The following is a 71668-nucleotide window of genomic DNA, read 5'->3' as shown; positions in this document are numbered from 1 at the left end:
TTAGGATTAAATTATTTTCAAACTAGAGTATTAAAAGGGACAGTGACAAATACGAAGTCTAAGGGGCTGTGGCTGAATTGATATGCTATAGAATTGCACTATGTGCCTAGTTTTAATTGGTGATGATGGCTTTCCTTATAATCAGTTTTATACCTGTTTTCCATGCATTTACTAATTATTAATACGGCAGTAGGACACTGGTAATGCTTTTATAGTATCGTGTTTAAACAACTAGGTGGGAATAAAGAAATGGAAAAAATATGTTGGTGAATAAGGGATATAAAAGATTTTTTTTTTCATTTTTTACTCCCATAAGCATGGGAGAATGGTGGGTCTACTTCCTTTACTTCTGAGGTTGTTGCAGGATAATTTAATCAGGTGCCTCTCATTGTTTTGTGAAAAGCAAATACCATCACCCACTTTTTTTTTTTTTTTTCTGGGACATCCAACATTTTTAGGTGCAGTTACTCTTGAATATTATTTAAAATTCTTGCTGGAAGAAAACCTTTTTGAATGCATCTCCAATGAGTAATTTTATAGGAGTTAGTTCTACCTGCCTTTCTATGTGCTTAAAGTCAAATTGTAACCACACAGTTTTTCTGCCTGGTTTATCCCACTAACACTGTTATTACTTCACTCAGTTTTCTGTTGGTGCTGTGCTTTTCTACCTTACACCTTTTTTGAAACTGATTTCTGTATTAACATTTCACGCTTGTGAGAAATAAGACAATTTTGTGATGGAAACAGTGTCATTTGCCTTAGGACACTACTTCACGACCATGAGAGCTCTGGCTCAATAAGGCTGAAGATTAAATTATTGTAGATCACAGCAGCAAATAAGCTAACTCCCAGCGCTTTATCTTTGGGGGAAGGGGGCGGGGGGGGACCACTGTGAAAACTAATGAAATTTAATTTTTGCACTTACAAAGACAAAGTATCTTTTCTACCTGCTACCTTGATGTAAATTATTCCTCTTGTTCCTTACTTGGGCATCACCATAAATGATATTGAGTAAACAGACATGCTCAGGCTGGTGTTTCTGGGGGGCAGCAACACATTTGTGGGGTATGTGGTGAGCTGTAGGTCAAACAATGTTTTTTCAAAAGCTTGTTTGGACTAATTGTCACGTCATACAGAGACTCTCATAAGACTGTAGTGCTGGGTTTAGAGGTGGACAGTGAACAAAGCTCTGCCTTTCTGAGCCTCCTTCACTAGCTCTGTACTGCATTACATGTTCCTCCACCTGCCCCAGCACCATCTCCAAAGCCGGTCGTGGCTTAAGTGAACCCACAGGCATTAGCACAGATCACACTAACCTCCTTTCCTCTACTTGTTGCAACGTGTGTTTATCAGGGAGCCCCAGGATGAGCCTGGGGGTGTGGGATGTCCTCGAGACTGCAAGGGATGGGAGCAGGTGAAAATAAGTGTTCAGCAGCACTTGCCTTGTCACCAGCACTTGAAAACCCTTTTCTACGCTTGCTTACAAAAATGCTTCCTTGCACTTGCTTTATGCTATTCTTTACAATGTAAGGATGTCAGAAATGAGCTTTATAAATCAGTGGTTTTGTACTTTGATTAACTGCTTTGCTGCTGCCTAGGTGTAGAAGTTCAGAAGGTCTTAAGGGTCTTAAACTTGTCAAAGTGGGAAAAGGGGATTGGCTTGTCCAATGTCACAGTAGTTGTTTGTGTTACTGGAGGGTGGGCACCAAAAGAAACAAACAAACAGAAAGTTAAACAGACCTCCCAACAGTACTGCAAAAATAAGTTACTTCAATGATAGCCAGCACTATAGTCAGGGTTAATTCATTATTCCTTCATAAGAAGTGGTCAAACTTTCATTAAGATACTTTTGTTAAAAGAAATTCAGGAAATGTTCTTTGTAGAGATTCACATACGAACAGTCTGCTCACTGCTTTTATACCATTTTGAAAAGACCGACGTATAGAAATCCATTCACATCTCTGATTTCTCTTTGCAATTATTGGGGGCAGGGGTGTTCATTGTGAACCAACGAGATGCTGGTTTTCTTTGAGTATTAGTTAAGACCAGTTGGGGTCAAGAGGGGAATGGTTATCTGTTTTAGTTTTTTGCAAACTGTTGTTTTGCTATAATTGAAATGCATGCATCATCTGATTTAGACTGGTAAACGATGAAACGTTAGAATTTCTTGGATAATGGTAAGAAGCTTTTTTAGAAGACAGAGCACAACATGTAGGATACCTGAAACTGCTTAGGAAATTCTGGCAGATCTACCCTACAGCCGAGAGAAGTTGTAGAAGCTTGTTAGAGAGGGAGAGTGAACTGGTAGTCCAGTGGAAGAAAAAATTAGATGGAGTTCTGTGTGTCCTGGACTCCTAATGAGGGTCTACTTATCTCTAGCTAAAGATAATCCCATCTCTTCCTGATTTAGCGTGAGAGACTGAGTGATGGGAACTCATAATCTGCTACTTCTCAGCCCTCCTGTCCTAGAGTTCAAGTACCCTCAGTGCTTCTAAGTTCTCTGACACTTTTCCAGCACATCGCTCCCATTCTTCAAGCTCCTTCCCCATTCCTAAACTGTTCCCGCCCAGAGTTTTCTGTTCCCTCCCTCAGAACTATGATCTTTCATCACCACCTACCCCAAAGTCCCCTCAATTCTCCCAACTCCCTTTCCTCACCTTACCCTTTTCGTATTGTGGCAACCTTTGAATAAATTGTCAGTAGCACAGTGTTTGGTGAGCTCTCTTAGTCTCTCCCTTTCTCTCCCACGGTGACTACATCTGATGACTAGGCTTTCAAGTATTTGCTCACAGCTGTCTGCAATGGGAGCTGTTATATGTTGAAATATTCCATAAACCTAGTCCAAGCAGGACCCTATTCTACTGAACAACGGAAAATGGCATGATTTTCCTCCTAATAGACAAGAGATTGTGAATTTGGGTGTGTGTACTCATGAACATCTGGTAAAATGCAATTTGGTGATGAAAGCTTCCTTCACATGGTCAAGTTCCGACAATATCACCCACTGTTTAGTCTAAACTTTTATTTCACCAAGTGCTACACTTTTGCTTTCAGTGACCTTGTACATCAGTCAGAGGGCATGCCACACACGCTGCTGTTTCCACTCTGAATAGGGAGGCTGAAGGCGAAAATTGCAGGTTGGAGATTCTACCACCCTGATGCTCTGTCCCTATTGTTGTGGCTAAGCTTGTTATTGTGGAATAATTATTATGTCGACAAACCAAGCACTGGGCCAATGACCTCTGCAATATCAAGAGCGCTGTTTTCATGAGACTCATTCCAATAGACATTTGCAAGTGACCTCGAACTGCAGCAAAGACATCCCGCTGTTCTTTTGTGTTTTAGATGGTCTACATAGCACGTGCATGATGCTGAAATAAAATCCTTCCACAACGATCTCCAGAAAACCTTGGCTGTTGTGTGTGTTCTGATGTAGCCCTAATGATGGGACCTAAACTGTTCTTCTCAAAGCTGTGTCATAATTGTAATTTATTTCCCCTCACCCCATTTTGTTTCATGTATGTGAAAGTGGGAGAAGAGAGGAAAAAAACCCCAAACCGTGCCATCTATACTCTGGCAGGTTTTTTATAACTGTTACTTTGAACACTGGTACACAGAGATTTGTTATTACAGATATAGGATCTCTAGGACAAGAGGATACCAGCATCCAGTGCTCTTTTTGCATGTGTGTTTCTGATCACTTGATGCAACAGGAGCTTTTACAACCCTACAATTGTGGATGCACTCAGGTTGGCTGTACTACTTAGTATGTGCTGTTGGAACATCATCCAAACACATGGGAATAGGATACAAGTAAATGTTTCTTCATAGGTGGGTGGGATATTACCATTGACTCTTAAAACTGCTTCAGAAAACTAAGAAAAGCCATTATTTTTAATTTAAAAGGAAAAGTTGAAGGGCTAAGACTTAACATCTGATTCAAGGCTTCATAAGGGCTCCATATGACAGGGTTTGGAATAAGGTCTTAGATCTAAACGCAGACTTGACATAGGACAGTGCCTTCTAGCGTTCCATAAGTCCCCTTTTTTGTTAGCAAGCACTTTTTGAGGACATGTAGGGACAGATGTCATGGCTGAACTGGGGAGCCCACTGCTTTCTTTTCGAAAGACTGTGTGCTCAGAAGGAATGTACATCAGGCATTGATGGTACATCACTTTGTGACCTCTCTCTTACATGTCTTTTTTTTTCTAAAGAGTTTTCTGAAATATATTGCTAATGTACCTATTGATAAAGCTCTGCAGGAAGGTCTCTTGCAAGCCTGTGCTGATGGGAATGTGGAAGAAGGTGTTGATAAGATAATATTCCCCTATTTAGATGAAATCTAGACCATGGAAAGCTGAAACTCCATCATTTAAATGACAATGGGGCCTACTGCAGATGCAGTCAGTGACAAACAAAGCTGTTTTATTGCTAATGTGCCAAAATGGAAACCTTGTGTTGTCTAAGTGTGAAAGCAAGGATGTTTTGTTACTTCCAGTGTCATGAATGAAAGGTGCCTGAAGTGATCTTTTGCTTGTGCTATTCCTTTTCACAGAATAGTCAGGGCTGGAAGGGGCCTCTGGAGACCATCTAGTCCAACCCCTGCTAAGGCAGGTTCTCCCAGAGCAGGTTGCAGAGTCACGTCCAGGCGGGTTTTGGATGTCTCCAGAGAAGGAGACCCCACGGCCTCTCTGGGCAGCCTGTGCCAGGGCTCGGTCACCCTCAAGGCACAGAGGGTTTCCCTCACGTTCAGACGGAACTGCCTGTGCTGCAGTTTGTGCCCGTTGCCCCTTGCCCTGTGGCTGGCACCACCGAACAGAGCCCGGCCCCGGCCCCCTGGCACCCGCCCTTAGGACATTTGCAGACACCGATAAGATCCGCTCCCAGCCTTCCCTTCCCCGGGCTGAACAGCCCCAGCTCCCTCAGCCCTTCCTCACAGGGGAGATGCTCCAGCCCCTCATCTCTTCGTAGCCTCCGCTGGGCCCTCCCCAGCAGTTCCCCGTCTCTCTCAAAGCGGGGAGCCCAGCACTGGGCCCAGCACCCCAGACGTGCCTCACCAGGGCCGAGCAGAGGGGCAGGATCCCCTCCCTCGCCCTGCTGGCCACGCTCCTCCTGAGGCACCCCAGGGTCCCACCCGCCTTCCTGGCCACAGGGCACACTGCTGGCCCACGGGCAACTTGCCGCCCCCCGGCCCCCCCGGGCCCTTCCCCGCAGAGCTGCCCCCCAGCGGGTCAGCCCCAGCCCGTGCTGGTGCGGGGCTTGTTCCTCCCTGGCGCAGGACCCGGCACGGGCCTCTGTTGGGCTCCATGAGGTCCCTCTGCCCAGCTCTCCGGCCTGCCCAGGCCTCGCTGAGCGGCAGCGCAGCCCCTGGGGCAGCAGCCGCTGCTCCCGGTCTGTACCGCCGGCAAACCTGCTGAGGTGCCTCTGTCCCTGCATCCAGGTCACCGGTGGATGAGCTGACCAGGACCGAGCCGGCACCGAGCCCTGGGGAGCACCGCGAGCCGCAGGCCTCCAGCTGGGCTCTGCGCCGCGGGTCACAGCCCTCTGAGCTCTGCCATCAGCCATTTTGTTACAGACCAGACAATCGTCAGCAGCAGAGCTACAAATGGTAACAGGAGAAAGATTACATTGCCCATTGCACGGCATCCCCTACTATATATGCTTGTAGCAAATTTGAAAGAGTCTGCCATTAGTTTGAACCCAAAGATGATGTTTTTCTCTTGAGGTGACACAAGAAAGCAGGACTGGAGTAGTCACCATCTTACCCACACTGGTAGGCTATTAAAACAGCAACGCAAAATTCTTTTAAACTGCTCTAAAGAAGTATTAAGAAAGGTTTGGTTGGTTTTTTATATAGATATATATATATGATATATATACCTATGTCACAGATTTTAAATTGGGTTGGACTTCTGACAGTGTTTTTCCTTGACTGGACTCTCCTGTCTCTGGCTTCTCCCACCCATTTGTGGAGTGCGCTTTCACTCTTCCTTACCTGGACAGTCTCACTGAAAAGGGAAGCATATCCCGGGCAGAAATTTTTTTAAATGTTAACTTGAAAGAAAATTTGAAAATCATAAGTGCTGTGTAAAGCCCTAAAACCTTTGTAATATAGTTGTAACTTTTATCAGAAAGCTGACATTTAGCATACTGTACTGATTAGTCAATGTTCTTAGCATATCTCAAAGACATTTCAAAGGCTGGAGTTTCATAGATGTTCAATAATTGATTAATTCTTTTCCAGTCAGTTGAACTTCTGCAGAATTAATTTTTTTGGAGATTGAAACATTCTATCTGTATTCCTCTCACTTGCTTATACTTCCACGCACCAAGGTGGACAGAAATATTATCTGTTCTATGTACAGAAATAAGCTTTCCAGTTGTCCAAATTCTACTGAGCAGCAAATTAAGAACTGGAATATATAGGTGTGTGCATATTACCTATGTAGATCATATTTAATTGGAGGATGTTGGACACAAGGAGCTGAGCAGATGATAATCACTACTTTTTCCAATAGAAATTCAACAAAGATCATTGCTTGGGGTTTCTTTTCTTCTTGCTGTTAACATCACAGAATCAGGTCTTGTTTGTTCGTTACCTCCAAGATGTGTTTGATAGTTGAAGTCCTCCTGAGAGCAACATGTCAGAAATCAGATCAGAGGAGTCCTCACTTGGCTGAAAACTCTCCTGTTTCCCTTTAGATGTCTATGCACAGTGTGGAGGAAAGTCTGTTTAGTTGCACAACCCCAACTTCTTCAGGTCAGGTTCTGAGGATGCTCTTAAGACACAGTGATTTCTAAGCTGTTTCCCCTTGAAGTCAGAAAACTATGGCTTAGCGCTCCTGAACTCTTTTACCATAATTAAAAACATCGCAAAGAAAAGGGGGAGAAGCCCAATCAACAAAATCAAAATCTTTCTTCCCTCTTCTGCAGGGTTTTTGTGTCTTGATTGTAAATTAGAATTTTAGGACTTTAGAGGGGAATGAAGCGTTAGACTGCCTCATTCCATACTAAATAAAAAATAGTGTAAGAGAGCATTTATTTTGCAAGGAATGGAACAGGGACTACTGCCCAGAAAACTGCCAGATTTCTCCCACCTTTGCAGCCAAGCTTTTGGGCCCCTTTCATCTCAGACTCTGCTGTAATTGTAACACCTGCTCTGGAGCTACGCTGAGAGCTGAGCCGATAAAGGTAGCAGTTTGCAGACCTGAGCTTGCTGGAGTGCCTCAGCTTTTTGGAAGGCCCTGCTTTCTCTGGCCAAAATCCAATACACCACTTAGACATCTGCTTAACTTTAAGCATGTGAGTATCTCCTTTGAAGTCCTATGTATATTGTTTTGCTGGACTGAGGTCAATGAGCTCAGTACCTTGCAGGATTGAGCTCCTGAATGTCAGATTTGATTAAAAGCTCCCCCTTTCTTTCCTTCCCCTCCCCCCGCCCCAGCTCCTTCTATGAAAGCCTGACCAGAGCTAAACCAGCCTCAGCAAGAAAAAAAAAAAAAAAAAAAAAAAAAAAGAGAGAGAGAGAAAAGAAAAAGAAAGGGGGGGAGAAAAAAAAAAGACAGCTGGTGGGAAGTAAGCCTGGCTCAGCTGTGGACACGTTTTGGTCTTAAATTGTTGCAGATCTAACCAGAAGAAAAGCAGAGCAAAAAACACGATCAGAGATCTGGTTAAAAATTAAACTATTTACACTTTCCTAAGGGAGCTGCAGAATCTCAGCTAGAAGTGCCTGCTGATCCATCATGCTGTCTTTTCCTCCTCAAACTCTTCGTGCAGTTGCTTCGGGGGTACGACTGCCCGTTTCATCTAACTGCCCTGTTAATTGTGCTCCTGCTTCTTTTTCCCTGCGACTCCAAAATGTGCTCTCCGCAAGCAGAATGAGCCGTGCTCTCTCTCCCAGTCTGTTCCTTGTCAATTCGCATCAGTTTAAGGTCAGGAAAGCTAAGGGGGAACAAGGCACTGCAGCATTTGAACTCAACCTTGCTTTCCCAAGGAACAAACTGACAATTAGTACAGGGATCAGCATCAAAAAAGAGCAACCCAGCGTGAAGCCTGTCTAATTAGTCATATGAACGGAGGGCTTCCCCTCCACTTCCTCGGGAACACATGCCTGTCAGATCTGATACAAAGAGATTTCTGTCTCTAACATAATACTGAAATTAGGTTGAGAACAGGTAGCCCTGGCTGAATTGCTTGTTTGAGCAATGAGAGGCTTAGCTGCAGCATCTAGTTGCACATCGGTAGCCACAGTTGCGGTGTGCTTATGACCATGTGCTTTGCAAATGATTGCAGGAAGTTTCTTTCCTTGAAAACACAGAAAAAGAAAAAATGGCGTTGATCTAGTTGCTAATCTTCTCGATTTAATAACACTTCTTGTTTAGATGGAAAAATGAGCAAAGGGAAAAATTAGAGATGAAAGTTGAATGACAGTATCCTAATCTCAGAGAATTGTGCTGGTTGAGAGACTACATGTGTCTGACTTCTCTTTTTTTTTTCTTCTTTTTTTTCCTTTTTTTTTGCTTTATGAACCAAAACATTCATTTGTCTCCTACAATCTGCAAGACAAAGTAAATAGCAGTGATTACTGTGATTACTGTGAATTTTGCCATAGTATCTGGATAAGGATTAACAGCTTGAGCTGAAATTAAGATCCTGTTGCCTTCACTCTGTGAATGAAGAAGGTGACCAACGCTCGTGCAGTCTAGCAGCTTGTCTGTACAGGGACACACAGAAAAAACAAGCCAAATGAACTAAAAGTGTATACTTTATGATTAGCTAAACTCTGTTTAAATTCCTGAGTCAAACTCCTAATTCAGAGTTTAAAAGCCTTAATCTGGTTTTGTTGAATTTATTTGGAAGTGAAGCAAGTGAGATGAAATAAAAGCTACTTTAAACGTGTAGTGGAACTTTTCTGATGTGGGCTGCACAATATATATGGCATGCTAGCAATTCTGAATTTTCATTTTGTTCTTGAACATAAGGTATGTTTTATACTGGCATGGCTTATTTCTGGAAGGAAAAAGGAATAAACTATTCAGACATAATGGGCTTTTGCATGGAGGTAAAGAAACATCTGCATAGGGGCTGAGTGCATAATAATAAGTAAAGGGGAAAAAAAAATCACCCCCATCGCTGCTGCAGTTTTATCAATGCATCTGCTGGATCTTCATGATGGTGACATGTTGCAACAAGCCCCTCAGCACAGGTTTCTGTACAGATCATAGCCTAGATTGGGCTTTTTCTCTTTTTCTTTTCCTTTTTTTCCTCCTTTCTGTAGCCAGTGCTTTATGCCTTGGTTTCACCAACACAACTGTCCTGTCAGACAGACGCTCTCTATGTCTCTTCCATAAGGGCTGCCAAACAGCCTTGAGAACAGCTTTGCTCCTACAAGGTACCTCAGGTTGTTTATTACTGATGGGAGACTGACAGCTGCATCTCCAGATGTGGCTTCCTGGCATGGCAGGAGAATGCCAGTACCAGTCCAAGCATCTGTATTCAGGTGGCTCCTTTGTTTATATACCAAAAAGGAGCATAGATGTTTTCTATTTGATATAGCACTGGGCTGAGCCTCAGGAGACACACAGGAGCTTCCTACCATAGCATTTACCTTTTGGTACTGCAGAAGATAAAGCTGAAACAGTTTGTGTTCTTCCTTTCCTACGTATCACAATAGCATGCTTCTTTGCAAAGTACTTGAGCTGTACCACTGAAAAGTGCAATAAAAGACCTTTTCATCATTACTTATTGTTATTACTGTTAATGAAGAAGCACTGGCAACTGTGGCGTGAGCTTAGCGTGGGCTCACAAGAACACCGCTGTGCCTAAGTAGAAGTGCCAGGGAACTGAGACTCTGCAACTGAGCTTTTTGTTTCCTCCTGTACCAGAGAGAGGGGAAGAAAGAAGAATTATTCCTCTGGTATGCTGAGTGACACAGAAACGATACCACATGCTTGACAGTGAAGCTGCATCTCTCTAGTATTCAGATGAGTGCTCTCTGCCTTCTTCATGCAGGTTTTCCATGTATTCATCAAATGAAATCAGATGCTTGGTGCTTTTAGCAGCTTGTGTTTGAGTAGACACTTGGTGGCACACTTTCTCCGAAGAGTGCTGCGGGATATTGTAACCGTTTTGCTAGAGTCCCTTTTTGTTATGGTCCCTTGTCCTTGGCATGGTGTGTTCTTACAGGCTACCAGCCTTGTCCTCTGGCTTTTGCAGCTTACCTGGAGAGCACGGGCAGCTGTTTTTAAGAAAGAAATAAACAAAACACTTCCTCACAGATCTCTCTACAGCTCCCAAGAAAGAGAAGAGAATTGACAGCTACAGTATTCTGCAGGTTTCAATGACTCTCTGTGTGGTCCAAGCTCAGCTGAATGTCAATGTATTCTGGGGGTGCTGGAAACTCAAAAGTCCTTCTCCCATCGACAACTTAGGCATTCCTCCCTACTCTTCCATGGCTGCTTTCTAGAAGGTTCAATACTATTCAGTATCTGCATATATTCAACAAAACACCATCAGCTTTTGCGTTAGCTGGTCCTGGTGATACATACTTCTGCTACACTTACACATAAGGAGGAATCTCACTGTATTTAAAAACAAGAGTATTTGTGCAAGTAGTAAGAAGGTAATGTACTTTATGATTTTTCCTCAGATGAATATTCATGGTTCATGAGTGGTTTTTACCCTGCTGCCCCTGTTATACAAATATTTGCCTAGTACTATTGCTCAACCATAAAGCTTACATTCGCTTCCCGCACAGTTCAATAGCATGTGCTGGCTGATACCAGCATCATATCTCTCTGAATCTGCATTAATGAGTCATTAAAAGAAGAATTGTGCATACCTTGCCCTGAAATTTTATGATGTTACGTGGCACTCTGTTGCCTTCCTGCGCTGGTTGAAGACATTGGTTGAAATGTGGGGAAAGTATGGGCAGTACCCAATGTCAGTTCAGCTTGCAGCTCTGATCATCTTTTCTTCACGCTGCTTCTGCTAGCTGCTGCTGCAACAATGCCATGGACTATACAGGACTGGGCACAGAGCCCACTAATGAACTAGCACTAATGAGCACTGGCAAAATCTGCTGCCCCTAGGGCACAAATGTAGAAAAATGGCCATGGTGTCAAATCTTTCATATATTTAGCCATGAACTGAGGGGGAAGGGGAAAGAGAACAGTGGGACAGTAGTATGTTATATGTCAGAGATGCACGTCATATGATGATGAATTGCTAACTGGTACCCTGGTGCTTTCTCTGCAGCTCCCCCAGCCCTACAAGCAGTACCTTAATTAACAGGTTAGTTGTCCCAAACCACCTTTATTTTTCTGCTCACTCTCCTTCCTCAGTGTATTGCAGCCTTTGCTGCTCCAGAAAGCTCTGAGGACTTCTGTGAGGAGGAAAAGAAACAGTAGATTCAGTTCCCAAATGCTCCAAAGCTCCATTTGAAACCAGAGAGCAAGTGAAGCCTTCCCATCATTCGCATGGGGACATTTCAGATGATATAATAGTGTCTTTTTCATCCTTTACAGCTCTGATTCAGGTCTGTTAGCCATTTCAGCAGTGTTCCTCTGAGGGAACACTAGCGATGCTGCTGCTGCTGACTCACAAAAGGCTCCACTTCCTTGACACATCACAGTGACTGTGAAGAAAGCCTTTCTCCATGAGAGCCATGCTGCAGCTCAGCCTGGTTCTCATTATGTTCCTCTTCGTACCACTATACTTCTGCATAGATGCAGTACCCACCCAACTGGGGTCACGTCTGCTGCTAACAATCTGTTGACATATTAGATAACTTATATGGGTTTCTTCGCTGCTGCCAAGGCCAAAATATTCCCACATCTACAGTATTTCATTATCTTTTTTTTTTTTTTAAACCACATGCTGGTCAAGCTGCAAAAAGCAGGGAAAGTTCCTGAAGTATTGGGCTCCTACCTCATTAATGCTGCCTCCTCAGAAGTGTAGGATATGAAACAACAGGGAAGTAGCAGTCAGGATTTTCCCACTTGGTCTGTTTGAAGGGTCTTTTGCTTTTTGCTTCTTCCTGCACTCACCTAATGTGGATGCTGTGCAATTTGCTTCCAGTATCTCTTTTAATAGAGGGACCCTTTAATCTAATGACTCACCTGCAGGATCTTCAACACTGCGCACATGGGCAGTTTGCAAGACATCTTAATGTCTCTCCCAGAGCTTTTGACCCTGGAGCACTGTCTTTGTGTATATAACGCAAAACAGATATGCTTCATCGTTGTGATGTTACCATGAGGGAATTGTGCTTGTTGCCTGATTCTTAAAACTGTCTTCCTTCAGGAAACAAGGCTAAGACAATAGTCTGTCTATCCATCCCACCCCTTGTCTGACAAAACTTCTGAACTACTTGGCTAATTTCAATTTAATTTGAAAATAAGGACAGGATGTCAATGATATTAAATGTATATAATGTAATATACTTATTTTTTTAATATAGACAGACTAACAGGAGGCAGAGATTCTCTTTATACCTCCATTGATGGAAGAATTACAGTATGACTTGGTTCTCTTTCTTACTAGAAAATTATTGACATAGCAAACTGTTGCAAGATATAAATTCATGGGTGACTGGCCTTCATAGATTCTGCTACTTTCTGCAAAGTATTCCTGTATGTCCCCTTCAATACCTGCTCCTGAGAAATTGTACCTAAATTTGCACATACTGCCTGGTCCTCAATAAACCCACTAAGGAGCAGATGTATTAGTAGACCTGTTCCTCAAGCCTAGGAAGTGGGTCTGGTTTCCCAACACAAAGAGTTTTGTGGGATCTGATGTGTTCTTCCTTGCTTTGATTCCACAGGTAATCAATCAATCAGATTGCTTCATTTGTTCTAGGCTTCTGTAAAAAAAAATATATATATATATATATTATATATATATATATATATTCGTAATTTCAAATTATACCAGAGGGGGTAAAATTAACTTTAGCTGTGTTGTGTGTGCTACTATCTCATACATAATAGTTTAAACCTCTTCCAGCCCCTGGCACTTGGATGACTAAACAAGCTTGTTAGGAGCTTCACCATAAGCCTTCAAACAGGACCACACCTAGACACTTCTAAAGCTATTTGGTATCAGCATGGCATGTTAATATAAAGTCTGCTGAACAGATAGTAAATCTGGTTTCTGTCTGTCTTCTTAAGACGGGAACCCAGCTTTTGTAAAATCTGGGTTCCATATGCAGAGCCAGCTATGAAGTCTTTCCTTTCACAGGAAAAGCCTGCCCCAGTGTCCTCAAGTTTCATCAGCTCTGTTATGTCTCTCAAGTCCCTTCCTTCCCCCCCAGGGGATTCAAAGTACCAGTGCTTTGGCCAGGTCTGCCTCTTCTTTACTACAGACAGATGAGAAGTAGGTGTCATGTCCCCGCTACCTGTTAATGAACAGAGACTCAGGGATAAAAGTGATGGGCACGTTGCAAGGACCTAGGTAAAGAGCCTAGTGAGGAGCTGCAGCTTCTGGTGGCAGTTGGATGAGTCAACAAATCTTGCAAAGTTCACCAGTAACTCTGGGTGTTAGCAAAGCTCCAGCTAAACAGCAGCTTAAGAATATAAAATGGTGATACACTGCAGGAAGAACACTGCAGAGCGATCACTGTTTATTAACTCCTCTGGATCTGGGGCTGAATGTGATGATGTTTCAGCTTTACGTCAAAGCTTATGTGCTCTAAAGAAGAGCTGGCATTTCACAAAAGAAATTGCTTTTCTTTAAAAAAAACAACCAACCAACAACAAAAAAAAAGGAAAATGAGAACCAAAGTGAGTTACAGATGTCAAGGACCATAGGCTGCCAGTGATGGCCATGAGATGATCTAGGCAGTGTTTGAATAAACTGAAAATCATTTTGTTTAAAAATCAGGAAAGAGGAAAAATGGCTTTCAAAAGGGCTAACCTTTGGTTTCTTTCTCTGCATGTACAACCTGCCTTCTCTACCCCTGTAGCCCATGCAGTTCTCACTTACACGCTTCAGATGCACTCAAGAGGTGGTTCTTTTTGGTCCTCGATTTTCTGTGAAAGCCCTCTCATTCCCATGATGGTTGGTTCTCCAGCCTTCAGGTGAGGCAGCTTTAAGAATGCCCACTTGTGTCAACAGAAGAAAAACAAGGTAAACAACAGAGATATATTAGAAACCCCACCCTAAGCAGCATCCTTCCAGCCCCCATTGCTACCATCCACACTGCTGTAGGTGGGGTAAGTGCATGCTGCTCCTGTAATTCCACCATCACCACCACTGAAAGCACAACAGACACAAATTTTCAGGCAAAAGAGCATGGTCTAGAGACAGAGAAGAAATACCAAGGTTAACATGTTATTCAAAACTGTATATACTCAGTTTTTAGTGGAGAAAATCAGCAAAATAATGGTGACGATTGCATCGTGCTTGTGACTGTAGTCTGTACCCATTTGGTCTTCCAGTGCTTAGGTCACACATTAGAGAGGGATCAGTCACTGTAGATTAGCACATGTCATCCATTTTAGTGACAGCAGAACTAAGTAATACTCCCTTTCCTGCAGCAGTCAGTGGCTTCTCTAAAGACATTTCCAAATTCAATTGCTGTTGGGTTAATTCCTCTTCTCTTATATCATACTGCAAACTGGACAGCTGCCTCAGCTGGTGTCTGAATCTTCAATAGAGAAGAGGTCAGCGAAACTATTTTTCAACATTTAGCAGAAATCTACTGAAACTGTCAATTTTAGAAAGCTGATGGCAAGTTGTCTGACAGATGCCAAGTGGTAAGAGCCCAAATATACTATTGGGAATGTTTATTTGTGGGCATAATCTCCCCTGTCAAACTGAAGAAAAGGATACTGTGCAGGTTGCAGATATTAAGTGACAGATTTCACATGGCTTTTCTTTTGCTGAAAACACAAGCGCATGTTAAACATAGAAGTGTCTTCCCAATCCCTAGGAACACACCAGTGAAAAAGGTTCCCAGCCCTTTGAAACTGAACTTAGGAAAGGAAGGGTTCAAATACTGGTTGCTTTGATGACAAAAATATTTTAAAAGCTGTCTGAAATCTGACCTAATTGAATACAATAGTGTTCACCAGCTGTTAATGAGTAGCAATGCCAGCTTTAAGAATAGGCTCTATCTTCTCCTTTGTCAAGGCTCAGACAGAGTCTACAAATCAAGCTGTCTTCGAAATGCCCTGTTTCATAAGCGGCACTCATGCCAGCTCTCTATATGGCGCTTTTAGCCAGCAGGCTCCGAAGCCTCTTACACAGCAGGCGGGTATCATTGTGCTCATCTGGGGACAAAGCAAAGCAGGAATGGAGACCAGTTGCCATTCTGGGGTAGAGTCTATGACGAGTGAATTCTGGTCTTGTGTTCTAGTTACTATCTTACCCTGATGGAGAGAAAACATGGTTTTGCCGAGGAAGGGTGGAGGCATCACCTGAGGTACAAAGCTGTCATTAAGGCTGTAAAAGTTTAGCAGCACTTAAGCCACTCTTTTTTCCCAGCAAGTAATTCTACCCTTGGGACTTAGCACCAAATCTCTTTCTCAACCCTTTGGTCTTCATTTTCTTTCCATCACGAAGTCTTAGATAAGTCTGTTTATTTTGCCAGAATTAACCTTGGTTTTCCTATTTTGATATAAAATACCTGTTTCAAAGTATCCACTAAATCATGTCCAGGCTTCCCCTACCCCCACCCCTAGCCTCTGCTACAGTGTACTGTATGCTATTATCTTTCTTTTACAGTGCCAGTTTTACTATCCGCTTAGTAAATCCATATAATTTCTGGTAGGCTAAAGGGAATTTTCTTTTTGATTCTCATTTCTTCTAGGCCTTTTTAGGACAGCCACATTAATCACAATGAACAATTTTAGTATTTTGTGCACTATATAAAGGGAAATATCACTTTCCACAGGATGACTTACATCCAAGCATTTCAGACCTGGGAGACAAGGTTTGTCTTAGCACCAGAACTCAGAGCATTCCTGGCACTAGAAAGAAAAATTTATTAAAACATTATTTCTTGTACTGTACTTTGGCAGCTGTCTTTGAAATCAAAAGATACACAGCAAGGTTCTGTACTCCATACTTGCTCAAGAGTTTCTGTAATAGAAAGAGGAATATAGACTTTGGTATATAAAAAGAGGCTATGCCATGGACTTTTAAAAAGAATCCACTCATTTCAATTTATGTGAGACCTAAGTTCTTGGTCAAATCCTTAATTTGCTAAAAAGCAACAATGCAAAATATGTTTTTAACTTGAAATATACTATGTTAACATATTTAATTTCCATTAATGGAAAAATGTTTCAAGCAATGAAAGGGATGTAATATTTGACCAGTGTTTTTTTTACTTTGACTCCACATGCAGACAGAATTACAGCCTATGGCTTCAGGCTGATTTTCATCAATCCTTTCATTAAAGGAAGATCTCTTAGAGACAAAAAAGAGAAAGTGTTTAACCCTAAATTTTAGAGGCCACCGTGGAGGCAAAGTCAGTCACTGGTTTAACCAGACTAGGCTTAACCCAGACCTCAGCAGGGGCTAGGGGTGAAGACAAGGCAGCTAATCATCATCTACCAATGTCACTCAGGGCTGCCCTTGCTACTGATCATCAACTGTGTCGCAGTGGAATTCAGCTGTTTTGGGTAATTATAGACATACAGAAAGGCCAATTCCTGCTTCAACAACCTCACAGCCTCATCGGAGGCAGGGGCAGGCCGGTGGTGGATGGAGGGCTGGGTATGCTGCCTTTTTCCCCTGATGGTCTCCTTGCCCAAGAGGAACACCTTCTGCCCAGCAGTCTTTAAAAAGCTCCCCATTTACCTTCCTAATGCTGGCCCAAAAGAGCACACTGGACTGGAAATGTAGTTCAATCCTTGCAAAACAAAGAATCATCAAAATAAAAGCCTAGGAACACTGATTTTTCCTCTATGGGAAAAATAAGATGCATGATAGGTAGTAAGTGTTGTCTCTTTTTTGGTGGAAAGGAGCTGTTTTCACACTTTTTTACTTCCCATTGTTTTTACCCCTAAGATACCCAATTTACATGACTTATGCATATTTATAAACTGTATCTACTGCTATATTTATTGGTTATTTACTCAGCATGTACAGTGAGGTATTATTCTATTAGTCGAGTTATATTTACTTCATGTTTCACAGTAACAGCAGTCACAATTTTGTCAGATTTTGTAAACCTTTCCTGCATCTCAAAAACCCCAGCCCAGCTTTGTATCCTGCAAGAACACTTGAGGCTAACACCTTATTTACCCTCATTTAGCCATATTTGAATCTAAGAAATTCAAGCCCCACAAGGTTATAAATGTTCTTCATTAGCAAAAACTACACATGCATTTATGTTGAATATAAACTGTTATAATCTCATGTCTGCCGTAGGGAAATGTTAATTTTTATGTCACCCCAAAGCCTAGTCGATTTGTCTTTTCATTACTACAATAACAATAGTTATTGCTGAAGGCTTTAGGACCGACCATGAGTACTGCACTACAGTCCATCCCTTAAGCTCTAAAACCAGCCTAAAAAGCCCTGAGAGGCTTGGTAAGGTTGAACCGAAGTATTGGTTCAGGTTCTCTGATCCATGCTAAATGAACTGTTAACTTTAAAGGGGCCAGATTTTCACCTCTGATCGCCTGAGAGCTGATGGCAACCTACTTGGCTCTTGGCCACGGTTTATGGTGCAAATTCCAGGTTGATTGGTTTCCTCGCTTTGATATAAGTAATGGAAGCAAGCTGGCTGCTTCTGCAAACCCGCACAGGCAGGGCAGGAAGCGCTTAGCTCCTACAGTTGTCTTCACGCCGCTGAAATAAAAACCCTTTCAGTGCCAGCCTTCCAGCAAAGCGTATGCTGGGAATTACACGAACTTGTGAATTGCTTCCCACCCCCCCACCCCACCCCCCCACCCCCAGTTATTTATGACCACGTTATTTCAAATAAGCTTAGTTTCCCTTTGCAAGCGTAGCCGTTGCCAGATAAATCAACGGGATGTTATGGGTACTGAAATATGTTTTCCAAACCCTAATCCTGAATACTTTCAAAACTGCAGGCTTAAAAAAAAATAAAAAAAAAATTAAATCCTTTTCATGCCAGAACACCCCCAGTCCTGGTCCCCATACTGTTAAAATAAGCAAAAGCAATGCCTTTCACCACGCCACAGTGTGGGAACGCTTCTCCCTCAGTCCTTACAGTGTGGAAATAAGCCAGAAATATCTGCCAGCCCCGTCTGTGGTGCCTGATGGGTCCGGCAGCATGGCCCTATCTGCACACGCTAGGTTTCTGCCACCATGGCTGTAAGGCTTCAGACAGCAGCAGGCTGCTCGAGCAGTTTCTTGGTGACAGCGATGCTGCTCCCAGGCCGTATAACACGCTTTAATACAAGCTGCTCTGTATGATCTGGGTGAGCTGTAAATCACGACGCTTCTTCTCACTTGTCGAGCTCGCCTAAACCAGAAATGAAGTCTTTGTTCTACATTCACCTTATATCTCCTTGTTCTAACTTTTTTCTTTTCCTTTTTTTTTTTTTTTAAACGACCATTTTGCTTTACATCTACCAGGAGAGACTTGTGACACAAAATGTAGATGCATCGCTGAGCAAAAACAGAAAAGCATCTGCTACTGAAGTTTTTGGAAAATGGCTGATAGTCTTTTTTTAATTCTTTCTACCACCGGCCCTCAGAGCAATACTCGTTGTCTTTGGGCGTATTCCTGCTGCTGTATGTTCAGAGAGGGAAAATATGCAGAGGTCAGCAGTTTCAAAGGCAGTCTCTAATTTTAGGTTCTTAGCTTTGAGTATTTTGGGACAAAACGTTGGACACAACAAAAGAAGTGTCAAGAAACTATAAATCTAAATGAAGTAAGTAACACCCAAGACATCTTGAACCGGAGACCCAAAACCAGAGACTCTTCTATTTAAAAAAAAAAAAAAAAAAAAAAAACAACAAAAGTTTTAGCATTTGCTGGAAAATGTTTTTTCTTAGTTCTTGAGGTTTCTATCCTTCCCCACACTTCCCGCTATTCCTATTTTCATATCGCCGTTACAGGCAACTCTGAAATTCTCCTACCAATCCAAGGCCTGCAAAAGACGAGGGAAAAAAATGTCTTTTCTCATAATGTGCATGTGATCATCTTCAGATTGAGTGCTGTGTAAAGTCTTATTTCTTTTTTTAAACCAAAAAATGCTACTTGAGACTTTATATCTAGCTGAATTTGTTATAAATACTTTTAATTTGCAATGTATCATTTATTAATATCTTTTAAATATGCATTTTTCAACAAGTTTAAACAGCACACAAAAGACCTATTTAAATTCCAATTGCTTAATAAAGCTCAAAAGTTCTGATTTATTAAATAATTTTTAAAAATAATTAAATATGAAATACGGAAAAAGTCCAGAAGGCCTGAAAGAAAATTAAATTAAAACAGATTAACTTAACATATCTGTCACAGATTTAAAAAAAAAAAAAAAAAAAAAAAAAGAAAGAAAGAAATTAAGGTTGTTTCAGGAGCTTGAGTACATTTTCCAAGTAGTTCCACTGCACAATCGCATCACTCAGCAGCCAGAGATTTGCTGCAACCAACACACAATTGCAGGGACAGCTCTCCTGGAAACAGTAAGGCCAAAATTTCAGGAGAGTGATCAAAGGAGAGGGAGCCCCCACAATCCTGCAGTCCACCAGGAACTGCATCTTGACTTCCATCTTCAGGGGGAATGTCAAGAACAAGCTCAGTCCTACCTCTAGGACATACATACATACCTGTCAGGACATGACAGCTTCAGTAAGACTTCAAAAGTCATGAACTAGAAGAGATTTTTTCAGATGCTCCGGCAAGCAACTTCCACATCACTGACATACATTTTTACACCTTTAAAATGAGCACTGAAATACAGAAGTCTTGTTTTGCACTAAAATTTTGGTCCAAAGCAGTGGTTTCAGCTTACAGTAAATCCTGCGCTGTAGCAGAGCACGGGTTGCTTGTATTAATTCATGGAAGACAACTAAGAAAAGCACCACTGGGCAAGTATAAATACATGGTACTGCAGATACATATGTATAGCTAAGTAAAACTACACATATATGTTTTTAATGTTGAATAATATTCCCATCCTCTAAGCAAGTCACGTTTTATGAATTATAAAATCTTGAGGAGTGTTCTGAAATGCTTTGTGCGTAAAGAAATTAAAAACGCTTTTTGTGTAAAAGAAACCAGAAAAACAGATCCTTTTGCAAGCCATTGAAATGCAGTCCCCACTGGCGAAGTAGCTGGGCTGTAAATAGAGAATTTTGTATTTTCTGACACTTTTTTAAAGACCTGTGAAGGAGCTTTTCTGAACCTCTCCATCCCTCCAACATGCCAGCCTTTCTGGTTAGTTCTCCCGGTTAATTCAATGCATATTGCCTCTAACTCTGCAAAACAGGTGGAAAGGCTCTTAAGGACCTTGGTTTGAAATTGAGCATGAAATGGATGTATAAAAATAGAGCGTTAAATATCATGTGGCTTTTCATAACACCTCTGACTATTGTTTTAAACCCCCAAATCCAAAGCGAGTGCTTGGTGATGGCAGGCAAACAGTACGTTGCATAGGTCTTGGGCTCTTCTGGGTGATGGGTGGGGGTGACTTGTTTCGCTTTGGTTTTCGACTAAATGATGTTGGGAAAGCTGAGCGAGACAAACTTGTGTATTAATTAATTACAAAAAAAAAAAAAAAAAAAAAAGCAGCTTTTAAAGCTCATGGCTTCTGATACATAGGATGTGGAAGGAGGTAGAGGGTCCCTCGCTGCATGGAGGCAGGAGGGCCCCGCTGCCTCTCCCCACCCCATCTCATCACAGAGCCCCCAACCTTGCCCTGGATCCCCTTCCAGTCCAGTCCAGACTCCCTCACCCATTGGGGCGGGATGAGATGCTGACTGTGGAGCATCCCCTTCCCGGGGGTGCAAGTGCCTGCCCACGCCAGGGGGAGGGATGTTCCCCCCCTGGGGCAGGGGGAACCCTGGGCAGGCACAGCACGGGCAGCAGCAAACCCCTCATCCCCTGCCTGTTCGCTGCCTGCTCGGGCAGGCGCCGGGGAAACCAGCCCCTTGCTGCCTGCCAGAGGGAGAAGTGATTGCCTTGGCTAACGACCTCCTTTGGAGAGTCGGGGTGCTCATAAACTCAGGCCAGAAACAGAATGTTTTGTGCGTTCGCTGCAGCTCTCTGGGTGGCTAACCTTAAAACCTAAAGAGGTTTTGTAATATTGGAACGAAATGATCACATCCGGAGTCTTGCACGGCTTGGTGGTGCTTCGAATTACAGCTGCAGAGCGTCGGGAGTGCGAACCCTTAATGAAAATTTCGTCAGCTTTCAGTGACGGTTTTAAACCGAAAAAGAAAAAAAAAAAATATCTGTGGAGTACCCAAACTCAGTTTGTTGGGGTTTTTTTTGTTTAAATAAAAATGTCATCGCTTCCATTAAGCGGAAAGTGTAGGTTTATATGGGCAATACCGTGTATTTTCTGCACGTGAAAGGGGCGTTAAAGATATTAAAAAGGTAACCGCATCCAGCTGCCGTGCCGGCGTGTGTATATAGGGTATGGCACGCCCGAGGAGGTGTTTATACGCCTATGGACGCCCCTCGCCAGCACCCTGTCGCGTGTGTCAGCAGAAGGGTCTGGGGATGCTTCTGCGTGGGGTCTGCCCGGGGGTCCCTCTGCGTGGGCGCTGGGCTCTGCCCGGCCGGTCGCGCTCTCCGTGGGCAAAAAGCATCTCCCGATCGGCAGCGCAGCAGCCTGCAAAGTGTGAATAATTTTCAGTGAGGAGTTACACTAAGTGGGAAAGCTTTTAGCACATTATCCGCTGGCAATTGGACTATAATCTCATTGTCAGCCCTCGGGTCTTAATAGAGCCTTTCTCTTTCCACCATTGGATTTGCATCTGAGAGATGCCTAATGGGTTTAAAATGCCTCGCATTTTGCTCCAATAAGCCACCTTCTCGGTGTAGGTGACATTGAGATGTTTTTGTTGTGAAATTGGATCTCGGGTACCTGGGCTTGTGCCTTGCTGGCGCGGCTCTTTTCCTGAAGGGAAAAACGTGAAGCGGCAGCCAAGGGCCGGGGGGGGGGGGGGAGGGGGGGGCGCGTGTGTCTGCGTGTGCTCCCGCCGCAGAAATAGCGCTGCGAGCGCGGCTTGCTCCGCAACCGGGCAGCGCAAAGAGAGGGTGAATCTAGGTGAGAGAGCAATACCATTATGTGCAGCGGAGGAGAAAAAAACAGAAGTCCGAAAGCAGACCTGATAGTCGCGTAAGGTTGCGGAGCAGCGGAGCGGGGGAGCCCTGTCGCCACCGCTTTGTAAAGTAGCGATGCGCTGGCAAGGCATGACCGGGCGCTCTTGAGACCCTGACCGAGCGAATAAACACAAATCTTTACACAGCGCAAGCCGTTTTCATCTACAAGGGTAAAAAGCAAAACTGATAATAACAAGAAAGAGATTTTACCCCCTTCACTTCCGAGGTGGGAATGCGTTCAAGCCAAAGGCAGCCCCAGCGCCGCGTACCTTGCAGCGGGCTGCAGGGGTCGGGCACCGGCTCCGGGCAGCCGGGCCAGCAGCTGCGAGGGTGGGAACAAGGCAGCCGGGGAAGTAAGGGAGGAGGAGGAGGGATGGGATGCAAATGACAGGTTATCCCACGGGGCGGACGGGAGAGGAGCGGGTGTCGGCTCGGCGCGGTGCTCCGAGGGGAAAGAGCAGCCGGGGCCGGTTTCGGGGCACAGCCCTCGGGTCTCTGCGCCGGGGTGGGGGGAAGCTTTTACGAGAGAAAAAAAAAAAAAAAAAAAAAAAAAGAAAAAGAAAGAGCGGTGGCCTCTCCATCACCACGAGAAGCAGTGGCTGCAAACCCGAGCACGGTCCGCGGCCCGGTCTGCGCCCCTTTGCGCACACCCTGCCCGCCGGCGGGGCTGCACGGCCGCGCAAAAGCGCGCAGGGTGGGAGCTCCTGTCCCCCGGGCACAGGCGCACCTGAATTTATCCCTCTTGCTCGGCAGGGTGGTAGGCTTCCCGGCGGGATTCTGCAGGTTTCTGCCCCTCCTGTCTCGTCCCCGTCGCGATTTGGACGAGGTGAGGTAAGGGCCGGGAAAAGGCGGCGTTCACCGTTTCCACGGGATCAGGTTTTCGCCTTTGCTTTTCAGGAATCGGAGCGACGTTTTGGACGGAGGCTGCAAGCTCCCTGTTCGAAACCTGACGGTGAAACTGAGCTCTAACCCTGGCTAAAGCTGGTAACTGGTGCGCAGCGGTTACCCTCAGCGATTACCCGCAAGCTGCTTTTTGCCAGAGCACAAGACCGTAACCAGCTTTTGACGGCAAAGGAGGGAGGAAAAAAAGGTGCTTTGAAAGCATCGTGATGCCTCCTGAAATGGCTCTGCCATACCAGACTGACACTAGCGACAAGCACAGGGATTTGCTAGATAGAAACCAAACTCTGCGGTGTAGAAGGCGTGTTCTCTATCTGCGGATAAATAAATAACGAAGGGTTGAATTTAAACGGGTTCAGCAGGGTGTGTAACTCTGCTCTGGGGAGCGGGGGTGGCCGCTCGGTGCCCGGTCGCGGCTGCTCAGGCTCGCATCCCCCGGGAAGGGCGCGCAGGGGTTTATCCATCACATCGCCTAGGCTGGGAAAGCAGAGGGGGGACCAAGAGCGCTGGGGTAGGTCTGTGTGTCTCCGACGGCCCCCTCGTCTCTGAAATCACCCCCGTACCCGGACAGGGCCGTGGGCAGGGGCGGCAGAGCAGCCCAGGGGAGCGGGGCTCTGTCCCCTTCCCCAACCGCGTCCCCGGATCCCCGTGTCCCCCCGGCTGGCCCCGGCGGGGAGCCACAGCGAGGATCAGGCGGCCGGAGCCGAGCCCCGTTGGCTGCCCACGGGGGAGGAGGGGGTGCTCTGGACGTCTAGACAAGGCTCATTTCCTTATCGGAGGCGGAGCGAGGGGAAAAACTAAGAAAATAAAGGTTCTCGTGGGACAGAGCGGACAATTGCATGGCTTAACGGAGCAAAGAAGAGCCATCCCGTGTGGACGGACCCCGTTTAAAACAAAACCAAACGAAGCTCCTGGTTTCTTTCCACCTCGGGTTTTTGCCCTCCAAGGTGCGAGCAGGGACCCGCAAGCCCTCAAGGCCCGTGCCTCTCCCAGGGGAGCCACCCCCTGCCCGGAGGCGATCGCCAGCTCCGTCCCCGCTCCACGGCCGCGGCGTGGCCTCTGTCTCCCCCTCGCCCCCCGCCCCGTTCCGCGACTCCTCTCACCGCGCTGCGCGTCCCCCCGCCGGGGCTGGGTCCTGCGCCCCCGCTAAAGGCAGCGACCCGCGGGGCTGGGAGTCATCCCGCGGCGAGGCAAAGCCGAGAGGGGTCGCGGGGCTGCGCCGAGGCCCCCGTGTCGGTGTTTTCCAGCCAGGCGCGGTCAGCATGGAAATATTAACCGCCCCCCGCCGCCCGCTCTCCGAGCCCCGCCGGGTCGGGCACGCCGGGGGCAGCCCCTGCTAGGGACGGGTATGTTACGACCTGGCTGTTCGGGGACGAAGATAAGCAGGGGAAAAGGGAGAGTTTGGGGGTTTTTTTCCCCCCCTTTTTTTTTTTCCAGGATCTGCGCTGTTACTTGGACGGGAGCTTGGGTTTTTAATTATCCTTATTTGCGCGGCGCATAGGTAGGAAACCGAAGGGGACTTGGGCATCCCCACTGCCACCACCGGAACAGTGTAAAGAACTCCCCGGGCGATTTGTATCCCCCCTCGTCCGTCTTTCCAGGCAGGTCGGACCCTGCTTCCCAGGTCCGGCCGAGGGAGCGCAGGGCCGGGAATCCTGTCCCGCCGCCGCCGCCCCTCGCACGCCGGGAGCTGCCCCAGGAGCGGGGCTGAACCGCGGGGAACCCGGGCTGTTAAAAGGAGGGATGTCCCTCGGAGTAAAGCGCTGTGGGGACTTTCTGTTGTTCGTTTTCTTCGGATTGACGTCGGGAGGATCGAGCGTTCTCGTTTGCGCTGTGGCAAGGCGTGATGCTTGCCGAGGTGACCTTGGGGCGGCAGGGGCTCCTGGCTGCCCGGCCGGGGGGGGGGCTGGCTGCGCCCTTCCCCGCGCCCCCCCCCCCCCCCCCCCTCCTTAGGCAAGACCTGGTCCCCAGACCACTGTGGGCCACACTGAAGTCCTGAGCCCTCTGCCCATCGCGCGTCCTGTTGGCGATAATATATACATATAGATGTATTCCATTCTGTCTATACATTCCCTCTATTAGCAAATTCAGGTAATGAAAGGGCAAACCGCGGCTGGTTCTCGCTCATTTCACAGCGATAAGGTACTATTTCGTGTTGCCCACTTCACCGGCCGCAAAGGGTAACCCGCGCAATTGTTTCTCCGCGCTAATTAATTAAGTTCAGCCAGGATAGGAGCAGCACAGATGTTGGCATGTCTCTTGGCACAACTCTGCGTATTAAAAGCCCCTCGGATTGTGTTCTAGGTTTAGAAATCGAAACTTTAGTGATAAATTTGCGTGTCTTCTCGAGTCGTTTTTAGCGGGCGAGTATTTTCTCTTTTTATTTAAAGGACTTTAATTAAATTTCCCGCTTTTTTATTTACGGGAGGATGCCTACAAGACGTGTTTCAGAGTAGTGGTGAGCAACTTACTTAAATCACTGCCTTGGAATGATGTGCTTGTTGGCACCCTCAGCCCGTCCTGGCTTTCTCTCTGTCTCAATGTGCCTGACCAAGAGCCTCTATTTTGGTGGAGCCGATGAAGCGGAGTTGACGAAGACTGCGCGGCTGGTGGCTCACGCCAAGGGACGGGAGCCCAGCGGGGGTCTCACCTGCCCTCGGTAGGGGCGAGTGCATTTGCGTGGGATGACAATTTCTGGGATGCGGTGCAGGAAAATCAAGCGCATGGTCAGCCTTTAACCTTCTGTCCCACCAGAAGGCACACAACGACGAAAACGGCTGCTGTAAAAATTGTGGTATTTTAAAATTTGAATTTAAAATATAAAATGGACATAGACACGCACGCACGAGAAAAAACAACGGTTCATTTCCCTCTTCTCAACCACCTCTCCATCGATTCTTGCCTCGACAGAGCGAAGAGCCTAGGGACCTCCTCGGGAGCATCCCCGGCCGCGTGCCCGCCCCCCTCCGCAGGGCTCAGAGCAGCGGGGGGCGCACCCCGAAGCGCCGCCGGGGCCTCGGCGGGGAGCGCGGCTGGGTTGCCCGAAGGGGGAGCGGCGGCGGTGGCGGGGAGCCAGCCTGAAGGCTGGCCGCCCCCTGCCCCACCCCGCGGGCGGGCAGAGCCGAGCCCAGCCCTCCCTCCCTCCCTCCCTTCCTTCCCTCCTTCCCTCCTTCCCTCCTCCTCCTCCTCCTCCTCCTCCTGTTGCTGCTGCTGCTGCTGCTGCTGCTGCTGCTGCTGTTGCCGCCTCCGCCCCCTCCTCCGCGGCCGGGCCGGGCCGGGGCCCTTGACGTGTCCCGCCGCCGATTGGCCGCCGGCCGATAGGATCTCCGCGGCCCCGCGTTAAGGCGGGGGAGCGCGCGGCGCCGGGCGCAGAGCGCCTCTCGCCCGCAGCTCCGCTCCGCTGCCCCCGCCGCCCGCCCCGTCCGGGCAGCGCCGCTTCCCCGCCGGCTGGCCATGGAGTACACGCCGCCCCCCAAGCCGCAGCTCTCCTCCCGGGCCAACGCCTTCTCCATCGCTGCCCTCATGTCGAGCGGCAGCTCCAAGGACAAGGAGTCCCCAGAGAGCACCATCAAGCCGCTGGGTGAGTGGGGACGGGGGCGGCCGCCGGGGTCCGTGGGGCGCGGGGCTCCCGTCCCCGCTGCCCGCCCGGGCTCACGCTCCTCGGGGGGCTGGTGTCCCCGTGCCCGCGGGTGTCCCCTGCGGAAGGCGAAGCCGCACCGCGGCGGCCCGTTAAGTCTCTTCATTGCGTCTCTTCTTCTGCGCTCGGGCGAGGCCGTTTATAGCATAAACAGTTTTCCTAAATTCCTCCAGCTTCGATTCCGCCGTTTATTTACCCAGCTTCGCCATTCGTAGAGTAATCCCACAGACCGAGGTAATTAACGTTTCTCTTCGCTGGTATGAAATAAACCTCTTAAATATTTATTGCAAATCATCTATGTTTTTGAAGTCTTGAGAGAATCTCCGGTATCGTGCCTAGGCTTGTAAGGGGTAGTACAATTTGTACGTAGACCCGAAAATCCCCTTGCTCCACAACTACTCGGTGTAGGCTCGTACAGACTGTTTTACTCTACACTGAGCGGGAGCATTTTTATAGTAATTCCTCGCGATTTTCGGGCAAGCGAATTCGCTTCTATTCAGATTCGCCTCGATTCAGATTCCCGAAGGCTCTTTAAACACATCAGCGTTTTCCCTTCCTCCCCCCATCCCAGTTTCTGCGGCTTGTGGTCCTTGCTTGTACCCAAGAAAACTAAAAAAAAAAAAAAAAAAAAAGCAAATAAAAAAATTGTATTAAGCTTTCAGGGCGCCAATGAACAAGATTACATTCAGTCTTACAAGCACGCAGAAAAGGCAGCGCTCTCAGCGTCTGCTCCAGCTCATCAACTGACCCAACAGATTTCACATAGTCCAGGGATTCATTGTAAACTTTTTTCGTCTGGGTGATAACGTAGGCCGGGAATGTTGCACTGTTCGCGTTTGACGTGTTTACAGGGTCTTGTGTTAAACGTAGGTAGTTTCCTTCATTTAATTATTCTTTTTTCCCGGAAAACGCTCGTTCAATTAATTTTCCCCCCCAAAATAATATATTTTTAAATTGGGTCCCCCACGCCATTCTATTAGGACTCGAAGGGGAGCACCGCCAGGAACTCGGCTTGTGTCACCAGCGGTCGGGGCGAAACGTTTCTCCGTAGGGGCCGGGCGCCTTTGGGTCCTTCTCGGCGCTGGATCCGTCGCAGTGCGCCCGGCAGCCCCGCTCCCTCCGATCCTGTTCGTGGGCTGACACCCCTCCCCCCCCCCCCGCCTCGGAGCCCCCCAGGCTCCCGGGGCTTGCGGCGGGGAGCGTCGGCGGCAGCTACCGCACCCGCGCATGTTGCAGCCAGTTTCTCCGACGGGGCGCGCTCAGCCCCGCGCAGGGCAGCCCCGGCGAACCTGAGCGAGTGCCAGGAGCTCGCTGCCCCGCGGAGGGAGCGCGGAGACTGCGCTTCCGCGCTAGGGCTCCTCTGCCAGCCGTGCAACTGAGGAGCGGCCGCCGTGCTCTCCCAGCGTCACCCCGGCCCTCCGCAGCCCCTCGGAGCCGGGCGCTCCCGTTTTAATGAGAATGAATGACCCTTCCATGGAACCCTGGGCTGGGAGAGAGGCAGCGCGCAGGACCGCGCAGCGCCCCGCCGCCCCCCGCGCATCACCCCCCGGACGCTCTCAGGGAGAGGCCCCGCGCCGGGCTTCTCCCGGAGCTCATCTGCGAAAGTCACCACCGCTGTCCCCCAGTGATGACCTGACGCCTAAGGACCAGCGCGGGGGGGCGGGGGGCCGCAGCTAAACAGCCTTTTGTTTTGATTTTATTTCGGGTGGGGGTTTGGTTTTTTGTTGGTTTTATTTTTTGTTTTGTTTTTTAATGGTTTTTCTCGGCGGTGGCCCCGTCCTGGCTGAACCCTCTCTCTCTTTCTCTAAATTTTTCTCCCCCGGCTCCAAACCCTGCAGAACAATTCGTTGAGAAATCCTCTTGCGCCCAGCCTTTGAGTGACTTATCCAGCCTGGACCCTCACGGGGATTTTAGCACCAGCCCTTCAACCCTGTGCACCGAGCCCCTCATCCCCACCACCCCCATCATCCCCAGCGAGGAGATGGCCAAAATCTCCTGCAGCCTGGAGACCAAAGAGCTCTGGGACAAGTTTCACGAACTGGGTACCGAGATGATCATCACCAAGTCGGGGAGGTAAGTCTGGGCACCCCGCGTTCCCTGCGGGCTCCTCCCGCAGGCAGCTTGGGACGGGGCGGGGGGAAGAAGGCAAAACGAACAGAAGCCCACGGGGTTGATTTGGGGAGAGCAGCTCGGATGGGCTGAGAGAGGAGGAGGAGGGTGAAGCCCCTTCGCGCCGCCGCGCTGCTCAGCAGCCGCTCGGCGGGCTGAGCCCGGCGCTGCGCGGTGCGCGGAGCCCCGCGGGGGGAGAGGCGCGGCGGGGTGCGGTGCCGGCTGAAAGCGAAGCGGGGGGTGTGGGGTCCCAGGGGAGAAATTTTGTCCCCCTCATAATTTGTTTGTGGCTAAAAGCTGCTCCGCGCGGTGCGGAGATTGTGCGGGGCCGGGGGCGCGGGGGTGTAATCCAGCCGGCGCTCGGGGCGGTGTGTTTCCCTTCTCTCTCGGTTGCAAAAAAGATGCAAAAGAACCCCAGGTTTTCCCGTCACCCCAAACCCCGCCGTTTCTGCGAAAAGCTTGTGGGGTTTGGCCAGTCAAACGCAGTCCCCAGGAGCCAAATGTCTTGTCGGGTTTTGTAACCCCCAAAGTTACTTGTTATGAATGTAGTTCCCCGACGATTTTTTTTCTCTTAACTAGCGATGTCTACCAGCATGTGTTTTAAAAAGTAAAGAAAAACAAAAAACAACCCCCGTATAAAATCTGCAATTTGAAGTTCAACATTTTAAACTGTTTAAAGTTAATTATTTCTGATCTGTGGCATAACCTTACATTTTGAAATCGCTTTTTGTCAAAATTTAAGTAAAGACAGGAAAGTTTAGTTTTGAAAATTCTTCTCGGAAATTTCGCGAGCAGGCTTAAATAACATGCATCTCAAACATGTGAGAATATTAACGGAAATAATTTCTGCAATATTTCCCTAACACTAGTACGGATCCCATTAAAACCCCCACGTTTCTAAGGACTTAGTTGTCCTTAGGTACAGCTATTTTCTGAAGTCGTGGTGTATTTTTAACTAACGGGCAAAAAGTACATTTCTTTTTTGCTTTTTCCATTTTTTCTTTTTGCTTCCAAAAAATAGTTCTGATCTCAAGTTGCTCTTTCTCTGTGTATTGGAAAGATGCACAGGAATTAAATTCTATCACGCTGAAGCAGAATCATTAGATGCTTTGATTATTTTTTTTTCAGGTGGTTTCAAATAGAATTCTTACTTTTAAGCTTTTCGGAAGCTCTCTTATTTCTGCCTTCCATCCACTTATTTATTTTTTTGATTTGCCTTTATTTCAGGAGAATGTTTCCTACCATCAGGGTTTCCTTCTCGGGAGTGGATCCCGAAGCCAAGTACATTGTGTTAATGGATATAGTTCCCGTGGACAATAAAAGATATAGATATGCCTACCACAGGTCTTCCTGGTTAGTGGCTGGAAAAGCTGACCCTCCGCTCCCTGCAAGGTTTGTAGATTTTTACTGCTGGTCCTTTTATTTCCCCCCCCTTTTTTTTTTTTTTTTAATTTCAAGAAATACCTGCTATTAATCTTTCCACACTGTTTGCAAACAGCAGTATGAGATTTTTTGAGTCTGTGCTCAACAAAGTTGATGGTCGAACTATCATGAATTTTTGTGATGCAGAATCGGGCCTCAAATCTCTGCTTGAGGTTTGATTTAAACTGAATGTTCAAAGGTATGCAGGATTTGGCTGAAAGCTCTTGTACATATATACTTTTTTTAAAAAAAAAAAATGTTTGCTGTAATTCAGATAGAAAGCTTTTTTTAAAAAAGATATTGTTTTGTCTCTTGGGTTTCCCCCCCCCCCCCCCCCCCCCCCGTATTTGACTTCATAATTTAAAACAATCCAAGCACCACCAGCCAAGTCCAAGTAGAAGTACTGCATTACAGTACAGTGCTGTTTATGCTTGAAATGATATTATTTCTTGATTACATATCCAGCGTTTGCTAACCAATAATTTTATTCTTGCTTTTAGTTGGCTATTAGATAGTAGGCAAAGTATGGATCAGCTCTACAGCACAGAGATTTTTGTTGTTAAGAAACCAGAATTTTCTGAGAAGTTGGGAAAAAATTAAGCAAATTACCCTCCTTCTCTACACAGAAACAAAATGCTGTAGAAAATTAATTTCTAAAATCCTTTTGTTAATGTAATGAATGACCAATTCCTTTCAGCGTTGGGAAACTGAGGCTGCAGGGCTCGGCTGTAGGTAGGAGGGCACTCAGTGGAGACCCACGCTTCATCGTCTTCAGCCCAGCACTTCAGTACGTACTTAAGTCGCCAGGTCCAGTAAGACTGAAGCACATGTCGAACGGCTTTGCTGAGTCAGAGCCGGAGATATGGAAATAATGTGGATGCCTCTCTGGCTTCAAAGAAACTTTTCGTGGAGGGCTCTGCGCAGGCACACAGACCCGCTCCAGGTGGCTTAGCCTGGGGTTAAGAACTTGCTTATTACTGAGGGAGAAATTAAAAGTGAAACGCAAGAAATGGAAGCACTTTTTTTTTTTTTTTTTTTTCTGTGTGTGAGTATAGGGATCAAATCCTGCACACTTTCCTCATATAAATAGTTCAACTGAAATCTTGCTGACTGCTGATTTCTGTAAGGCGGCTCAGGGAAGTAAACAAACAAAAAGCGCATGCAGAGAAGCTGTGATTAAAGTCAGCAACCTAGGAGTTATGTCGGCTTTGTTTTCATGGCCAAAAAATCCTTCTTGCAATGTGGTTAACGTCTGAGGGCTTCATTTGACGTATTGTAATGGGCACTGATCAAAACCCAAAGGAAAAACATGGATCCTGCTCCAAAGGAGTCAGCATCAAAAGAAGAAATAAGGGAAGGACAGAAATAGCTTTAAGGCAGGGTTTTCCCCTTCTTATTTTTCTGTTCAAGCGCTTTTTGGGATACCTATAAATAGATTGCTAATTCACGCTCTATCTGGCATAGACTAGTTGAATGAGGAAATATAAGAACATCAGACAAGAGACTGATCTTTGGAATAATTAGCAGCTGCCCTATTGAGTGTTTTAGAGCTGGGGTCAAACTTTCTTGGAGTTTAATATTTATTGTCATTGTACTGGTCCTGGATCTTTCAGGTCCCCATTGGATCAGTGCCCCTATGTGCAAGTGTATAGCTGTGCTGTTTCATTTTCAGGATGTTTTCAGAATATTTTGGTCCTATGTGTAAATGTATACCTTTCCCATTTCATTTTCAAGATGCTTAGCCAAAACACTACTGATCCCAGCACAGGCACAGATTGCTTTTTCTTTGTGTGAACGGTACTTACGTATACATTTATGCATTTTATCCTTCTTATGCTCCTGTTTGAGAAAAAGGATGTCAAGAGGTTCAGCATGCTGATGTTTGCATTACTAGTGCTTCTTCTGGAGTGTTAATGCATCTTTTGAGGTGGGAGTCCTCAGTCTTGCTTGAACAGATTAAAAGTAGCACTTCTTCCATCTTGAAACAGGTTTGGTCCTGCTCCAGTGACAGGAGCCCTTAATGAAGTCAGGATTTCTTGTCCTCCAAACACATGGTTTTAGCTCTCCTCACTCAAGGGGTATTGGGGAGGGGTGTACGTGTGCTTAGTGCCTGGGTGCTGGTACAGAGGTGCTGACTCCCCATGCACATCACTGCCTGCATCTGCACAGGCGTGATGGCATCAGGGAACTATTAAGGTGTCACATTGTGCATGGGTGTAAGATTTTGCAGGATCAAACCCGCTAGATGTTTTGCTTTTTCCATTACAAAAATAACTTTCAACACTAAGACAGCTTTTTTTAAAAAATTAATAAGTATTCTGTGATTCTTTTTGAAAGATTAGCCCTTCAGGGAACTTGCTATAAAAACTAGTTTTAGCCCTGTCTTCCTGCTGTCAGTGTTTAAGATAAGTTTATGTTGCAACGAACACTTAAATAAAAATACTTTTCAGAGAGTCTTTTGTAAATCTTCTAAAGTGCTATCTGGGTATAGAATTCCTATGTGATATTTTATGTTTGTTCTTCCAAATTGCTAAGACTGCGTGAAACATCAGTTTAATAAGTTTCAGCATGTACCTTTACTTGCTCTTCTTCCTTTTTTAACTTCTTTCTTTCACTCAAAAGTTGGTTGGGGTTTTTTTTTTTGGTTTGTTTGGGTTTTTTTTAACACTATTTGGCTACAATCATTTGTTTAATGAAGTTACGGTGTTCAGACACTTACAGAGAACTCTAGGAAGGAAACTTTAAAAGGTATTATATTTTGCAAATTGAGACATTAAGGTAATTAAAAGCAGCGTGCACGGGGCTTGTAGGACCAGTCCAACTGTTAAACTAAATAGGAGAGCAGTGTCACGTTCCAAAATATGCATGAAGGAAGCAGTACCCAAACTGTGCATATATCGTGAAGCATTATATACTGTGGAGTGAATTCACATCCAAATATGGCTTCTAAAGCCCTTGTGAATTGAAGGGAGCAGCCCCTGGCATCTGACTGGCCTTAGGCAGCAGAGGCCGCGTGAACTTCTGGGGAGCCTCGCGTGCTGTGCTGGAGCGTGCACATTTATTTCTCCAAGCCGTTCGCTCATGCGGGCTCACAGTCTCATTGACGGCTTCTACTTCAGAGGGTGATCTATCTAGTTTTCAAGCCCCTTCTCCCAGGCATACAAAGTTAGACCGTAGCAGTAGCAGAAGCATGTGGATAGGTGAAGTTCACCAGGTGGAACCACATGTTGCAGTGGGATTGACAGCATGTAGGAAATCAGAAGAAAAGCAAGGTCTTCTATTAATACATTTAGGTAACCGTGTACATTCAGGTGCCCATCCTTCAGGGACTTTCCCGTTGGCACTCTGCTAGCATCCAGGCACTTTGTAGTCTGAAAGCAGTGCCAGGTATTAACCGCCTATGGTGTGAAACAAATGGTGCTCAGCTTTTAGACACATGAAGATCTTTACTCATTTCCCAGCACATATTTGAAATAGTTTGGCTTTTTGGTCCCAATTAGCCAAAACTTGCTGAGCCTGACACTCTCTGATCACAGTAAACATTATTAGCTATCCAGACATTCAAAATTAGGACTCAGGCTCCAGGGGAGGGGAAAAAAAAAATCACAAAACTGGCTGAAAAGTTGCAGGATATGTTTGGAACTGTTTTTGTTTTGCCTTCGCTAATTCAGGGCTCTAAAAATTGAGATTTTTGTAGATTTTTTCACAGGAAGGCAAAGTTAGTTTTCATGAGAGGTAAAAGTCCTTTGATGTGACAGAATTCCATGTCTTGGGTTTTCAGATACATCATAATTTTTCATAAGCTTTGCAGGGCAATCAGCAGAGTCGATAGCAGTGAGGACGCCTGTATGCTAGGAATATTTTATTGCAACAGGAACCCTGGCTCAGCATCCCTCCTGTGGACACAGCTACACCAGCCAAGCTGTGCTTTGGATCAATGTAAGGAAAACATCCTGCACATCGGAAGCGAGCTGTGCCGGTAAAATTTTAGTTTCACTGTGTCTTGGGGATTCTGCTGGCAAAAATGGAGAGTGCAGTATCAGATCCCCTTCCTCTTTGAGCAACAGAGCTGTGCTCCCTGGAGTCTTTAGTATGGGCATTCCTTGATTAGGGATCAGTGCAGTCCATCAGAGAGTTACGCCCCACCGTTTAGTGGTTTTTCCATTCCCCTCTTGCCTAACCAAAATCGTAGCTCAACAGCAACAAAAAATGTTTATCTTTCTAACCCGGCATCTCAGTGCTGCCCCACCCACCTAATGGAAGAAATCCATCCGTGTGGCCAAGGACATCACCCAAAATGAGAGTCAGGCCCTCAGCGAGGGGTAACCAGCACCGACAGAAGCAGAACAGGTCTGGTTTGCACTAGCTGAAGGTCTAGTTCAGCCTTTAATTCGCTATCACAAAAAAAGTTTGAGTCAAGTAATTTTCAGCAGTACATTATTCCTGTAAATTCATTGTTTTTAAATAGCCTGGCACTTGTAATTAGTCTAGTCATAACGTATATATCATTGTATCTACATGTCTTCTGTGCTTCCTTTTCTTCTGTTTAATTTCCCAAGTGGTGGATTGTTAATTACGGAGCTGCAATTAATTTTGAATGTCAGACCACTGTGCTGGACTGCAGCCTTCAGCCTCTTGTAAACAGACGTCACCACAGCTAACGTGTGATCGAGTGCAGGTTAAAATCATTATCACGGCTTAATGTTACATATAAAGAAAAATGCATTTTTATCTGCATTCCCCCATTATCTCTCTAATGACACCGTGTTTTTTCTCTTGGAGCTGTAGTCATTGTTATTTTAAGTGCTTGTTAGTACAGCTGTGGAGAAAGACATGATCGATTTTTCATTTGGGAAAAGACACAACAGCGAATGTTAGTTAATGTCTCCATTTTAGATAACTAGATAAAAATACTAGGTATGGTTAGAGAGCAATCTAGCAGTTGGACATGGGATTCTTCATTACATTCCAGTGAAATAAACAACTTGTCTGCTTCATTGTCTTTCATCAATGGTCATATTTCAGGCATTCATTAATTTGGGGGAGACTGTGTCTTGTTCAAGTAGCCGGTCTGTATTACCCTAAGCCATCAGGAAACCCACGTCTGTGAAACCACTGCATATCCCAAAAGCAAGATCCTACGGGCTTTTCAATTTCCTACAGAAGTGATGCACACGCACAAGCCACGAGGTGAGATTTTTTTCTGAGCAGGCCTTTTCCCTATGTGTTTTAGGCTGTACGTGCACCCCGACTCGCCGTTCACAGGAGAGCAGCTACTGAAGCAGATGGTGTCCTTCGAAAAAGTCAAACTCACCAACAACGAGCTGGATCAGCACGGCCATGTGAGTAGCCCTCCTGGTGGGTGAGGGTGAAGCAACTGGTGCAGGGGAACAGCTCGCTTGTGCTGCAGGGCTAAGCTTTTGAGAGGGGGACTGTGATGGGGAAAAGCTGCCGTGGCCCCCGTGTTCCCTCTCTCCTGGCCAGCCCTTCACACTGCGGTGGAGGAAGATGCTGCGCGAAGCTTAAACACGTTGGGTTTTAATCTGTTGTTGAGGAACAGGTGGCTTCAGAACTCAGTTTTTTGACCTTTCATAAGGTAGAGCCCAGGTCAACGCAAGCATTCAAATTATGCTCCTACTGCCACCAGAGGCAGAACATCCATCGGGGGCAGGTTCAGGGTGGAGTTGACCATCAAAGCGAGGGAGAGAAGGGAGGCAGGTGGTCTTTTTGTCGTGCTTCTGACTGTGTTTTCTGGTGACTTGGCAGTATGTTCTGCCACTTGCTTTGGCTGTCAAGCTCACACATTTTTCCGTGTGTGCTTGGAAGCTCCCTCTCATTACAGGCAACTTGTTAGGGCTGGTCCATCAGTAAGAGCTCTTTTACTTCCAGATTTGTCACAGCATGGGCACAGAGTCAGCAGAAAATACTGATGTGACACCAAAGCAAGGACTACTGAATCAGAAAAAAAAGTGTGCCTCAGTTGCTCTTGAAATAACTGTAGGCTACCTGCAAGTCAAGGTGTCACAGGGTGGACTTGGGCCTCTAAATGAGATGGGTCCCAGCTCTGATTGGCACCAGTTTGTTCTCACAAAGCCCTGAGGCTGGAAGATGGTAAATAGAATGCAGAGCTGCTGGCCATAAGCTCCTGCTATGCTCCATCATCCGGACAACCCCTTTAGCTACCTGACTCACTGTCTGATAGTAGGTGGTAAGAAAAATGGTCCTGTCCCCTCCCCGAAAGTGCCTGTAAAGTGCAGAAATGGATTGGTAGCACCTCCAAATTGTAAAGGAGGAGCTAAAAGTGTTGCCTCTGGGCTTGGCAGTTCCCCAGGGGAAGGCTGAAAGAGCAGGGGGTGGTTTTGGAAGGGTTGTTGGCTGAGAAGGGGACAGTTAAGAAGACCAAAGATAAAGGCAGTGTTAGTAAACAAGGTGTCGGGAAAGAGAGGAATGATTTTGAACTGTGAAGCCTGCGCAGGAGTAACTAAACCTGTAAAACTGAGTAATTGTGGCATACAGGGTATCGGAAATCCCTCCCATAGTGCAGTACTTACTGCCTTTTTGGACCGTGTGAGGTGGTGACCATTTGTCTGAGCTGTGTTCTGTGCAAATGCTTCTCATCTGAAAGAGAATTTTTATCATTTCAAGGCCTAAGAATTGAACCACAGCCATGGTCATTTAAAACACATCCTGGAGACAACAACAACAACAAAAGGAGTTAAAAAAAGAAAAACAAAAGAAAGCCCAGATAGATGCCTCTGTGTTGTTCTTTTGTAAAGATCTGTCTGTGGGTATATTTTTCTTGAATCTGGTTCCCACTGTTGCTCCCTTCCTGACTAGCAGAGAATGTCTTTTTTTTTTCTTCTTCTTCTCTTTTATTTCATAATCTGTAGAAGGGCAAAGCTGAAGATTTGTGGGCTCTATCACCGAGTGATGATAGAGCAGTATACGTGCACATTTAAAAAGAAGCATTTTTCATCATAACAGGGGCCATGTGTGCCTCTAATAAAGGGCTCGCAGCAGTATATTGCAAACCTGTTAGGAGTGGTGCAGTTCCCAGAAGCCCAGATGAGTATAAAAAAGAAGTAGGTCTGAGAAGCTGTCGGGAACAGAGACATGTGACAGAGCAAGAAGATGTAATAGTCTCAGATACAGGCAGTGGGAGAAAAGGATCTGCAGCATTTGAGATGCGTCCTCCCGATTGACTTTCAAAGCAGCAGCAGAGGTGGATCCCATGCTTTATGCAAAGGCTTTGGACAGCCAAAGTCGATGGAAAGTTCTGCATATTCTGTTCAGAACAAGCCCTGAAGGCTTGATCCTGTGTTGAGGTTTGTGTGACAGGTGCTGCCCCTTCGCAGAGCATTCCCTTTTTAATATTTTGTGGGGTTTTATGTTCCAAATTAGGTTGTCAGCTTTTATGTGCTGCTTTATTGAAGCTATGTAGATACTGTCATTGGATGCTCACTAGAATTAAGAAAGAAATTAATTCTCTGGAGCTCTTAAGGAGGGCTCATGGTGATATGATCAATGGCATTTCTGAGCTCCCATGTACTAAGAGAAGGGGAGAATCTAAATCCCTCCTGAAATCTCTCCCTTCAGTCTAAAAGAGCCCTTCTTCACTAACAAGATCTTTTAAACTGACCTGCTAAAATCTTAATTACGTTCGATAATGCGTGTTGGTTCCTGAGGAAATTTGAGTGACCTAAAACATGCCTTTAAATACTAGTTATAGGTAGAGAAGCTGGATCCAACCTGATTCCAGTTCTACTTGCTTGCTTTCTCCATCCTCCAGAAGACAGTTTTGGTTGTGAAGGTAATTGTGGTGTTTTATTTGTAGGGCGGTTCATTTCCTGAAAAGGAACCTGAAGAGAAGAGAGGCATTTGTTTGTTCTAGCATTTGTTTGTTTTCTCTTATTTCGAGACTTTTGGAGTTGGCAAACATTTCTGCTTGTGTATCTCCAGCAGCATGCATAACCTCAGAGCCATGTACATGTTCTCCCCGAGCATCAGGCAGCAGCCTTATCTCTGTGTGCATGACATACAGCTTGCTCCATGGAAACACACTGAGATATCCTTACCAGAGGAAGGAAATGGCTCCTGTCTCTGGATTTTTATAGCTGAACGAGTAATTCCCATTTCCCTGGTTGTGGGACATTTATGAACATGATTTTTTTCCCAGATTTCTGGTGGTTTTACACACAGGCTGATTCTTTCAGGACTTTTGGTTGCACTTAGTTGGGGTGGCGTCGTTTCTGGTTTCTGGTGAGGTGAACCGTGAGTGTATACATTATTGCAGTTGTTTTTCTGGCATTTATGATAGCAAAGCTCAAACACATGAATGCTTGCAAAAGCAAATGTAAAGGTGTGAACATGGCCAACAAGTAACTGTGAAAGTAGGGGTTTCGGAACAGACACGAGGAGCTATGCCCAGAGTTGGTTTTTTTTAGAGTCAACCTGGCAGAAGTTAGGAACCTCCATGCTTTTTGAAAGGAAACTTCGCCGGGTAACGCTCTTCTTTGGTGAATATGGAAGCTGCATTCACAGAATAGCTCCTGAATTCAAAGCCACCTCAGGGATTTTGCAGCTGGCATCCAGATTGCCTCTGGTGACTGGTCTGTAGCCAGTGGGAACCAGATGCCTACAAACCTGCCTGACCTTACAGCAAACAGGATCCTGTAAAGATGGATCCTGGTCATCTCCCCTGCTGCAGGCTGTCAGCACGAAGGCAGGCGGGATGGCTGGGGGCCTGTGACCATGCTGTGCTGCCTGCAAGCGTGTGCCAGGGGGCTGCTGTAAGGGTATGCCTACCTGATGTTTCTCTCGGGGCAGGCGAGCACGGGTATCGCACAGCTGGCATCGGGGATTTCCCAATAGCTATGATAGCTACACCATGCAGGTGGGGGACGGCTTGGACTCTGAGACCACCCTTGGGGGTACTCTGGAGAGATGCACGCTGTGTATCTAATTCCTTTGGGCTGTTCTGATGATACTAACAGAAGAAGCCACATGGAATTAATGGGCATTGTGTCTTTGTGCAGTATCCTGCTGACTTCACTATCACTGAGTAGTGCAACATCAGCAGCCTGTGCGGGGATGCAGGTGGAGTGCTACGTGCATGGACCCTCACGAAAAGGAAATAGTGACCTTAACCTTGGCCATGGGTCTTTTGTGACCTCCTGGCTACCTTCAGTACTTGTTTTGTACCTGAATGACCTGATCTGCCTCCGGTGGGAAGGTGGAGGGAAGAGCATGGTGGCAGGGGATGTTGTCCATGTAGCTTTTGGTTCTGGAAAACTTTCATAAAGGATTACGTGGTCTTGTTTGAGAGATGGGGTTTTCTTTATCACCGCTTGCATTCAGAGAGGAGTGAAAGGGAAGGGCATGCGTGGGAGCTGCTCTGTCACAGCTTTTTCCTCTTTCCGCTCGGCTGCTGCTCAGATGTAATGTCTTGGTGTGAATATCACGGCCATGAAAGGCAATGGGAAGCTCTGTGGGCCAACCCCTCGGTAAGCTCATCACCATCCATGCACTGCCCTTTAAAGTGTATTTTCCAGCTGCTTAGAGCAGCCCAAGTGACTAGGATGGCAAGATAAAATTTTACAGAGAGAGGGAAAAGTGCTAAAGATATTAAAGGCAAGGTCAACGGGCAGGGTGTGTGTGTGTATGTAAAATGGTAAAGTCATTTGGGAAAGCACTTGTGCTGGTAAAAGCAGACACGCAACACTTTCAGGACAATGGTTCCCCATCACTGTAATGACTTTCTTGTCACTGTGTGTCCCACCCTTCTAAGTCACAGTGCCGGTCTTCACAACATTTGGCCCCGAAGGAGCAGCAAAGAAAACACTGATGGAAATTTTAGCCTCAACAGAGCTGTCCCTAAGCTCCCCACTCCAATGCAACGTGCAACCTTTCTCGTTGACTGAGTTAGCATGAAATACTGCACCACTTCTGCTGTGTTTCAGCTGAAGTTAACGCTTCCTGAGGAATGCGCATTAGCTATTCCAGATGTACGGAGCTGACTGTAACGTTGTTATGGCCCCTGCAAAATAGAACCACCCACACCATTGCCAATTTCGTCTTGTGACTGTGATTATATCCAAAACAAGGACTGGTGCAAGCCGAGCTCTGTATTTAATTCTTATATTGTAATACTGTGGTTAGAGGCAGCCAAACAGGCCTCCAGCCAGTGGTAACTGAAGCAAGTGGGACTCTTGGTTTGACTCCAGTGAACGCTGAAATTGGGTAGTTGGTACATCAGGTTTCGAATTGTTTTGGGAGCTCGTAAACAATTATTAATGAGGATAAAATGGCAAAACCTGGGGGTTCTGTACTGGTTTCCCTCTTTGCTCTCATTTTTGGTAGTCTACACCAAAGAGCATCTATGAAGCAGTTTGCTGTAAAGGTTTGCCACAGTAAAAGGACATGGGGAGTTTTATTTTTGGTCAGCCAGTTTGTGCTGCTGCTGGTAGTATTTTTTCGGTTGGGTTTTATTTTTTTTGTCTGGGTTTTTTTTTGAGGGATCCCTGGCTGTTTTCATTCTGCACCTGCACATTTTTGCAAGTGTGGATTCTCAGTCGTGAGCTTTCAAGAGTTATGTATTTACACTTGCAGCAGACACCTACAAACTTGGGCACACACTAGCAATAACAAATTCTGTATGTAAAACACCTCACCTGTAGGAACAGGTATTTATGCTTCAAAAAAACATGTGCTCGCCAATGGCGTAGGAGTGAGAGGAAACTAGCTCCCGGGATGTCTGCTTTTCCACCTTCATTTTCTGGAACTGCCCAAAGGAGCTGGAAAGTTTGCTCTGAAAATCAGCCTCTGGCTAGTTACATTTCAGTTGTCTCCTCTGCCATGTTAATTAGATCTTCCCCCCACCCCCTACAGTTTTAAAGCTTTTGAGGGTCCTGCCAACCTTCCTCTCAGGACAGAACCTTGTCACTCTTCCTTGCAGATCATTTTGAATTCGATGCACAAGTACCAGCCAAGGGTCCACATTATTAAGAAGAAGGATCACACGGCTTCTTTGCTAAATCTGAAATCAGAAGAGTTCAGGACGTTTATCTTTCCAGAGACAGTTTTTACTGCTGTTACCGCCTACCAGAATCAATTGGTAAGTACAGTTGTTAACTTCCATGGATTTAATTAAATCCCACCCTGCTGAAAACTCCCTTTCCCCCAACCTAAACGAGGAAGCCTTCTGATACAATTCTGCTTTTCCATGCCAACGTCTGTAGTGACCATGCATGATCAGCTCATACCCAGGAGTAATCCTTACCTCTACAGGCAGTACTACTAACTTCAAAAGTATTATTCATGGGAGTAAAGATGACATGAAAGAGGTTTTAATTTGTCTTCCCTTCTGTCTATACAAAGCTGTTTGCATACTATCATTTAGTCCTTCTGTAATTATAGCTCATTAAGGAACTGTTCTTATTTGCAGCAACCCTTCATGACACAAGCTATTAGCTGAGAGATATCCTGGTTTGCACATGATTTCATGGGCTTAAAAAGTTAGCTAATTAAGCTGTAAGGCTCAAACGTAAGGGAAATCACTCAGAGATATGCTTTTCAGAGGCTGCCCAGATTACATCCAGATGTTTGAGTTTCAATTTGCATACCAGTGAATAATATATACAAAATGGAGGAGATCATAACAATGGATTGCTAATGAGTAATTTTAGGAAGTATATAAACAATCAGAGAGCAGAGGCTCTCCTTGACAGTGGATAGGGCTTTAATATTTCAGTCAGTGGAAAGATGTTGTTGGCTTCAGTGCGATTCAGAGCATGCTGTAAGGGCTTGATGACTGTGGCACTTCAAAAAAAAAAAATACCACTTTCCCTCTCTAATTCCCCTGAGTTAAGAAAAATATAAGTACTGTCCAAATATGTGGGCAGGCAGCATCATGGAGTCAGTGTACCTGCTGGATTTTTTAAAGAAGTCTGCATTTCTTAACGTGAAGCAAAAGTAACTAATTTCTGAATGCCATGAATAGAATGATACTACTGCATAGGGGGCTGAAGAAGCTCTGAAGATGATAGTAGTAGAATTATGTCCGTCCTTATGACAGACCCCACATCCCCCTTCAAGGCTTTAATATCAACGTGTATTGGTTTTAAATTCAGGTTTGTATTGGAATGCTGCAGAAAATGCATTCAGCACCTGGCAATCTCAAGACTATAATGTTTGGACAGGCGGTTAGATTTTTCCACGTAACTTTCTGTAGAAACCAGCAAAATAGTAACAGGCACAAAACCAGCTAAACCTGGAATTTATTTCTGTAGGACGGATTTGTGTTGACCAACAATATTTACACCAGAGATGTTTCTAAACTAACCTTCCCAAAGCACATACATTGAGTCCTGGGAAATTTCTCAATGGAACATCTCCGGAACCCCTAGAGGTGGATGCTGTCATTTTATTTATGACTAATGAAAATGGAGCCTTTTTTCATTTTTGCCATTTCTTTCAGAACTGTTTTAAGGAGGGATTGATTACATTTCTGGAGGTTATTAGATAAAAGCTAAATACATTACACTTTCAACAAACTATCTCATAATTTAAGATTTAAAGGGCATGCATTTGTTTAAACAGTCAAACCACTGCCGCAGAGTTGAATTGTAGGTCAGATTTCATTTTAAAATGCTTTCTAGCAGATGTTCTCTGATTGTTTGTGAGACAGTCTCTCAGGAAAAATACGGCCATAAATGATTGTGAGTCTCATCTGGCTTTGGTGGATACAAAGAGTTTCTCTTGTGATGTCATACCAAAGCTTTAATATTAGGAAAATGGAAGTTTGATTGGTGAAAATATGCTCAAGAGATGAAGAGATGTCCTTATTATTCTGCAGTGCAGTTGGCTCGCTGTGTTGGTGATCTAAGTCAATGGAACTAGTCAGAGCTTGTCTTTTTTCGAGGTAGTTTTCAGAATGCTGCCATAAAAATGTTCACTGTATGTGAGGCCCAGACCCACTGCTCTCTGCAACACCACCTTGAGTCAAGGGCTTATGGATATCTTGGGAGTAGAATGAGACTCTAACTAACTTGCTGGGCTGTTGCAAGCTCCTGTGACAAGGCTGGTGTTCAGGGTAGTTGTACCTGCGTAATGAGACAACCTCAAACCCTCAGCCAGCACTGAGGTCCCGTGCTGTTTGACCAGCCCGTAGGAGCAACCAGTGAGCTGCAGCATCTCCTACGCGGTGCCTTGAAGCAAGGGCTTTCCGCAGAAAGCTTGCCCCTGGGTGCACCCGAAATGCCGGGCAGGGCAGACAGCACCCCGGGGGTGCAGTGAGCTGCCCGGGGTGGCAGGGCAGGTGGGTGGCAGCCGCAGGAAAAGCCGCTCAGCGCATCGCTCGTATATTGCAGACTAGTAAATAAATACTCAGGTTTTGCTTTAAGCCTGTCCCCCCCTCTCTGTGTTTCCCTCCCAGAAGACTTCTTTCTCAAAATGAAAAGTTGGGTTCAGTTGCCCTTTTTTTTTTTTTTTTTATTATTTTGGAAGAGAAGCCACCCTATTTTGAAATACCTTTGTTTGATGAGAGCATTTGATTGTTTGAGGATTTGGAAAAGATCCCTTTTCTTTCTGAGACTCGAGGGCCGGCTATTAAAAATGACTTTGTGGCCCCTCCAATACAGGCTTATTTTTGAGGAAAGCCAGGCTGACATAGCCACTCGGTATGAAATGCTGAGAGCTGTTCATTTTCATGGGCTTCAGCAAGAGCTGGAGGCATTCACTGCCTTGCAGGACAGGTCCTGTGTTGTCCCTTGTCAAGCTCTAACTCCCACTTACGGTTTTATTTTTAATTCTTGGAAGAAGTATGGTTGGAAAATGTGAATGTTGTGATGATGTCTTAGGTTTTATTCACCAAATCACATTTGGTTGGACAGCTAGAAAACTTCACAAGGGCAATGGTGTATTTTTTTCCTGCTCCCAAAAAAACACTGGAAGCCACCACCTATGCCTGAAAAGTTGCTCTGGGGCAGAGGGACTCCATCTGATCACTGGGTTACTCTGGCAGAATGGAAAGGCTGACAGGATGCACTGGGCAGGTTTGTAGCTGCCTTAGAAGAAGGAAGGAGAGTTTTGGTTGTAAGAGCTCTGTTTTTCCAGGACTCTGATGGTTTTAATGGGGTTACTCCTTTAATCCAGGATCTGTCACTTTAAATCTCAGTTCTCCCCACATTTTCCCTCCCTCCTTCCCTTTCTCAGCCTCTTTCCATGCAAAAGCAGTTAAACTTCCCCCACGTCAGGGCTGGTAGGTCTGGCTGAGAACATTTACATCCTAGTAAATAAATAAATAAATGGATGGTGGGGCTGAACAGAAACAACTTCAGGTCTGCAGGCAGTGGCTCCTGCTTTGGGCTCATACTAGTTGCTGTGCAGGTCCACCAACGAGGCTCAGATGTTAGTGAAGTTCTGTGTGTTGCTCATGGAGAAGACAACCCGATTCACGCTGTTCAGGTATTTGGAAGCAGTGATGCTGTACGTGGCTGGGTTCCTCCTGCGCTGGGTAGCACGCAGGCTGAGCCCACTGTGCCCTTTGGTCTTTCCGTTGCCATATGTGTAATACACCCTGCTCTGCCTCCCCAGCTTTGCAGCATCTCAAGAGTGGCACACATGCACTCACACAAGGAGCACGGATAAAATTAGCAGTGAAGTCAGGAGGATGGATTGGTTAACACTTTGTACGCTGCAATACCTTAACACTATATTCATGTTGCGTTGCTCTTTTCTGTGTTTCCAGATAACCAAGTTGAAAATTGACAGCAACCCTTTTGCTAAAGGATTCCGGGACTCTTCCAGACTCACTGATATCGAGAGGTAATGGGGACTTTCTGTTTACTTTCCATGCAGATAAGATAAAGAGAAGAGAGGGTTTGTAGAAAAACCATCCTTTCAACTCCTGAGAAGCTGTGCATTTTAACGTTATCTTGTTGCATACAGTAAGCCTCCTCCACCTCCTTTAAAAATACTTATAAACTTTATGAAGAAAGAGCTGTTTTGAGTTTTGACATCTGTTTCAGTTGGGGCCAATATATTCATCTTCCTGAGGGGGCTTCTTTAAGGGGGGAGAGGGTCAGTTTTACAACTTCGGAATGAAAAGCTTTTTTTCTTATCATGCCATTTAATCCTACTGAGGGCTGTGAATTGGGTCAATGAGAAACAAGGGCAGTGGTCCTGTGAAAAACATCTTTATAGCTCCCCACTGCTCCACACAGTGGAAAAGAGAGAAGGGAGCTTCCCAAAATACACTTCAGCAGTCCCAGACACTGAAGTCAGCAATTATTGCCATCAGGACGAATCCCATTAACTCCTACTCTGAACGACAAAGATGCCATTTTTGTTTCACCAAAATTGTATGGCAGGCTGCATCGGGGGAAAGCTTTATCTGGAAACTGTGGAGTTCCGTGTGTGTAGAGCTCGTTATAAACAACTGCTGCCATAGGGACAGAAGCATTAACCCACAGTTGAGTAGGAAATAAACTTCAATCTCTTGGTAGCTCTCCAGTTCATCACATTTTTATGATATCATGTCAAATAGTTTGGCAAATGAAGCAAAATAAGCTGCCTGCGTCCTTTAGACTGGAAGAGAACTAGATGGAGGTGGATATAGTGCATCCAAACTTTTCTATGAGCACACAACCATGAAAGAAAGTTTGGAGAAGCCAAACCCCTCCAGGCTCCTAGGTGGGGGTATCCAGATGTATCTGTGAATCATCTTTCACGGGTGCGTATAGGGGACAAACTGCTCAGTAAAGTCATATCCATACAGCTAGAGAAAGTCTATACAGCATTTTGGGAGTACATCAATCTAAGCAGGTCCATGGATGGGAAATAGTGGTATATTTTATACCTTACTAGTGACTGGATCATTTGCGATCTGTTGAGTAATTGAGTAAAAGAACAGTAATTTGGGGAAAGCGAGCTTGTAGACTGCAGTGCACACTTGCAAAGCTTTCAAAAATTGTTTCCTAAGTGAAAGCCTTCATTGAAAATGGAAAAAAAAAAAAAAAAACAAAGAAGAGATTTAATTAAAATAGCATAGACTGCTGTATTAACAGAGTACTAAGGTAAACAACTTCCAAAGCTCAGTTTTATATGAAATAAATAGCCAAGAAAGGACCCGTACGAAGAGAAGAGACTGTGATTTTCACATTTCAGTTTCCTTGTTTTACAGACAGGCGACATCTAATAACACAGCTATGCAAGGGCTGAGAGAGTCTGAACAGATAAGCTGGGAGAAAAACTTAGTTACCTCTGTGCAGCTGAACTGGCTGGTGTCGTGGTGCTGGCTATGAAGGGAATATTTCCAGAGGACATCTTATTATAACAGCACATGGCATGGAGTCAGAATGCTGAGCATAAACCGCAGTGCCCTTTTGTTTATTGATAAGTGTTAAGAATAGAGCCCGAGACAGGCAGCCTAGCCCAGGCACGAATGTTGCCATGAACAATAACGTAGCCAAATGTGAAACCTACAATAAATACAAGAAACAGAACATGAAAGGTATTGAAATGACATTAAAACTGTGGTTTTGCAAGGCCAAGTTTGGTTAAGGTCTTATTTTGACTTTAAATTGGAAAGCTTAGCCCCAGTTAGGGAACAGCGGTATTTAAAAAAAAAAAACACCAAGACCTGCTGCACAACACATCAAGTAATGAGAAGGTAAAAGGGTAACACACAAGAGGGCTGGTAACAGACTGTTTGGGAATTTCCTAAGTTATCTGATATAGTCCAGAAATACCTAGGGCTCTGTTCAGTGCCAGCATTAAAATACTCAGGCAGAGGAGTATGCCATTCTCTGAGTGCCCACTGGTTCTACAGATTTCATCTTAGCACCAGCAAAATTTCTTCAAGAAATCTGATACAAAGCGAAAGAAATAGCAAAGTGGGATGTGACAACAGGAAGACTTTCTTGCTTGATGTCCATTGTGACACGTGTTACAAGATGTAGGTGATACATTGAATAGTACGACATGACCCTTGCTTGGTCCAGTTGGAAACTTAGTCATTTCTTCAAGATCACTGTCTGATAAGAATAATTATTTGCCAGGGAAAAGGCTAGGCAGGCCGAATGCACATTTGCACAACTCTTGAAAGCGGAATAGTTACCTGGAAGCTGTGAAAACACTTTCCATGCATTGCTTCCTAAGCAGGGCTGCGAACAGCACATGTGTACATGATGCACAGCGCTGTGTGGCGAGCTCAGCGCTCTCCTGCAAAGCATCCTGTGATGTTAGGGCCAAGGGAGCACTCATTTATCACGGGTTCCAGCTTTTCCGAATGACCTAAGTAGTGTGAAAGTGTACCGAGCTTTGTATTTCATTTCCAGGTATTTAAGCCTGCTTTTTCCTAAACAGCCTTTGGGGAGGGAAACAAATCAGATCAATTGATCTTTAGAGACCTAAAGAAATTAAATTAGTCTGGAGTCAGTTACTGCACTAAACCATCCAGTAATTGGATTGCCCCTTGTAACTGATTGAAAACAGCCTCTATCTGTAACAATATAGGGAGCTTTTCTTTATAGTAGATCTGAGAGAAAAACACATCTTTTTATGACATGATGACAGAAATTGCACTTTTTTAACCTAATTGAATATGATTTTATAAATATGTGACTTTAACGATTTCAGGCTTCCCATTCTAGATTTACGATCCTTATGTTGAACGTTCAAGCTGCAAATGCCTTTAGGATTAAATCTGTTTGCATTATATGTGTTGGAGTTAAAATACTATATGTAAAGGAAGTGAAAATTGCAAAATGGTAAAGGAGGTAGGCAACAGCAAATCTGTTGAAGTGCCCATATTTTCTCTTGTTCCTGTCTAAATACCTTACAATGGTTTCCTTGTACTCCTAGCGATATATGCGAAGCTCTTAACTACTGAAAAGATCTGTGGTGAGTTTGGTATATATCAAATTTTCAGTAGGATGTGAGATTCTTTCCACAATCAACTCTTTCCATACATTACTTCTGGTAATCTATTTATGGCAATGGGGCAGACTTTATCTGCGGCTGCTGTGATTTAGATAAGTTGTCGATTCACCTTTTGATCTTTTTATGCAGTATTTACATTTCCTCTATTACAAAAAAGCTCTCGCAGTGGTTGTGATTGAAAAGCTGAACATTTAGTACCAACTGTCAGAATGCGGAGCTTAACGTGGTGTTGGCTATGGGATGCCAAATGCAGTAATGTGGATGAGCGTGATCTTTTTTTAATGGTAACATTTGTGAAAAAGACTGCTGCAGGTTTGGTAATGAGCAATTCACTCTGGAGATAGGCTTTAAGGGAATATCTTTATGCTTCTGCTTAAGAAAAAATTGCCAAAGCCATAAACGTTGCAAAATCAGAACGCAACAGATTAATTTTTTTATCTTGAGCCTTAATTTATCTTTTAAGTTGCTGTGAAGAATTAGCCTTTTAAAAATAAAAAGATAAATAAAACCATCACAATTAAACATCATGCAAATAATTCAGTGAAAAAAGTGATCTTTTCAAGAGTGTGAATAAACAGAACTACTGTATTGTAAAGTAATGATCAAACAAGAATTAACAGATCGTAATCACGATCTGAACATTGCTTGTCTATTTGATGCAGTTACATGGTAGGCAAGTTCAGGGTTTGGACTTGTCACTGTTAAAGAGAACTAAGCAAGTATTCCCATCTCCATGAGTCCAGTAATGCTGCTGGGAGGTGGACACACACTTCAGGAAGCAATGTGGAAACGTATGGCTGCACACCCAAGTAATTTTTAGACAGAGAAAGGAAGGATTTGGGGGATGGGAGAAGTAAGAGAGCTGCATCCCAGCATCCCAGCTGGATTTGCATGGTAATCAGATTCTGAATTTTCCCCTGAGGAACTTCATGTCTGAGATGGAGAAATACATTGTCCTGGCTTACAAGGCTGTAAGCGAGATGGATGCTAATGCCTGGGTATGGGCACTGCCCTGTTGAAGTAGCAGTTGAAGCCACGTGCTTGCTGATGTGCTGTCCACGGCAATCCTATCCTCCATCCCTTACCTGCTTACCCCCCAGAGCTGCCTTCCTCCCCATTCCCACTGCTTACTGCTGGTCTGGAAGAACTTCCTTGACGCTGCAAATCCCTCTACCAACAGCCAGAAATACATACTCTTTATGACCTATTCCCATGTCCGTGGTTAGTAGGGCTTTTGTCATAGCTCTCCAACAAGTCAAACTTCCCAGCTGATCTTTTATCCTCAGCTACTTCTCAGTCTGCAAATGTCAGCAGTCAGCCATGGGAGATCATCTCTGACGTCTAGACTGGGAGAAGAAGTCCTGAATTTAGGGAGAAAGACCAGGGACTCTGGTGCCTAAATGCCTGGTATCTGGTGCCATTCCAGATGTGCTGAGGTTGCTCCAACCTCCAGCCGCTGCTCCAGAGGGGTAGATGGGTTGTCTGTATTTTCTGCACCATCCCTCCCAGACCACTGCAGATGGCTGGGATGTCTTAAGACATCTAGAAAGCACTACCTGCTTACATTTAGACACCTGAAGCATTCCTTTCAGCTCTGGTTCCTTCAGCTTCACTTACTGTTAGCCAGGTAACTATTCCTTTTCCCCAGCAGAAAGCCTTCCATGCCAGCTAAAATGTCTTCAGTTCCCTAGACTTTAAGCACTCATACCCTGGCTCATTTTTCACTTACATATTCTGCTATCTATCTTTTTACTTGTGCAAAATGGTATAAAAATATTTTAATTTGCTAGTGTTTTCCACTCACCTCGTGCAGGTGTAGTGCATGCATAAGGAGAGGGGGTGATGTCAGACCAGACCCATGGTTTCCACCCCAGAGGAACTTTTCCAGGGACTTCCCTCAGCCCCAGTTTTACAGTGCTGCCCTGTTCTCCTCACCTCTCATCCTCTGCCTGGCAGTCAGAAAGAAACAGCTGCAGTCACTGGGTGAAGTGGAGCTCTGTGGGGTTGCCTACAGTAGAGTTAAGTGTGTCACTATATTTGGTGAAAAAGGATACAGAGAAAGAGCTTTGACATAGGTTTGCCAGTGTCTGCTTTTTTCCAAGTCGGAGAAATTTTACCTTTTCCTCTCTTTTCACTCCTTGTATAAAAAATAGCTGGTTTTCTCATTTTTATTTGCAGTTGAGAGAAGCAGAGTGGGTATATTTAATAATCTCGTACTCCTTCACAAGTGTTGTTACTTTTCCCATGTGATGGCTTCAGCCAGGCTACATCACTTCCATGCATATTACAGCTCTTCCAGAATTGCCATCAGTAGCAATGTTTATTGCAAGGGTCCAGTAAATACCACTTAGGAGATACACTTGTTCTTCCTTCTGCAATCATCAAAACCTAGATTTTTTTCATAATTTAATTCTTGTTTCCTTTCTCTTTTAAAATCATGTGTTCTTGGAGTGTTCCATCCATCCAACATTTGCGCGATAGTTTTGGTTTTGTGTGAAAGTGTTCGGTGTCTCTGTATTAGCTTTTGGGCCAAATTAAACTTCAGCTCACGTGAGCCAATGCAGCTCTTCCCTGGTCACAACTGGTTCAGTTTTAGTCTAAGCAGTGGAACGGAGCTACTTTGGTCTGGTCTGGGATTTGCTCCATCCCATGTCGGAGCTGAATTAGGTTCCTATAGTCAGCCTGTAATATTCATCTACCAGTATAAGAGCAACTATACGTAGCAAATTAGTATGTCTTTGTGCATGTGTAAAATAGCAACTAAAACCCCCAGGAACACAAAAGCAGAGTGATATCTGAACAGTGGTTCTGACAGTGTGTTCAGTCTTTGCTGTTGTTATGGAAATGTATTTGGTCCTCTTGCTCTGTTGGGCTTTTTTTGTTTGCATTTGTTTTTTTGTTGTTTTGGGTTTTTTTACAGACTTGTTTTTAGCATTTGCGTCTTGGACAAATTAGTCATCTTTTCCCTTAAAAAAAAAAAGTTCTACTACAGTGCGACTTCCGACAAGTTTATTTTTGTGCCTTCTCAGCCCATTTATTCCATCTGTCTTCACCTCACCTCACTTCTGATCTCTTCTGTTATCTGGGCTTTCTTCCAAACATACTAACTGGCAGCTACAAAAAAAGGAAACCTTTGAAATACAGAACTAAAGAAGTCATTCAGGCTGCAAACTGATAATTCATACACTTTATATCCTGTTCTGTATTTTTCTTTGTGTTGAACTGAATGGCCAAGAAAAACATGGTTGTCAGTTTTATTATTTTATTATTTTCCTTCTGTTAATTTCTTTCTTTCTTTTTTTTTTTTTTAATTAATGTTGCCTTTTCCTTGTAAAGAAAGAGGCAGAAAACAAAAGAAAAAAACCCAAATCCCATACACCAGGAACAGGGAGCAGATTCTGAGGATATTCTTACCTTTTAACTTACTGAGCACCTGGGTAGTATGGGCAAAGAGAGAAAATACCAACAGGTTGCTTGACTCCACTCTGACATTTGTGCCTCTTGCAGTGATTCCTGAGACAGTAACTTCTGCAGAAGATCTAAGTTCAGCGTACCTGGCTCTGCCCCCTGCTCTTTTTCACCACAGTCTGGCTTTTGCACATCGTCTTCAAAGGCAGTTTAGCCTGGCTCCCAGTGGAATGGATAGCTGCCTATTGCATCACCCCCATCCTCCCTGGAGTCATGGTACAGCTCTAAGATGGATACTAACCCAGGCCTGGCTCCAGCAGGCTAGCTCTGGGTTAGCTTTTCTACCACCTTCTGCCAAAAGCAAATGTATTGCCTCACGCCTTCTTGTCCCAAAGGGAGAAGGTAGGCATCCTGTCTCCATCCCCTGGGTGCTGGCTCTGCCAGGTTCAGGAAAATCCATAGCTTCGGGTGCGTGCAGGTGTGTAGCAGCATCAGCGCTGGTAATGCACTGTGGCCAGGTGAGCCCTCTTCTGTATCAGCAGAGGTCATGGTCATGCGCTTCAGAATCAGGGTCATGGTGATCACCAGGCTGCTGTGAATGCACAGGGGAAGCAGAGTAACAGCAAAAGGAGCAGAAAAAAAAATGATACAAAGAAGCATCAGAGAGATGCTGGCTTCCACTTACGAAGAAGTACTGTTTTTTCATCTTGATTAAAGATCTTTCTCAAGGTAATCTGGGACTTTACCATCTCCTGAGAGAATTTCTGTAATCTGGGTTGACAGCAAAAGGAAGCGAGCATCCTCACACAGGGCCTGGCTCCTCAGCTGCTTCCCAAGCCAGCTCTGTTTTCTGCCATCTCCCAGTTCATACCCATGGCAAGAACTTGGGTTTAGTCTGTAAAGCATTAGTGAATCATTCATCAGCTACATCAGGATTTTCCTATCTACTTTTGATCCTCTGAGACTACTCTGTGCGTTAACTAAACAAGGCCAAAGACTCAGTTTGTAGCTGCCAGACATAAAGCATCCCTAGATGGAAGTTTAGTTTTGGCATCATTTGCCAGCAGAGGCAAGAGTGAAATCTTCAGTCAAGAGGTTAAAACCCGAAGAATGGCAAGATTCTCCCTGTGCCCTCTGAAAGCTTGCTAATTGATAAATTCTCCCCACCCTTCACTTTCTTCAATTCCTCATTCAAAATGCGCCGTTTTATTTCTTGCACAGAGGAGAGAAATGTTTTGTTGGCAATAAGCAGAGGTTTATTGATAGGGCTGGGCTCAAGGCGTGCTTCCGTCAGAACGCAGACCATTGGGATCAGCCCAAGCACCTTCTCCTTGTTACCTCTCCTCACATTTGTCCTGTCTCAGCACCTTCCCTGCGGGTGTGCTAGCTAATACAAGCTTAGTTTTGCCCTCTCCGTTTGGCACGCGGTTCCTCCTTCTTTTTTCCAGCTTCAGCCCCTAACTTGTTCTTCTCCTGCCTGTCATCTGCTGCTACTACCCAGCTGTACACACAGCACAGCTTAATCATAGCAATATATTATGTCTATGTGTGTGTTTTTTCCCCCTCCTCTGGGTATTTACAAGATATCTGTGAGCTGAAGAGCAGTCTGGAAGACTGAAAATTGTTGGTAGACCACACAAAAAAATTTGACAGAAAGGGGACGTCTTTCCTTTATCAAGCTGGTGGCTTGTGATCTCTCAAAACAAAGTTTGTTGCTATTTTATTCCTAATAGAAGAAACTGTGGAGTTTTAAGATACATTAAAAGGTAAAAATCGTTAGGTCTAAGCATTAGATAAGTGTCTGGTCACAAACTGAGTAACAGAAGTACAGAAGTTGAGCACTGAGTAACTGGAAGTTACTCTAGTTCTTCAGCCAGTTCAGTGTGAATCAGCTCTGAAAAATACTAAAGGAAAGCTTTAAAAAACCTCCACCATACTCCTCACTTGCTAGTTTATTTTTATTGAGCAGAATCATAAAATGAAAAATATTGATTTATTGTTCAATAATTTATAAAATTATTTCCATGAATCCTTTAAACCACATTGAGATATCCGAAGCTGTGACATAGAGAACTATAAAGCCAAAGTTTTAAAATTATTATTATTATTATTATTATGGACTTTAAATAATTTTATTGGTCCACTCTACAGAGCACCATATTCTGCATCATCTACTTCCTCCTACACATCTACTTGGGAGAAAGTCCTGAAGCTCTTCTGCCTTCAAAGGCTGGAAGAGGCAGACCTCTTTCCATCCTATGCTGGATGAGCTGTAACCCTTTTCTTCTCTAAGAAAACTTGATCTCCAGGTGGTACTCTCTGAACATGAAGTATTGGAGCATGATGCAGAGGCCAACATCCCTTTCCTTTGAAACACAAAGGGAAGGAAAGATTATCCCTTAACTTAGGTCACTTGTCCAGGGCGGGGGAGACCTGAGTGTAGACTCAAGCTCTTGTTTTTCTAGGTGGAAGAACCAGTACTTGGTGGGTAACTCAGAGATATACTTCATGAGTGGAGAAAAGACACCACTTCTTGTTTTTCTTTGTTTTGTTTCACATGCTTAGATGGTTTCCTGCCCTGCCTTTTGCATTCCATAGGGTTATTTGAAGGTTTATATGCAGCATGTATTGTATGTGGAAAGAAAAGTGTCCACCTGAAGGTTGTGGGGACCAGGTGCCTACATTCTGCTGTGAATCTCAACGCTTTGCACTCATGATGTGAATCACAGCTTCAACCTTTAAAATGAAAAATTAGTAGGCATGTTGTGCCTACTAGCATAAACCACCTACATGGTTAGGCATGTTAAGCGTATACGATTTTGAATATTAAATCCCAGCTGCACAAAAGGAACCGCTTTTGTGAAATTAGTTCCTTTCCCTGATCCAAGTTTCCTCATTACTGTTCCCTCTGCCATAAACACATTTGCTTCTTGTGCCAATGAATGAGACTAATCTTTTAAAAACTTTAGCATACTACCTGTGACATTACAACATTAAAAATAAATAAATAAGCCTACCACATAGTTCCCTGGTTTCAAACTTTGCAGATTCAGGGTTCACTAAGAAGTCATCTCTCTTTTTCCTTTAAAAGAAGACAACCGTATAGAATAATAGACTTCTCTGTCTTAGCATACAAACCCATCTGGAAAGAATTTAGTCTATAATAATTGTGGGCATTTGATTTAGCTTTAAATCCCTGTAGGTAAATCAAATATAAATTTATTGGGGTGAGTTTATCCCCAAACCACCATTGGATCCAATGTTTTAGAGATGAATTTGGCCCACTGCACTAGAACTAGAGCTTGCATTGTTTCTGTTGCATCAGGATATTATTACAGGCTGCAATGTCTGTTGTTGTAAGCAGACCTTTACTAGAAATAAAGCCAATAGGGACAATACAATCACCTGACTCACATTTATTTTTCAGACCTTTAAAGATTAGTAATTCTTTGGTTATGAATACACTTACAGACTGGTATCTAAATCACTCAGATATCACTGGTCTAAATAATTCCGTTATTCTGTACTCATCTGAGATAGTCTTTTTTGTTAAGTACAGTTCTTTGCATTTCACATTCTGCTTCAGAAAAAAAAAGTTTTAAGAGGCATGCAGCACATTATGTAAACAATGGCATCTGTCTTTTTCTTTGCGAAGTCTTCTTACAGATAGCCCCGATATGCCTACTGTTTTCAATCACTTAAAAGGCAGTAATCCAATTATATCATCCTCTATGTAGGAACTGCCATTGCTTTCAGTCCACTTCCAATCCTGACACAAGTAAATCACTGATAAGATCCGCTTTTTATTTATATTTTTTTTCTGAGGAGACTAGCATAAGTAATGATGCCAGTGATAGACCAAGGACAAAATGACCATAATGGGCTTTCTGTAGGAAAGGAAAACATGTGCCATTGTGATTTATCATGTCACTTGGAAAATTATTTTCCTTGGAATTTCTTTAACAGCCACGCTCTCCAAGCAAAGGGTGTTAGCAAGTATGAATGGCCAAATGGTAAATTCAGACAAAATGGTCACTGAGCAGCAGATTGTTTTAAATCTAGCTATCACTACCTAGATTTCTTAAATGGGAACAGAAGGTCAAACCCATTTTGGAAATGTGCCTAGGTCGTATTCATCTTCGGGAGAATGCCACCTACTTACATGGAAACGCGCTGGGAATGTGTAAGGTTGGATCTTCCTTACAAACTGCTATGGCTTATCATGCAGATATGCCTTCCTTCTATTTAAAAATTGTTTGGGTGACTTCAGTGCTTTGTGCCACCAGCGAGGCAGGGGCCTGGCAGATGCTTCCAGCCTCCCAGAATAGATGCGGCACGAGATGGGCAGTATCTGTAGACTTCCTGCTACAAACTGGCCTCATCTCTGATGCTGAGAGAGCATGGTTAGAGCTGGCTTGTCTCTGGACACATCTGTCTCTTGCCCCTGACTTCAGAGAAATGGGAGAGCACCAGATGAGGTGGTTGTGTATGACGAGAAAGCTTGTTTGAAAGGAGCTGGACCACAGGTGTCTCTTTGAACCCAGATTGATCACTCAGCACAAATAACCCCAGAGCTTGTGTTTGTGAATTTATGAAGAGTGCTGGTCTTATATCCACTGTCTTGAGACCACATCCAGGAAATGCAGTGGGAAGTTCACTTTGCTGAAGAAGCTGTACCATGCAGGTAAGAGGTGATCAGCGATGTCAAAACGCTGCAGGCCAAGCCTGGCATTTGCAGTGGCATACCACGAGGCAACCCTTTGGTTAAGTAATTTCGGAGAGTGAGTGTGAAGAAAACTCTGATCTGGACAGAGAAAATGCAGTATGTTCATTGCATTTAACTTAATGAATTAGGAGGCTGTTTAGGATGTTATTGATGCAGTAGGATTTTTTCCTTTCACAGAGAAAGCGTGGAGAGCCTTATCCAAAAGCATTCCTATGCCCGATCCCCCATTCGAACCTACGGAGGAGAAGATGATCTTGGAGATGACAGCCAGGCAACACAAAGCAGAGGTAGGAAACCCTGCTCGTGAGGTAAACCATGGTGACCTAGTTATGCTTGAGAAAAGGAGGACCACAGTCAGTGCTGCAGTACCCTGAAGCAGTTCTCTGGTGTCTGTCTGCCATGTAGTCCTATAATGAAGAAGAGTAGTTGTTACCTTATGGCTCTTCTGAACATCAGATATGCCCAAGGCACTGATGTGGGTGGCTAGTTCAGGGGATAGCTCTAGAGATGCCTATACAGACTTTGCCATCAGGAAAGAACTTATCTCTGCTTCCTTTTTAAGATGACTGAGAAACAGGCAACTTCATTACCGTGTTGCTGAGAACAAGCTAACACCCTCCATCTCTTGGCAGAACTTACTGCCTGGGGCTCAGCATCATTTCAAAAGGACTGTGTGGGTGTGCCATTTGCTGCTCCTCCAGCCTTCTGTGAATGGAGGACTGGTTCTGGCCATCTTCAACCAGCCTGTGATTAATCTGCTTTGCCTCTACAGGAAGAGAAGTCCATAGCTCCTTGGAAAATAGGTGTTTACTTATCTCTTGGTCTCTAAAAGGTGCTTCTCCTGCTGAGGGAATTCACTTCAAATGCTTTATTAAATGGTTTGTCCACTTTAGCAGCCACAAAAGTAGGAGTAAGACAGGGTTCTTTGTGGGGATACTTGCTGGACAAATTGCATCTGTCATAATTTGCCACTGGAAATAGATCCCAAACCCACCCTGTGGGATCACTGACTAGCATAAACTTGTGTTGCATTATATTTTGCATGTTGACTTCATGACCTGCCTGATACGCAACAGCCACTTGAGGTAAAGCAGTTCTATCTGCCTTCCGACTGGCAGTGCCCTTGTCTTGTCCTCTAACTTCATACAGTGTTGCTAAGATAAGAGCATTATTTCTGGTCATAAGCTCTTCGGGCTTGTGCAGGGAAAACACACTTATTTTTAACCACGAGTTGCTCTTCAACAAAATGCGATTAGGTGGGCTTGTTCATACATGTCTATTCTAAGAGCAGTTCCTCAGATTGTGGAGTTTCTGGAGCAACTCCTCAGCTGGTACGATGCCATCCTTTCACATGCTTCTGGGGGATTACCTCGGTTCACGCCAGCTTAGATCCTAGGCCAGTTATTGTTGAAGACAGCGCTAGATTTTCCCATACCAGCAGTGCTCAGAGCACGGCATCTTCTCCCCAAGAATTAAAGTTCTCCCTGGTGTGATGTCCTCCTTTGGGAGTGACAAGGTGAACTAGGTGAACCTCAGCATGACAGCTGGCCATTAAAGCCTTTCTCTTCCGAAGAGAATCCCTAGGAAGGCATCATAGGAGGAAAGAATAGTTTATTACAAGTAGTTTTATGTATAGTAGATACAGGGTACAGTTCTGCATTTGCTCGCAATATGACAAATGAGTAAGTGACGAGGGTGATGAGTTGTGGCAACTGACTTTTTTCTGAGAGCCATGTGCTAGCATGGCAACCAGAGATGTGTGCAGAGAGTAAAACACACTGCTCTTGCAGATGAGTAACAGGTACTGCCTTCACTCTCTGTTTAGGTCTGGTGTCCTTAAATAAGGAAAAGTCCTCCAAGATATGAGGAGAGAAATGATGGTCTTATTGAAACTCCATAAACATTTTCATTTCTTCCGATGCATTTTAAAACTTCCTTGCATGCAAAATTGAGGGATGTCCTCCCATATATATGAGAGTTGACAGCCAAATACATACATGTTGCTGGGTGGTGTGAGTTACAAGCTCTTTGAGGTCTCAACTGTCTCAGAGTTACTACAGCACATTCCCTTGGTGGTGGCAAATGTGGTATGTGAGACTTTTTTGAGTAGTAAGTTGCAATTAGAGACCACTACAGCTGGAGGAGGAAAGGGTGCTTATGGGAGTTCTTCATGAGAATCATAGAGGGTTGGAAGGGACTTTTAAGGTCACCTAGTCTAACCTCCCTCTGCAATGAGCAAAGGCATCTTCAACTAGATCAGGTTGCTCAGAGCCCCATCCATCCTGACTTTGAATGTCTCCAGGGATGGGGCATTTACCACCTCTCTGGGCAACCTGTTGCAGTGATTCACCACCCTCATAATAAAAAAATTCGCATATCTAGTCTAAATCTACCCTCTTTTTGTTTAAAACCATTACCCCTTGTCCTATTGCAGCAGACCCTGCTAAGAAGTTTGTCCCCATCTTTCCTATAGTCCCCCTTTAAGTACTGAAAGGCCACCATAAGGTCTCCCTGGAGCCTTGTCCAGGCTGAACAACCCCACCTCTCTCAGCCTGTCTTCATAGGAGCGGTGTTATATCCCTCTGATCATTTCATGACCATTTATGAGAAGGGATCACATACTTTGTGAAAAACAAAGTTTATTGCTATTTATTTCCACTTATTTCAGCACCCACCCAGAGCATTCTCAGCTCAGCCTATTTCAGCTCTCTGAAGATGGAAGTGGCTATCCTTCAGTAGTATATTTATCCCAAAAAGTCCATTTCCAAAGGAATTAACAGAAATGAAACATATAAATCCAATTAAAACTCTTTCATGCTTCATGTCTGGGTGCCTGTGCCCTAGCATCCACACGCACTGGATTCACAGTAGCTCCCTGGAACAGGGCCAAATGTAAACCTTCCAGGCAAATCCAGATCTGCATCCCGCTTTCCCTGTAGCGCCATCATGCTCAGATATCCCCACATTTGTAAAGGGTTTTGTTCTGGTCGGTGAGTACAGTGTTATCTTTATAGTTTGGCTCTGGATCCTAACTTCCCGGTGGTTGGGATTCGGTTCAGTGGGAGGGCCAGGATTTGGTTCAAGTCCATTTCTACTGCTGAACTGACACAATTTCTCTTTCCTGTTACTGGGCTGTTTTACTTGTTTCATTAGGCAGAGGAGGAATTAATCAAGAGTAGCTCTCTTTCTGATTTGCAAATATATCCCTAAAGAGATGTATTTTTAAAAAAATTATAATCTGAATTTTTTCTTTCTATTCCTGTTGGCTTATAGCTTTGTTTTGAGTATGTGGCTACAATTACTTAGTATACATAATTCCAATAAGTTTACCTTGACAGATAGGTGTCTTCCTACTTTTTTAACAATTTGGATGAACCTGACTTCTAGAATCAGATTTATGAAACTAATACCTGTTGTAAAACTTGTTCTCAGAATGTTTTGCAATACTGACATAAAATTACGTTTTGCCAAATACCCTTGCCAGCAAATTTATTTCTTAAAGTAAGAAACATTTTCTCCATGGATGCAGTTGGACAAGAAGGAAAATACAGAAGGGACATGAGTTGAATTATTGTTTGAATAGGAATAAAAATTAAGAGTTTATTTATAGGATTTTATTGTATTCCCCATTTCTAGAAATCAGATATCTGAGGATGACGAGATGCACAGAGGAACCGCAGAGGTGAAAGGCAACAGTCTCAACAGATTATTTGAAAATGACCGTGTGTAATGACTGAAACAAATTATTAGTGGCCTAAAAATTTGACTGTCAAAACCAAATAAGTAAATAATCCTAGTTTAAAGAAACCATTTCCCTTTTTTAATGATTCTAAAGTCTTCGGAGAAAAAGTGTTTTAAAGAGATGGAAGATTTGTGAAAATAATCTTTGGAACTTTTTCAGATGAAAAAAATACCAAAGAAACCATTTCCATTTGATCAAAAATAGATAATTATCCTGAGAGCATGTTTTTAATGTTTTTGTGCATTTCACCTAAAGCCTCACATCTTTTACTATGATTTGGCATTAGTCTTGTTTCTTAGAGCACTGTACACAGTTGGGAAAACAACAGATGTTCTGACATGTTAGAATTTTTTGTTCTGTGTTTTAGAAAAAGTCAGGTTGATTGAAAAGATGCAATGTTGACACATTTTACTGGGGTAAAAAAGAAAAAAAAAAAAAAAAAGAAAAAAGGAAAACTTATGGTGCAATTTTTTCTGCATTTTTGCCAGACTGAAATTTTAGAAAAAAAATAACCAGTTCTACCGAGGATGATGTAAAAAGCTACAAGCATGTCTTCAAAACAGGGAGACCTCACGTCAGAGTAGAAGCTTCAGTGTTTAGTGGCAGCATTATGAAGTTCTTCAATGTTTAATACCAAAAATGTTCGACAGGCAAAGCTGACTTTACTGTTCAGGTGACTGCAACCAGCTCCTTAAAATGAAATTTTTTCTTAAGATGTAGTGATAAAAGACAGCAACTGGCAAATAATATAAAGAAAGCTGTAAGGAGAGAGAAGTATTTGGGAAGTATTTCCCATGACAACTTGTCATCAAAATCAGCCTTGCATTGAAAGACCCATTTTCTCCCTTTATGCTGTTTTACCAGTGTGTGTGGCAGTGCAAACATCACCCGTTCTTTCTCTTTGCTTGCAGGGTCAGCCTTCACAACATCTGATAACCTGTCCCTCAGTTCCTGGGTATCCTCCTCGACCAGTTTTCCTGGATTTCAGCATCCACAGTCTTTGAGTGCCCTGGGTACCAGCACTGCATCTATAGCTACACCCATTCCTCACCCAATCCAAGGATCTCTGCCTCCGTACAGCCGCCTGGGAATGCCTCTTACACCCTCTGCTATAGCCAGCTCCATGCAAGGTAGTGGCCCCACTTTCCCTTCCTTCCACATGCCTAGGTACCACCATTATTTTCAGCAGGGTCCTTATGCAGCTATCCAGGGACTGCGTCACTCCTCCGCAGTGATGACGCCATTTGTATGAGTGATGTAAGACAAAAGAAACATGATGAGATTTGAAATGTGCAAGCTTGGTATGAAAAATACAAGGGACCTTCCTGAAAGGCCTGTGGCAGGAGTGCTGAACTCGTAACAAACCAGCTAAGAAAATGCATTATGGATATAGATTCCTCCGCTGAGGGATCTCAAGAAGAGAGCATGCAGCTTGGAGCTGCTCACAGATCTAGGTGTAACACAGCTGAAATGGATCCCAAAGTAAATCCCCAGGATTTTTGGTCGCGTGCAGCTTGTTCCAAAGGTGCATTATACCTAGCGGAAAGAGATTACGTTTATGCAGCAGTGTACAAATTAATTGTGTATAGGTCTTTTTTTTTTCATATGCTAGAAGAATTCTGAAAAAGGCAATACTCTTACTCATCTTCATCTCTTCTTGTGACTGATGAGCATCGAAACAGAAAAATGTATTGCTATAACTTTGAGCATGTTTTAGGCTATCAGCACACACTTGCTGGGAATGGGACAAAGTGGAGAAGACCACTGTCCTTTTTAAAAGACTGGCTTATATTCACCAGAAGCAGTATTTCTTAGTTGCTACTATAATCCCAAAGAAAAAATTATTAACAAGTTTTTCTTTCTTTGTTTCTTTCACAAAACACTTATCAGTTCCAAGAAAGAACTGTGTTACAGGACTGTAGAAGTATGATGTATTCTGCCCTTCATTTAAAAAGAAGTTTGATCTATATCCTAGGAGGAGCAATTTAACTGTCTATTAAGGTATGATGAAGGAAAATGTTGATTTGGGAAAATCTGTCACTTAAAAAACCAAGATACCAAATCTTTAAATCAATGCTTGTTTGCTGCTGTGCTTGCCACTGAAGACCTGTTTCTAGCTGTAAATGTGTACCAAGTTAACCAGATTTCAGGCTAGATCAGTCTGCAGACTCTCTACATCAAACTGTAATCAAGGGGCTGGTATCAGATGAGTGACATTGGAGTATCCTTCTATTTGTTCTGATTTTCTTGGGTTTGGTCATGGCTGTTATTATACAAGCTCTTTGGCCAGGAAAACGAGGGTTGTAATGTGTGTTTTCCCATGTCCCCCCTATATTGGGAAAATACCAGCGCAGAACTTCACATGTAATTTTTTTTAATTCTCGTCTCTATTTTTCAGTTAGTAATTAGGGTTCTCATTCAAGTACTGCTCACTTTTTCCAGTACATTACGTTTGATGCAATAGAGGAACCATAGAGGTATAAGAAAAATTGACCTGTTTGCAGAGAGCTAGCGTGAATCCTTTGCACTGCTGGAAAGAGTATCAGCGCAATGCTAATTTTCTGCATGGTGGGAGCTGGGATTTCACTGTAAAAAAGTCAGCACAGAGTTTCTGTGTAGAGTGGCATCCAAGTTACAGAAGATAACAGATCTACTGTTAAAAACCCCTAGCAATCCAATCTCATATATTAAAGATCCCTGTAGAGCTGGAACACCGAATGGAAAGCAGACTTTTTTGGCATTATTCTCTACTTCTGACCAGTGTGTGTTGGTATCATATGGTAAGAAGCAGAGCACAGTATGCTGAGTCACCTACCTCCCATCTCTGTGAAGTGCAAGGCAAGTCACGCACCTCATCTTACGTGCCCCATCACACAGAGCAATGACAGCCTCCCAGGCTTTTCCTAATTTCTGTTGTGGGCCAGTACTTGCATCCCACAGATAAGGTCCATCTGTATGTATTTCACAGTAGCTGAATTTAAAATCTTGCCAAATTGGCCATTTCAATCACTTCAGCTATCTGCAGTATCATCCCGATTTCCCTTTACTCACTGTTGGATATGCTGATAAAAAACAGCCTGTGGCAATTTGCAACTTCTGTGCTCTGTATGTGAATAAAACAAACCTACATTTACAGTTTCTGAGTTCAGAGCTACTACAAAGAGTTCCATAAGTTAATATAATAGGCCAAGCTCTGCAGTATTTAAATGGCTTAGAATCAGACACTGAATTTGGCTTGATGTGTCCAAATGTTAGATTTTGCTCCAGGCTATCAGATTCACCTGAAAAGTGCATGTTGCAAGGTTGAGTCTACCCATTTTGATATAAACCCCCTATTTTTCAGGAAATTAGATTATATTGGCCCCATAGCAACATAACTCTTCAAGTACATACATGATTCCATAGAAAGAAGAATTTCACAGGAGATTGGGAAGAAATTTTTTATCCCTCTCCTCCAGTTACTTGACTTCTCTTAGAGCTGTATGAAGGCTCTATGACAACATGCACTAAAGCCTGTAGGGAAATCCGATTTCTTTTATCTGTTTCCTTCTGCAGCTCCATTAACTTATCTGGAATTGCAGGGGATATGGTTAGGTTCAGAATTCAAGCCAGTAGCTTTAATGCTGATACTTCTATCAGGAAATGGTCAAGTCGGTAGGCAGCTTTGAGATGCCTCCAGAACTAAGTTTGAACAGGTAGGCTGATTTGGACGAGTTTTACAAGTCACACAAAGCCTGCTCATATATTGACCTGCCCTTCCTTCGTGAAGAAAGTTCAGAGAAAGAAACAGTACAATCTCTGTAGCCCTGCCCCAGTCCCTGTTCTGAAAACACCAATATTTGGCAGGCAGAAATGCCCCAGATACTGTTTCACAGAAAATACCGCAGGCTTTTCCTGGAGAACAAAACTGGATTTTAACAACATTGTTTACAAAAATATTAAATGATAGACAAGTGCTTTTCATTATGAATTAAATGGGATTCATATCTGAAAAAATACAGCAGTAGACTGTCCCTGTATAAAAACATGACAAGGCCAATTCCTCATTCATGCTCTCTGTGTTGAGTTTCATACTGTAGATGGATGCAGAACGAACTACCTGTCAAAATCCACAGCTTGTTTTTTCCAGTCAGATCAAGTCTCTTTCAATGTGCTCATCCCTCTTTGTTCTGCTCTTTGGAATATGCTGCTCTCCAGTGATTTAATTCCTTTGCATCAGAAACCCACTGGGTTCCGCACTAATACAGAATCACGGGCAGATCCCAAGCAAGGGAATGAAGGCAGCTTGTGAGGGTCTTCTCCAGGAGTAAGGTCAACAGGTATGTCCAGTTCTCCTCTCCCCATCTTTGCCTTCACAATCCTACCAACAAAACCTGTTGCATAGAGGTGAGGTTGAAGGGATTAAGTTCACAGAGACCACAGGACGCCCAACAATGATGTCCTGCCACCTGGCCAGGTGTCTTCTCCCTGTCCCTCTCCCCTTCCTGGGGGCAGGGGGCAGCATGGGAGTGATTCCAGGATTAAAATTCCTGCCCACTGAAGCCAACTGCAGATTTCTTGACTGTAACAGAGGTGGGATTTCATTCAACATTCTCACCTGAAAATAAAGTCTAACTGTAAGAACAGTCTGTAGTGACGGCAACAATATAGGAACTCCACAGAAAAGACTAAACCTCCAACTACATCAGCTTTAGCACTGATTTTACAACTGGAAGAAAATGAATGTAAATTTGTAATTAATTGGTTAAAGAGTGAAATTGCTTTCCTAAAAAATATTATCTGTACTACTTTGACAATAACTCAGTAATTTATTTAAGGAGTTGCTGTACTGCTGTCAAAATCGTATCACTTTCAGGACAGCACATCTGTTGCTGGTAGATGGTCTAGGAATGCCAAACATAACCTAGAGTTCATTTTTCAATATAATTCACATTCTGTATCCCACGAGAAGTGCTCTTCACCTTCATGAGCTCTCTTGGCTGAGCAAACTGGTGCTGGTTTATGTTGTTGGGTGTTTTTTTAAGACGGGTGGAGAGAACATGTCTGAATATGCTTTTCAAAGAGAATGATAAAATCATCCTCCAAAGTGTTACAAGTTCTTTCGGGTGTTTTCTGGATTACCCTTTTATCCATAGATAGTCAACAGCCTCAGGTCTTTCATCCAACAAAAGCATCCCAAAGACTAACAAAGCTGATTTAGATGCATTTGTCTGGATTTCTTTTGTTTCTGCTTTTGGACAGCCCTGAGAGAAGCTAGACATAAAAAACATTTTAAATTTGTCGTTTGGTTTGCAGCATTGCTTTATATGGCCTGAGGCACTGTCAAGGACAGAAATTCAATGACACTGGGTTTCAGTGGTACTCTTCTAGGTATAAACTGACAAACAAGCATAGACCAAGTGGATAAAGGTACTGAGTTTCTAATGGAAATGCTTCTTCCTGAGTTCAAAGATGTTAAATTGTATGATAGCTAACTTACTTGCTAGTACAAACTACAAAATCCAATTGCAAATTTTCTCCCAGAAGGCTTTATCCATGGAGGCTGGGGCACTGCATGAGTGTGTACACATAAGAAGATGCTGCTGCTTCCAACATCCAGCAAACACTAACCAGTATTTGAAAATAAACCTCTTTTAAACTCATAACATTTGGGCTGGCAACTTAATTATTATGCACTACATCATCTTCATATGTGTGTATACAGGGAAACAGAAATATTAATGAAAATAATTGCAAAAACTTGGGGAGCTTCCCAAAACTTTAAGTAAATATAAATTGTGGTTATTTACCCTCGATAAGGGGCAAAAGCAACAGTGAGATCAGTGTGATGCTTAGGGCTCCTTATCTGGGAGGGCGTTGTGGCCACAGCGCTTACACTCATCACCTGCAGAGGGATGACATTCACTCACTGCAAGATTAATTTGGATTTTAGTAAGATTTTATTCTCACTATTCCATACAGAGCATTTTCGGCTGCAGGAGATGTGGTTTCTTTACTAATCACTTACTTGCTGGCCAGAGGATTTATGTATTACTCTGTAATAAACTGTCCTTGCATATAGTCTCTAGTTTATCAAATGACAACTTCTTTTTCTTTATTTTATCTTTTTAAAAGAAAACTAAGCAGTGATTTAAGTAAACTCTGAAGTAACTTCTATAATAGTTTAAGGACAAAAAATACGGTTTGCTGTATTTTACCTTTAGCACATTTAAAGAATCTTTTCTTTCCTTTTTTTTTTTTATTGTACCTTCAGAAACATGAGGAAAGATTTAATTTAGAAATAAGGAAGGTAAAAAACTGGATGTAACCTCTTTAACAGAATGTACCACAGTTCTTCTGTTTGCTGTGTTGACTTTGTTGTTTATAATGCATTGCGTGAGCACATTCACCATGTACTGAAGTGTGTGTTTGTGTGTATGGGGTGGGGGTAGGGGGAAATCTTTTTATGGAAAAAGAAGTTGTGAACATAAACTATGAAGCAACATCTAATGAAAAGTTTCTTTTTAAGTGCAATATATTTATTTCTGCTAGAAATATAATATCAACATTATGTAATATTTGAAGCATTAAATGTTATTTGTAAACAGCTTAAAATTATATATATATATCACAAAAAATGTACAGAAGTGCAAATGTGTGGATATTCAGTTTCTTTCATTAAAATATTGGGTGTTTTGATATATCATTCTCATTTAGCCAAATCTTTCTGCTTCTGTTGTTTTTCCTCTAACCAAGTCACTGAGTACAGTGGAACGGGTGATGGATTTCTCTAAGAGTGCACAAAATCCGGTAGGGCTGCTCATCTGCAGAAGATGGTCTAAATCTTGGATCCATATGGAATGATAGTTATATTGTAGTTCAATACAATTGTAGTTTGCACATAGTTACACAAACGATTTTTTTCAAAGTGCTTTGCAATCACATTCAGAAAAGTTGCTGGTTTTGCTACCGGAGCCCAAATAAGTGGCTGAAATATGGGGTTCCCAGGATCCCCAAGATACTAAACAGAGATGTAGGAAACGTAGCCTAAAAAGAAAGGGGAAAGGAGTTAGGTCTGTTTAGTCTGGAGGAGTGAAGATTGTAGGAAGATACAATAAAAGTTTTTGAATGCATGAAGAATGTAAAGAAGCAAGGAATAATCCCTCTCCATATCTGCTGCAAGCTTTTATTTAATAGGATTTTATTTCTATTTTAATAGCATATATTAAAGCAAGGGAGAGTTACCTGAGACATATAAGATATTCAAAGAAGAGGGATAGTGAAGCACAGCAATAGATTGCCTAGAGAAGATAAAGAGCAGTGTCTATCATTGGAAGTCTTTAAGAACAGGTTGAACATGCATTAGTCAAGAACGATGTGATTAGAGCTAATCTTGCCTTAGGACAACCAAACGATCTCTTCAGGTGCTTCTGAGCTTTCTGTGAGAGCCACTCCTTAAAGCAGCTTCTGACAAAAATCCTCCTGTTGCTCCAAAAGTTTTTGTTACACACCTGCAGTTCAGCTTGTCTTCAAATTGAGATCAGCTGCTGGCTCTCGCAGTGAGTCCACAAAAGTCACTGATTCATGAAGAAATTCAATGCAACAGAGGAGCTGCAAGGTCCTAATGAACAGCAGCAGCACTGCTTTAATTTGGTTTTGTCTGTGAAAGTAAGCAAGGAGAGAACAGCTCGAGGTAATTCAAATCCACTTTTAACTATGCTGAGTTGCAACTATGTGTTAATGTATCTCTTTTACATTTGGAATATATGAAAATGAGGACAGATAACTGAGCTGTAAGCACGTATGATGCCTTTTGTCTCTGCATGCTATTTTTATGTCATCTTCTCTCACGGATATTCAGTGCTGTGGAAGTCTTTTGCTTAACCTCAGGCTAGGGGCCTTTCTTGATTACGTGTGAAACTCAGCACATACATTGGTACTTTCCCGAGTCAGGATTACTGGCTGTATGCTGGTCCAAGATGCAGTCACGCCAGGGGTCTCGCTGACATCAGCAGGCATGCTTGCTTGAAGTTACATCCCTGCTTGAGTTTTTTAGTGGTTCTGCAACTGTAAAATTCCTTGTGCCTGGTAAAAGACCTTTGGGAACAAGTTGTCAGTGCAACAAACACCCATGTAATTGGAGCCTTTATTTGCTGTCATCCAAAGAGAAACCAGGGGATTAAATAAAGGGAAGATTCTGAACTGCCTCCCAGTAGGGCTACTCTGAAGAGACTGATGACTAGTCACGATGATTGTGGGATACCTTGTGTTTCACATTTGGAAAACAGATCTGTAGCCAAATTACCTATCTTGGAGATAAGTGGTGCAGAAAAATGATTTGGAGAGTGATATTTTCTAAACTTTCTGCACAGGAGTGTGATGAATGCACTGATTTAATGGTATGCTAGAAATATGGAACAACAAATGGCCTTTTGAATGAGTAAAAAGACCATTCCAAATACAAAAAATGTTGAGATTATACACCACCAGTACAATATATAAACTAATAATAGTCAGTAATGATAATTCTAAGAATAAACAATTAAACTGTCAGTGATCTAGTGCCCCAGATCCTAATTAAAGTTCATAATTGCAGTGATGCTCTAGGGACCTTTGTGGGAACTACAGAAGCTGGTCCATGTTGTCCATGGTAATAACCAGAGGGACTAAGAAGTCTACCAGGAAAGTTTGCCAGAGCGGTTTATTTTTAAGAGTAGGATGGTAATTAAAATGCAGAGATAATTAGATAATTCACCACTTTTTTAGCTCTGTTAATCTAAAATGCAGTTTTATCAAGCAGACCCAGCAAAATCTAGTATTTTTAAGGCTTTTTAGGTTGGAAAACAGGCTTAATACAGGGACTGCATTGACTAACTAATTTGACTTAAAATCAAGCAACTGTGCTGTATCATTTTGGTCTGTTAGTTGACTTTGAATAGTTTTTATTCTCATTGTGTGTGAAGCCTGCCAGGAATATGGGCAGTAATTTTTGAGTGGCTTCAGGTTTCTGCATCCTTGGAGAACCTCCCGGGTTTGAGTCATGTTTTTACCAACTTTGTAAGTACCTGCTTTGAAGTTCTGCACTCTCCTGTGTTTGGAGAAGGGTGGTTAGCAGAAACGGTGATGAGATGAATGATTACCCTTCAGATATGCAAGGGTCACTCAGCTAGCTTTTTGCCTGTTTCAGTTTAGCCACCTATTGCAGGGGAACAGCTCAAACAGTAAGATGAATTCAAGAAGGGCAAACGCGCTTGCAATCAGATCTGCAATTGATGATATTTGGAACAAATAACTGCCCAAAAGCTGGAGATGAACATTCCCTCCTTCAAGGTATTCCTTGAACAGCTGCAGCTTTTCTCTGTTTAGGTCCTTAACTTCTGGTCAGTTGTTGGGAGATTCATAGAAGGGATGAAGTATGTAGCAGAAAATCTGTGTGTTTTACCTGCATCAGAAGTTTGCTACCTACTCTTTCAGAGGCAACGCATTCACACATCATTGTCACCTCAAACCAGAATTACTGTTGTGCTTTTTACCTGGGTCTCTGTCTTAAGGTGCCTTAAAATGTCCTGAAAGCAATAATATGGAGTCGGAGAAGTTAGTGATGTCTTTACTTGTAGTCCACACTGTCTTCCAGTCAGCTTCTAGTGACAATGCATACCGTAATTTTAACTATAAAATACTAAATTGTTCAGGTATTTGGTGTCATCAGAATCTACTCTCTTTCTCTTTGAGTTCTCACAGAGCTGGGATAAATTGTGATTCTTAAAGTCTGTGCTTAAAAGGGGTAGCTGGAGTTGGATGCCTTCAATCAGGGGTCTTTCTAACAAAAATCATTCCTCCTGTCCTGTCTGTGCCTGCATTTTTGTATGCTTTTTATGAGACCAAATGTCTATTGGCCTTCACTGGTGTTCTGTGGTGTGAGAGCTGAGAGTGAGACAGAGCAGGTTTTTTCTCTTTATCTTTCTCCCTGTCTTAAAGTCATGGTTGATACATAGTAACTTACAAATTTATTATTATTTCTTCCTGTGCTCTCTCATGGATCAAACCCAAGGCAGCCAACAGAAGAATTAATTTTTATCTTGATGCAAATCGTTGGCTGTAAAATTTGCATTGATAAGATCTGAACGTGTACCCAGGGCTTTGGAATGGCAGGCTTCAATTACCGTCCTCTGAATGTCATAGCTTTTAGACTCGAGACACCAGTCGTACTACTCCTCTTCAATGATACTACAAATAAGTCAGTAGTACTCGGGAGATTTACCAGCCTGACTTTATTTAATCACTCTGCTTTCAGTTAACATAGTCACCCTAAACAGTGCATTTCCAGAGGATGATTAGATTGTTTCAGATGGTTAAAGACTTGGTCTGCCTCTGCTCTTTCATTTTACAATGCACTAGGAACCTTGTATATTTTTGTATGAACATATAAAAGTCTTAACACTTGTGCCCCCCGATTTCCTTTACAAGGCTTCAAACACTTCAGTTGTTCTTAAATAAATTAATATGTACCGTATAGCCTACTTAGCACTGAAGACAACTTCACATGGTTTCCAGCAGTTCTGGATGGACAACTACTTGTGTTTTCAGTCACAGAAGATGTTTTCCCTGCCACATGCCTGATGATGGAAAACAATGAATATTATAGGCTGAGATTTCAAAGCCATTACAGCTGTAGATGCACAGCTCCCACTAATTTTAGTAAGACTCATGCTTCTAACTCCTGATTTGAAAGTCTTTGCTATAGCATTTGCTATTTTGAAAGGTTTATGTTTTTTTAGAGACCAGCCTAAATGTTTCAGCATCCCTTCCTGAAACCGTGTTTTAAAGCTGCTTTTGCTCCATGCCATCATATCAGGCCTTTGTTCTCCTGTTCTTTCAACCTCAGCCAAACTGTTAGAGAACACATGGACACTTCCTTTTTATTTGCTACCTCAATAATAAGGGCACTCATCTAAGTTGCAGAGGTTAATTTATCTTTTTTGATTGTTTGTTTGTTTGTGGGGTTTGGGACACGTTTGCTCTTGTGGTTCCTCCTCTTAGGGGCTCAGTTTTTTCCTGCTTTGCAGAATAGCCTACGTACCTCTCTCAAAGGTAGAGCTGCCTTCCCAACAATACAGGCAAAACTGAGTTTTGCTGTCCAAAATATGAGGGATGGGCTAGAGCTGCCTTGCTACAGAAGAGCCTGGGAGAAGTCAGAATGCAAAATCACATGAATGGAGTGTAGGATTAGCACGTTCTTACAGCAGTTAGCAATCGGTGCCTCCAGCTCTGCTCCTGAGCTGTTGCTGCTGCCCTGCATGTTTAAATTCCCCCCCCCCAGCAAAAGCAATATACTTTGCTTTTCAGGGCTTTGGGATAGGCAGCAGATCTGGGGCTGGTCTGTCCCCACCTTGTCCACAAACATAAACACACAGGCTATTTGATGTTAAGGAAATGCCTTGTCAGCTTGTGCCTGGAGCCACTCAAGACTCTGGATTCCCCCCATGATCTAGGAGCCTAGAAACGTGAGAACTTCGAGACTCTCTCACACATACGAAAACTTATGAC

At 43.9% G+C, this 71668-nt stretch overlaps 1 protein-coding gene across 1 annotated transcript; it reads left to right on the top strand.

Moving 5' to 3' along the window:
- The first annotated feature begins 26511 nt into the window (after nucleotides 1-26511).
- On the top strand, nucleotides 26512-66829 carry TBX20 (T-box transcription factor 20). Its single transcript, XM_055709832.1, has 8 exons — nucleotides 26512-26738; nucleotides 28634-28868; nucleotides 30132-30296; nucleotides 35560-35668; nucleotides 41281-41439; nucleotides 45073-45149; nucleotides 56578-56687; nucleotides 61054-66829. The coding sequence occupies exons 1-8, from the start codon at nucleotides 26612-26614 to the stop codon at nucleotides 61392-61394; spliced, it is 1323 nt and encodes a 440-aa protein (XP_055565807.1). The 5' UTR covers nucleotides 26512-26611; the 3' UTR covers nucleotides 61395-66829.
- The last annotated feature ends 4839 nt before the right edge of the window (nucleotides 66830-71668 follow it).

The sequence above is a fragment of the Falco cherrug genome, chromosome 4, assembly GCF_023634085.1.
Source record: "Falco cherrug isolate bFalChe1 chromosome 4, bFalChe1.pri, whole genome shotgun sequence".
In the NCBI taxonomy this organism is placed as follows: Eukaryota; Metazoa; Chordata; class Aves; order Falconiformes; family Falconidae; genus Falco; species Falco cherrug.
Note: the sequence above shows the minus strand (reverse complement) of the source record. Positions and strands in the feature narration are given on the sequence as shown.

Excerpts from the sequence above, each read along its gene's own strand:
- TBX20 (XM_055709832.1), top strand. The coding sequence starts at position 26,612 with ATGGAGTACACGCCGCCCCCCAAGCCGCAGCTCTCCTCCCGGGCCAAC. Across the intron at positions 30,297-35,559 it reads GACCCTCCGCTCCCTGCAAG|GCTGTACGTGCACCCCGACT; the intron begins GTTTGTAGATTT and ends TATGTGTTTTAG. Across the intron at positions 45,150-56,577 it reads AGACTCACTGATATCGAGAG|AGAAAGCGTGGAGAGCCTTA; the intron begins GTAATGGGGACT and ends TTCCTTTCACAG.